General features: G+C 44.7%; 1 protein-coding gene across 1 annotated transcript; it reads left to right on the top strand.

Moving 5' to 3' along the window:
* Positions 1-18,177: 18,177 nt before the first annotated feature.
* On the top strand, positions 18,178-71,091 carry LOC115459315 (SUMO-activating enzyme subunit 1-like; the record flags this gene model as incomplete). The annotated part of the gene is made up of 6 exons (XM_030189158.1): positions 18,178-18,328; positions 39,959-40,070; positions 54,698-54,871; positions 67,448-67,590; positions 67,813-67,912; positions 70,986-71,091. Coding segments are annotated over exons 1-6 (727 nt in total), but the record flags the coding sequence as incomplete, so codon positions are not given.
* Positions 71,092-72,089: the final 998 nt, after the last annotated feature.

Here is a 72,089-nt window from a genome sequence, read left to right as displayed (position 1 = left end):
AATTGTGACTTATTTTTACTTATTTTTTTCTGAGTTGTAAGACAATTATGGATGTAAGCCCCGCCCCTGTCCCCGCCCCTTTTAGCCTCCCCAAACAGTTGGGCCACCGACCACCTATGGAACAGGGCCAAGGGAGCCACTCCCGTGTGGAAACAGAGGCAACCTGTGACCGGTCTGCACCTCACCCATCAGCACTGAAGGCATTTGACATACAACAAATGTTCCCTGATATCTGATAACAAAGTATCATTGCGGACCAGAGAGTGTGTTTGAACAGATGAGGCAGGTGGAAATGACTGAAGAAGGCAAAATGTGTGGTGAAAGGCCAACAACTCACCACAAGGCAACTAAGATAGCAGTTAGTTGCACACATTCAAATCCTCTCTCTGTGCCCATATCCCCAGATCATTGGAGGGAAGAGGATGTATGGAATGTCTTGTAGTCTCCTCTAACACTTTCTCAATCCCAATATGTTGTTCTGTCCTATGCAGAAAAAAAAACGTATCTCTTAATAGATAAACCACACATATCAGAGGTTATCTTCGAACAGTCACATATAGACTGTATCACTGCAATGTGACACCCTAAAAAATATGGGATGACATCACCATATACTCAGACATGCTTATAGGCCAGCCTCAGCTGGGTCTGCCACGGCACTTCTCATCATTGCATATGGTTCAGCCTCCTACATTCACACAATAGCAGTTTCCCCACACAGTTTGGCCATCTATCTAGGCACAGGAAGCTTTCCTAGCTTTGAACTACCTTTACTGAGCTATAACACAATCATGTGCTGAGCAATTGGGAATCTTATCTTCAAACGTACGTATAGCATAACGCTTTGACTCTGAGACAATGCAATTTGTTGAAATTACATAGGCACGGCACATTACCTGAAGAGTCCTATTGTATTAACATTGCAAAAACTTCAGTCATTATAACGTTAAAAAAGGGGAGGTGACTCCTGCATAGTGAGCAGAACATACCTGTCAAGAGACATTCTGATCAATTATCATTGTTTACAGCATCAGTGGAAATAATATATCTCCATATTTCCCTAGGTTGTGCCAGTGCAGACTTGGTTCCCTGCACTGTAATGTGGAGGAATGTGAGTAGCTTTACATTTTAGACTATCTCAACCCTGATATTGCATTGTTGTGGGGTACTCAGACAGCCATATCAGAGAAGGCACAGCTGACATTGCACTGCTGTACATTCTGTCAGGAACTGTCTCTCCCAAAGTGATACACGCACATCAGAATGTGTCCCATTCACTGTGCAGTGCATCTTTCAATGGGGTAGACCTTGCCATCGTCGCTGTGCACTTGACACTGATGTTGTGAGGCCTAATCAACGATCCATCCTGTCCCGTTCCGGGCCCTTACCTGGGCTCCCGCAGCGGGGGGTGAAGATCGACGGAGGCCGCGGGATCCAGGGCGGCGAAGACGAGCCGCCGACGGGGCTGGCGCTGCCGCGAGCCGCTCCGAGGCCGGCCTCGGAGAAGGGGATACGCCGGCCAAGATGGCGGCGCCGGCGTCGTCGTCTCCCTGCGCTGGAGCGGACCAGTGAGCCAGCCCCGCCGACTCGCGCCGGATTGGCGCATTGACGAGGAGACCCCGCCTGCCTAGCAGGCTGGCCAATCCAAGCATCCCTTGCCTGCCTAGGCCGGGGGGATTGGCTCCAGCTGATTGGAAGGGGAAGGACGGGCGGGGGATTTAAACAACGGAACGGGAAGAGTCCAGTGCTTCCGTTTCGTTCGTCAGAAGCCCACACAGTGGATCGGAAGTGTCGCCTCCAGAGACTGTGTCCTCTTCAGCTAGCCGTCCTTGCTAGCCACCTCCAGAGACTGTGTCCTCTTCAGCTAGCCGTCCTTGCTAGCCCCCTCCAGAGACTGTGTCCTCTTCAGCTAGCCGTCCTTGCTAGCCACCTCCAGAGACTGTGTCCTCTTCAGCTAGCCGTCCTTGCTAGCCACCTTCAGAGGCTGTGTTCCTTTTCTGCGCTAGCCGTCCTTGCTAGCGGCCCTTTAGAGACTGAGTTGCTGACTACCAGCCAGGCCGACCGTCACCCCCGCGGTTCCAGCAGTCCTGCTGGCCGCCTGCAGCTGGGGGCTCAACCCTCGGTGAACGGCGGTCGCCGCGGGTGAAGATTCGGGGTGCGCGGCGGTCCTCGGAGGTCTTACCGGGCCTCAGGGAACCTAAGGGCTCACCAATAACCGAAACAGGACACATCCATTATGGCACACTCACTTTAGGCATGCCAAAACCGGATGAAGTGTGTACAGCTGGAATGATCGTGGTGAGAAACGTGTACCTCATTGATTGATCGAGACACAAACCCAAAGCTAACCATTGCTGAGCACACTAAAACTGTAATTGGAAGTCAGAAATGTCATGCTCACCTCAGCTGCAGATGTTCCATGACTGACATAAGACTCAGGGTGGTGGGTGATCAGCAGGAACCGCATATTCTGCCAAAAGACACATCTCTGTCAATGATGCAGCTACATTGATTACCCCCCCCCCCCCCCCCCCCCCCCCGTAGAGGTGAATTGGTGGACAGTGGGCATATTTACGAGCATTATACTCCTCCATGACCCGGCAATACACCTGATTCCCAGCCAATGTGTTCTCCTGCATACCTGAAGGAGGACAGGGTGGATCTGGTGGTAAATCCAGATTAATGTCTCACTGCCTGAGAGCAATATTGTGAAGCATGCAACAGGCCAGCACTATCTCAGCGACAGTCTCTGGAGTGTACTGTAAAGCTCGATGACACAGCAAATGGCTATGTGTGCCTTATTATACCACTGCTCTGCAGGTGTTGCGGGATGATGCACTGGCATGAAAAGCCAGACACGACAGCCATATCCTGCGTCACCTAAAACATATTGTTCCTGTCAGGTGACAGATAAGATGCTCGATATCACATCAGTAATAATTGACCATTTACACTGATAATCAATGATAATCTGCAGCCACTATCCAAAATGTGGTGCAAGTTCAGAGTAAGCTTGCGCCGTGGACCCAAATTGGATGTGTGAGGAGGCTATCATATATCCCTAACCATGTTTGACACAATGCAACCTATGTAAATGGACACACCGTCCAGATTCAGCCTGATCACCAATTGTGTAACTGATTTCTGATTTTTTCTACACAGTCATAGAAGTTCTATTTGGTGACAGTGAGGGCATGCAAACTCCAATGGACCTCCTCCTTGAACTGGTCATCATTACAATGTGCAAGACGCCATTGTGGGCATTCTAATGCCTACATCCCAGGCCAAGCCTGACATGGGACCCTTGACCTGAGCAAATACTTCTTGTAATAGTAGAGCCACATATGGGAACCCAAACAGGCATCTCTGTGCTTAAGGGCCTGACCTGGGCATTTGTGCACAGGCATGTGGTGCTACATAATGTCTACAATAGATGATAATGCCTCCAGGACTGACCCTTTGGAAGAAATAATTGGGCCATCTGGGAGGGACTGAAGACTCTTGTGGATCTTAGATAATGCATAAAAGACAGGGATCACAGGATGTTCCACATTCAGATATTTAAATCCTCTTTTTGTTAAAAAAACAACCCATTATCTAACCCTTCCTGAGTAAGATCCAGGATTTTTGATTGTAGTTGTGTTGGATCATGTAAAAGCTTGTGATATTTCCTTCACATAAATTTCATGATCCAATACCACTACCACCCCCTCCTTTATCCACCCTTTTAATTACTAAATCCAGTCTTCCCTTCAGTTGTTTCGATGCCCTTTCATCTTTCATCAAATTGTCACGAAAACGCCAATGCTTGTTATTGTACCGATCTTCAACATCTCTTAATACCAATGTTTTGAACGCCTGCAATAAAGGGTCTAAACGGGTTGGTGGTATCCAGGTCGATTTTGGTGCCACTATGGATTGATCACAACCCTTTTCTTTATCTGCAAAGAAAATTTTTAATTGAAGCTTTCTCAGAAATGTTTCTAAGTTCGCTCTGAATTGAAACATGTCAAAACTAATAGCTGGAACAAATGACAATCCCCCAGTTTTAAGTCTGCTTCAGATAATACACTAGAGGATTACCTCTGGTAACACATTGTTTGTAAAAACAACATGGATTTGAGGCATTTCGTTACTTTATTATTGATCAGGTCCCACTGAGTGTTAGAAGAGGAGATAGGAACAGAATGTTAGTAAGACGGGAACAACACTGGATCTTTACCTTGAAATCCCTTGAACCACACAGTTTGAATTTGCAGATTGAATGGACTGCTTTTTTGTAAATTGCCTCAAATTTCATATGTGGAATACTTTAATGTGATTTATTTTTGAACAATATTTAAATAACAAGTGATGTAATTCCTGTTCTGCTTCCGGTTCATATAAAGAAGTTGGTGTTTTGAAGTTACTGAGTACTATCTTTAAATTCAGCGAATAGGGAAAGATGAGTGAGTCATTCTACTGGGATTTTTGTTTGTTTGAAGACGTATTTCTTCTGCATTGTTGGATGACTACATCGAATTTTCTTTATAGGTTCCTGAAGCACTTAGTCCCCTGATGAAGCTTTATAAAGAGTGAAACGGAAAGCCCCGTCAGGCAAAGTGAAAGCTAAGCGACTTCATATGTTCTTGTTGCTATGAGATAATTACGGTGCAGTTTTTGAAAATTCAGAACACAGAAGAAAAATTGTGAAAACTGATAACTAACAATCTAAAAATATTGATTTAATTTAAATATGTGGAGGATTTTTGATCTGTGATAATATTGGAGTCTGTGATGTGCCGTCACTAATAGATCATACTTGCTGCCGAGTAGAGAGTTTTGAGGTCTTTTTCCTCCATTAATTGTATTTAAGACTTGAAGCTTCACAGTGTGAATGAAGAGCTTTAAGCCAAGTTAAGTTTATTTTTCAGCTTTGAATATCATTAAATGCACAGTTGGGTATGTATGCTAATCTCAACTTTGTTAAATGTTGCAGACATATCCATCTATTTGCTCCCATGATATAACTGACTTCTATTATTCTCAGTGTATTTTCAAATGTAATTCACATGAAAACTGGCTTTGCTTGGGATGTGTGATTTATATGTTTAAAAAAATCCTTTATACTCCACCTTTTAAGACACTGCGTACCTGCTGTATAGTGATGGCACAAGGAAAGCAAGTTTGGTCCAATGAAGACTAACTCAAAAGAACCTGTTCCTTAGCTGGGCCCTAGTATTACCATACTGAAAATGCGATCATACTATGCCTCTGTGGTTATGTTCCACTAATAAGTTAAACGATTAACTGGCTTTCTTGAAAGGATTATATAAAATTTGGATGCATGGCTAGGAACACAAACATACACTTATTTATTCAATATTACAATTCCTCATGCACAGTCACAAAACAACCTTTTAGGGTGGATAGTGTTCACAAAGAGCTCCTTTTATTATTGACCAGATAGAGATTAAAATTTTGGCACAGTATAACTCATCACAAGAACAAAATATAAGAAAACCAATGGACTGCATTAGGGGCATAGAGACCATTTAGTTATGTTTAATCAAAAGAGATCTGCATGAAACCAAATATTTATTTTGACTTATAAAACCACTTGCCCCTGAAACATGTTCAAAACAAAATAATCCATTTGTGTATCTAAAAAGTAAACTTCTACAAAACAACAACAACAACAACAACCAACAACAACAACCATTTCTAAAGCGCTACTAGGGTTACGCAGCGCTGTACAATTCAAACATAGGACAGTCCCTGCTCAAAGAGCTTACAATCTAAAAGACAAGAGAACAATCTAAAGACAAGTGAACAATCTAGAGGACGAGTGAACAGTTAATCTGATAGGGTGGATAGATTGGGGTATTTTATATTTCTCGAGCGGTTAGGCGCCGAAGGCAGCATTGAAGAGGTGAGTTTTATGTTTAATCATTTTTATTGCAGAAAGATATATGACATTACAATAACGCAATTATCACAAACTTACTTTTATCAACATCCCCCCCTACCAACGCCCTCCCCTTTCCTGCCCTTTCCCTCCCTATCCCTCCATCTTATCCCTATACCCCCTCCCTCCCCTTATCCCTCCCACTCTACTTATGCAACCACTAGGGTACCCTTAATAGTTAACAAGCCTGCTCCTGGCAGTTGGGGACATTGTATTGAGGAAAGGGCTCCAGATATTCTGGAATTGTCCAGCCTTGGATTTGAAGTCTGCTACTCCCAATCTTTCAAACCGCAACAGTGTTATCATACGTGTCCGCCACTGGGAGTAAGTGGGATCTTGTCGGGACACCCATTCCGCTAATATCACTTGTTTAGCTACTATGATAGACTTCTGGACAAAAGCTGTAAACCCTGCCGGGACAGGATGTATAAGTTTCGGACGCCCCAGTAGTAGGGCAGAGTCATATTTCCAGTCTGTCTTCCAGATTTTTGAAATACAATGAATCAAGTTTGTCCAAAAGCGAACCAAGCCCCCACAAGTCCAGAGCATGTGTCCCAGCGTGGCCCCAGCTCCCCCACACTTAGGGCACTCCCCCCAGGGGGAAAGTCCCATGTGGAAGGCTCTTCTCGGGGAGATGTATAAACGGAGTGCCACTTTATATTGTGTTTCCCAGTGCGAAGTTAAGGTAGACTGCTTGCATATCGTTAGGATGTGTGTTTTAAATTGTGAGACTGTCAGATCTATTGGTATGTCCTGTTGCCACATGTCCAACAGTTTAGCATAATCTAGTTCTTCAGCAGTGTCTCTGATATGCCTGTGGTGAAATTTAAGTGGGACCCTTTGTTGTGCCGCCAGAGAAAAGGCCGAGGCCAGCTCCTCCTGAACATCCTCTGCCAGGTCCTCCCACGGCAGGGACTGTACATAGTGTCTCAGCTGGAGGTAGTGGAATTTATCTGTTGGAAGTAATGCAAATTCTTTCTGTAAATCTTGAAACGACCTGAGCTTTCCCTCAGAGGTGATGACATGGGATAAAAACACCATCCCTTTCCGCCTCCATCTCTGAAACGCTGGGTAGAGTAGGCCAGGCCTGAAGTCTGGGTTTCCACATATTGATAAATACGGAGTGGTTTTTGCCGAGAAGTTATGAAGCTTGCAAATCCATTTCCATACAGCTTTTGCTGATCCCATTATTCCGGTTCTTCTCAATATGTAAGGTATTTGGGAACCTTTTGTGTGCAGGTAGCTGCTGAAATGAGTTTCAGGGTATATCTGCAGCTCCAAGGACGTGTTCGTGTAGTCCTGGGTACCTCTAAACCAGTCGTTTATGTGGCGCATACCACTGGCCACAGTCATGTGCTTAATGTTCAGGAGTCCCAGACCGCCATATTCTTTCGGTATACACAACGTGGTGTAAGGAAGGCGAGGCTTTTTCTTTTTCCATATAAAAGTCTGTATGATTTTTATCAGCCTCTGCTCGTCTGTCCTCTTTAAGAATAGCGGGAGAGTTTGAAATGTGTATAGCCACCTGGGGACTATGACCATGTTGACCAGAGCAATCCGTCCCAGCAACGAAAGTGGTAGTGGTCCCCAAGTTAGCAACTGCTTGTTGGTATCTCGTAATAACTGCAACACATTCTGTTCGTAAAGCTTGGACAAGTCCATGGGGATAAACACTCCCAGGTATTTCAGAGAGGTCTGTGCCCATTGCAGAGGGAAGGTCCCAGGCCATGTTGTGCGCACCTCCGGGAACACTGGGAGGGCAGTAGATTTGTGCAGGTTTAGTCGAAAGCCTGAGTATCCCCCATATATCTCAATAATCTCTAACAGTTTCCCCAAAGTTCTAGAGGGCTCCCTCACCACCACTAACAGGTCATCTGCATAAGCTAAAATCTTTATGGTGTGACCCGCCAAATTGACCCCCTGTAGATCTGGAGCTGCGAGGACCGTCCGTATCAGGGGTTCCAGGGACAGGAGGAACAGCAATGGGGACAGGGGGCAGCCCTGCCTTGTACCCCGCCCAATCTGGAACTCTGATTCTCTAATGCCATTCATTAGTACTCCCGCTCGAGGTTTATCATAAAGTGTTCTTATAGCTTGCATAAACCATCCCTCCAGGCCCATTACCGTTAACGTTTGAAACATAAAGTCCCACCCGACCCGATCAAAGGCCTTTTCAGCATCCAGGCTCAGGATCAAGGTGGGCACCTCAGCTTGCTGGCTAGACGCTATAGCCAGCAGGGTTTTCCTGACATTGTGAGCTGACTGGCGGCCTCTCACAAACCCCACTTGTTCTGGGCCTATCAGCGATGGCAAGCATTGCGCCAGACGCTCTGCCATCATTTTTGCCAAAATCTTTATGTCAACGTTTAACAAAGATATTGGTCTGTAAGATTCTACTTTATCGAGGGGCTTCCCTGGTTTAAGGATTAATGTTATCAGCGCTGTGTTAGCGTATCTTGGGAAACTTCCCTCCTCAATGACCTCCTGGTAGTACTCTAAAAGTGCCGCCAGTGCTTCCCCTGGTAAGATTTTATAGTATTCCCCGGATAACCCGTCCGGGCCTGGTGCTGACCACAGTTTTAAGGTTTTAATCCCTTGTTGTAGCTCAGACAGTGCTAGGGGTTTGTTTAAGATCTCTAACTGTTCTTCCGTCAGCTTGGGAAGGCCTATCTTCTGTAAATATTCTCGCGTTTTTTGTTCATTGGGGGGCGAGTTTGCCTGATAAAGGTCTTTAAAGTACTCTGTAAATGCTTGCCCTATCTTTTTGCTGTCTGTGATGAGGTTACCCTTGGGATCCTTAAGTGAGGTCACCGCTCTTGGCGCACCTACATTTTTTATTAGACGTCCCAGCATTCTACCTGCCCGGTTTCCAAACCTCTGCAGCTTATACTTATAAAACAAAGCTGATTTCATTTCTCTCTCATGCAGCAAGCTGTTTAATGCTATCTGGGTGGCTTTCAATTTTTCTAGAGTGGTGGTCGTGGGGTGGCACAAATGTCCTCTTTTGGCCTTTTGCAGCTGCCTCTCCAGTAGCAGGATGCTAGCTGCTTTCCTTTTGTTTTTGACACTGCAATAGGCTATTATAGCACCTCGTAGAACAGCCTTGGAAGCTGACCAGAATAGTTCAGGTTGGGTATCTGTATGGATTTTATTATGCTCTATATACTGTCCCCAGCTTTTCTGTATATGTTCCCGCAAATGGGGGTCAAAGTGCAAATGAGCTGGGTATCTCCACCCTATCCCCCCTCCTGGGTCTGGCATGAGTTTGAGATCTACCCACACTATAGCATGGTCGGATATTACTTCTGGGCCAATGACTGCTGCGTCTACTAGGTGAAAAAGAGAGCGAGCTAACATGATGTAATCAATTCTAGCAAACGTGCCATGAGCCCTTGATCTGTGCGTATAATCGCTCTCTCCGGGGTGTAATATCCTCCACGGATCTACCAGATCTAGGGTTCTATTAAAAGTTTGGAATTCTCAAGCCCGCGTCCCTCGGTACTGAGAAGCTATAGTGCTGGAACAATCCTGATGGGGGTCTATTACTGCGTTGAAGTCTCCCACTACTATCAAGTCTCCTCCCCCACTCTGCAAGCATTTCCCAGTTAGAGCTTTGAAGAATGCTGCATCAAAGTTATTAGGCCCATAAAGGACCAACAACAACAAATCCCTCCCTGACATCCATATTCTTAATAGAATGAAATCTCCTTTGGCTCCTTTATCCAGTACTGTAGCCTTATATGACAGTCCTTTACGAAATAATACAGCGACTCCCCCTTTCCTCCCCTGAGGAGGGGCCGCAAACACTTCGCTAACCCATAATTTTTGTAATTTAAGGTGCTCTTTGTCTGTCAGGCGTGTTTCTTGTAAGCACGCTATGTCAGTATATACCTTTTTAGCATGGTTAGAATCTTAGATCTTTTAATCGGGGAGCTTATACCACCAACATTCCAGGATATTATTCTAGTGGTCATTGTGTCCATTTTCGCTATCCTCATCAAATTTGCCCCTCATTTTTTTGGTTCTACTCCCTCTCCAAAGATTTTCATGGTCCCCCCAGCTCCAGGTTCGCTCATTCCATCTGTCCCCTTTAATTGTGGCCCCATTGTAAACTCTTATGACCCCGACTTGCCTCCTGCCCAAACTTTTGGTACCTCTGACTTCCTTGTTTGACCCGTTCCCTAGTCTTCCCCCCCCCCTAGTCTCCCCCCTCTCTGTCCAACCCTTAGCCATCTGCCGGGCCAAAGCCTGGTTTCGGCTCGAGATCACCTGATTAGCAGGGAGCCCTCACCCCCATTTAACATGTAATTCCTTACTTACTGTAATTATATTATATTAAGGCGCTGTCTCACAGCAAGTACTAAGCATACCCTCAGTCCTCCTCAGAGATGCCATGTTCCCGTAATCCAACTTTAGCCTCCTCCGGAGTTTTAAACATGCGCCATTGTCCTTGTAGTGAGACTTTCAGCAATGCTGGATACTGGAGTATGAAGCGGGTTTGTTTCTGCGCTAATGCTGCGCATATTTGGTGAAATTTTTTCCGTTGCTCCTGGACCCCGGCGGAGTAATCCTGAAACATAAGGACTGGTCGCCCCTCATGTTTTAAATCCCCTCTGCGTATCTTAAATCCATTTAAAACTTCCAATTTGTGGCGATAATTAAGTATCCGTGCCACTATCACTTGCGGTCTTGTCTGGGTATCATTTTTACGTCCCACGCGGTGCGCGCGCTCAAGTACTAAAGGCCCCAGAGAGTCTGACAGTGCCAGTTCCTTGGTTAACCAGTCCGTAAGCCATGTCACTAAATTTCTATCTGGAATATTCTCTGAGATACCCACAATTCGTATGTTGCTTCTCCGGGAACGATTTTCCAGGTCTTCTAGTTTATCTGCGTGTTCCCGGAGTTGTTGCTTTATTTCACGGATATCTGCGCTGTACCCCTGTGAGTCATCTTCTAGGGCCGAGACCCTTGTTGCCAGATCCTCCATGTGAGTCTCCAATCCTTCTAGCTTAGTATGGTAGGCATCTATTTTAATCTCTAGAGCGTCCCACTTAGGCTGCCAGGCCCTCGCTACCGCCGTTGTCAGTTGTTCTAGTTGCGATGCTGAAAAAACCCGGTCAGCCTGCAGCGGTTCGCCCGCCATTTTGAACTCCGGGGTAGGCACTTTACTCTTCTCTTTCTCCATTTTCCCGGTGCGTAGTGCCATTCCGACTGGAGTTTTATTTATATATTTGTCCATATAGTCTCGCTGTGGCCAGCGGTTGATTTCTAAACGCTAATGAAGCGATGTAAATGTAATTTCAGGGTGAGGGCCCTCGAGCTGCAGCAAAACGCGTCTGCTCAGCTCATTGCACCACGTGATCTCCCCCCGAAGAGGTGAGTTTTAAGCAGAGATTTGAAGATGGGTAGGGAGGGGGCATGGCGTATGGGTAAAGGAAGATTATTCCAGGCATAGGGTGAGGCAAGGCAGAATGAGCGGAGCCTGGAGTTGGCAGTAGTGGAGAAGGGTACTGAGAGAAGGGCTTTGTCCTGTGAGCGGAGGTTGCGGGCAGGAACATAGGGGGAGATGAGGGTGGAGAGGTAGTGAGGAGCCGCAGACTGAGTGCATTTGTAGGTAAGGAGGAGGAGCTTGAATTGTATGCGATATCTGATCGGAAGCCAATGAAGTGATTTAAGGAGAGGGGTGATATGAGTATATCGGTTTTGGCGGAATATAAGACGTGCAGCAGCGTTCTGAACGGATTGAAGGGGGGATAGATGGCCGAGTGGGAGGCCGGTGAGAAGTAAGTTGCAGTAATCGAGGCGAGAGGTAATGAGAGCATGGACAAGAGTTCTGGTGGTATGCTCAGAGAGGAAAGGGCGAATTTTGCTGATATTGAGGAGGAAGAAGCGACAGGTCTTGGCAGTCTGTTGGATATGCGCAGAGAAGGAGAGGGAGGAGTCGAAGGTGACTCCGAGGTTGCGGGCAGATGGGACGGGGAGGATGAGGGTGTTATCAACAGAGATAGAGAGTGGAGGAAGAGGAGAAGTGGGTTTAGGAGGAAAGACAAGGAGCTCGGTCTTAGACATGTTCAGCTTCAGGTGGCGGTTGGATATCCATGCCGCAATGTCGGATAAACAGGCCGATACCTTGGCCTGAGTCTCCGCAGTGATGTCAGGTGTGGAGAGGTATAGCTGGGTGTCATCAGCATAAAGGTGATACTGAAAACCATGAGACGAGATCAGCGAGCCCAGGGAAGAGGTGTAGATTGAGAAGAGAAGGGGTCCAAGGACAGATCCCTGGGGAACTCCAACAGATAGTGGGATGGGAGTGGAGGAAGATCCATGGGAGTGTACCCTGAAGGTGCGGTGGGAGAGATAAGAGGAGAACCAGGAGAGGACAGGGCCTTGGAACCCAAAAGAGGACAGCGTGGCAAGAAGTAAATCATGATTGACAGTGTCAAATGCGGCGGAAAGATCGAGGAGGATGAGGATGGAGTAGTGACCTCTGGATTTGGCCAGGAGCAGGTCATTGCAAACTTTAGAGAGTGCCGTTTCAGTCGAGTGCAGAGGGCGAAAACCGGATTGAAGTGGATCGAGGATGGCGTGAGAGGAGAGAAAATCAAGGCAGCGGCTATGAACGGCGCGCAAACAGATGAAGTATAATTCCATGTGCCCCAATAAAAGGAGAGTCTAATGTTACTTACATTTAATTTCAATATATTCCATCATCTTTAGAACACCAGGCTTCCCACGGCAGATTACAATAATTAAGATGAAGTTTGAACCCATCAGGAAACAGGATCTCCTCACTGAAATTTGGTCATTAGTATTGTATACTAATAAAGATGGTGACCTGATCGGATGCCAAAACGGGAGCTCTGCTGAAGATCGCTGGGATCTATCGGAGATCGCGATCCGAGTAACCCCGTTGCACACGAGGAGGTGGAATACCTCCACTAAACGAGATCGCCTACTCGGGAGCAATGAAAGAGGATCGCAAGGTACGAGCCGAGAGCCGAAAAGGAGACGAGACGGTGACTCGCAGGGACTTGCGATCTGAGACCACGAGGCAATCAACTGGCCGACTTTGTGGATCGGCACTCCAGCCGAACATCCAACTAAATCCGAGGCCCTCAGCTGCGGCGATCGACCAAAGAACGGCCGTGAAGTAGGGGCCGAACGCAGCTGCTCGCCCATCTTGAGGCCCGACCAGTCCAAAACCGGAGGAAAATCCAGTAACCGGACAGAAATCCAGCCGCACCAAAGCCACACCAAGGCCGCACTAAGTCGGCCGACTGAACGACCCGAAGTTGATTGTGGCTGTCTGAGCGGCGTACCAGTGGCCCGTCCCGTCCGAGAGGAAGAAGTGCGGCCTGACCCGACTGAGTGGAAGACCAGCCATGACGAGGCCGTGATGAGTCAGACCGACAACCCTGACTGACGGCCTCCGGTAGAGATCGCCACAAGGTCGTGTTCCCGCAACCACAACTCAAGCTCAGCACACCAGAGAGGCTTCCAAGGCATCCCTGCGCCCGGAGGACGATAGAAGAGAGACGCCGACCGCGTAGCCCGAGGAGACGAAGCGAGGAGCCGCGCATCTGAACAGGCACCGGATCATCCGACTGCCGGTTCCCCAAGCCATCCGGGAACGCAGAGAACCCCCTCCTGCATGCCTGCACAGGTTAACTCTTTGCTTGTTTGTCAGCTCCAACATTGTAGCAAAAACTCCTATGATAAATTGCATGCTTGTTTGTCAGCTCCAACATTGTAGCAAGAACTCCTATGACAAATTGCATGCATAGACACTCAACTACATGGCTACCATGTTTACTAAAATCACTGCAATAAGTAACTCTAGAATCTGACCAACCTATATGTCTCAATTGCACTACTACTCTTAAATACATCTCAAGGTTTTTCGAATGTAATGCTTTTGATGCCTGCTTATAATTGATCCTAAGTGCATTGCTTTTAATGCCCGCTTATAATTGTTTCTAAGTGCATTGCTTTTAGTGCCTGCTCACAATTGTTTCTGAGTGCATTGCATTACAAATGATTAACTCCATTTAAATATGTATGCCACTATAAACGTATTAACTGTTTCGTCACCGTGAAACATACGCCAAAACCTCTCTATCTACCTACTTCCAAATATTCTTGAAAGCCTACCTTTTAAATGTTCTATAAACAACCTACCAAACACTTAATAACACCATAAAGAGATACGAACTATTACCTGCTACATAAATTGAAATACATACTACAGACCTCAGAATAACAGCCAAAATGAACACCAACACACTGATTATAATAATTTACTTCCTCCCCCTAATATATCATGCATGGACTATTCCAAATACACACACCAATCTGCCCACAACATACGCACCCCATATACAACTTACGTATAACCCACCAGAACAAAAGAACAACAAACAACTAAAAGGAAAAACAAATATATACGGAAATAACCACCAGAAAGGGAAGAAAGGACATAGCAAAACTAGATATCAGGAAAGCAGGCAACTAATACAAATTAAGACATTAACGCCCCGAATTGAACCCTACCATTCAATCCAAATAGGATACCTAAATGCTAGATCAGTAGTAACCAAAACAGAAACCATAACAGACTGGATTACTGCAGACAATCTTGACCTCCTATTTATCACCGAAACCTGGGTCCATAACCTTCAAGACCCTATAATCTTAGAACTATGTCCACCAGGGTACAGAATTACCCACTGGACAAGAAACGGAAAAAGAGGAGGAGGACTAGCCATAATATACAAATCTGAATTCAACATCACAAACATAGCTGAATCCATACTACCACAACTTGAAATCGCTTCCATAAGAATAAGTCACCCAAACTTACAAGAACACCTTAACGCAGTTATACTCTACAGACCTCCAGGAAACTGGCGAGATAGCCAAACACACCTCATGGACTTTATCTCGAACACTTGTATCTCTTCCTCTAACTTTATCATAATAGGAGATATCAATTTACACCTGGAAGATCTCACCACAACAAGCACCCAAGACTGCAAAGAATTCCTACAGCTCTGGGACCTACAAGAACCAAATACGCAACCGACACACGAAAAAGGACACACATTAGACATCATAACACACAAATTCGACCACAACGCTAACTTTATATTAACTAATACTAATTGGTCACCTGTACTGTGGTCGGACCATTAAATAGCAAACATCACCCTCCAATGGAGAAGGAAAGACCTACCTAACAAACAAATACGAAAAACCTACACCACAAGAGGGAAAATAGACCCAGCTGAATTTTGGCAACAGATCTACATTGACGGATGGACAACAAAGACAGACACAATCCAATTCCTCTCTAATTGGGATAATAGATGCAAACTGATATTAGACAACATTGCCCCAATTCAAACCAGAACCTCGCACAGGAAAAACTCAATACCATGGTTCAATGAAGAACTGAAAAAACTCAAAACACAAATTAGGAAACTAGAACGCACGTGGAACAAAAAAAAAGATGATCCTACCCTTAACGCTTGGAAACTACTCCGAAGGAAATACAAATATGCCATAGGACAAACCAAAAGACAATACTACAAAACTGAAGTCGGGCCAAATTACAAAGACACACACAAACTCTTCCAACTCGTGAATAAACTATTAGACACAACCCCATTCACCAACAACAACAAAGACACTCCAGGAGCCGACGACCTGGCGAAATACTTCAACGAGAAAATCATAAAACTACGATTCAAAATACCAGCCAGCCCAATCGAATATACTACACTCCTAGAATGCCTAGACCCAGAACCCGGAATCCACCCAGTAGACAGGATCTGGACTGAATTCACTATACTACAAGAAGATCTTATCTCACAGACACTTAAAAGATTCGCCAAATCTCACTGTAAATTAGATATATGCCCAAACAACCTCATGAAGTCGGGCCCCCAACAATTTATAATGGACCTAACTAACCATGTGAATTTCATGCTACAAAATGGACTCTTCCCAAAGGAGAAAGGAAATATTCTACTCACCCCCATACCCAAGGATACAAAGAAAAATACTAATGAACTAACGAACTATAGACCAGTAGCATCCATTCCCTTATTCACCAAAATAACAGAAGGCATGGTGACCAAACAACTCACAGAGTAACTAAACAAATTCTCGGTACTGCACGATTCCCAGTCAGGATTTCGCTCTAATCACAGTACGGAAACCGTATTAGTCACGCTTATGACCAAACTCAAACAACTGATAGCAAACGGCAACAACATACTACTGTTACAATTTGACATGTCAAGCGCATTCGACATGGTTGACCATGGAATTTTATTACACATCCTCGAATACTTCGGAATCGGAGGTAATGTTCTCAGATGGTTCAAGGGTTTCCTAACCACCCACTCATATCAAGTGACATCAAACTCGACTACATCAGCCACATGGACACCTGAATGCGGAGTTCCACAGGGATCCCCCCTCTCACCGACCATATTCAACCTAATGATGACACCCTTGGCTAAGCTACTATCGAATCAGAATCTAAACCCATATATATATGCTGACGATGTAACAATCTTTATCCCATTCAAACACGATCTAAGAGAAATTTCCGACAAAATCAACCAAAGCCTACACATAATGAACTCCTGGGCAGATGCATTTCGACTGAAATTAAATGCTGAAAAAACCCAATGCCTAGTTCTCACCTCGCAATACAACAAGAAGGAATTTACCACCATCAACACACCTAATTTAAGTCTACCAGTCTCAGACACCCTAAAAATCCTTGGAGTCACCATTGACCGACACCTAACACTTGAGAATCATGCAAAAAACATAACTAAAAAAATGTTCCATTCAATGTGGAAACTAAAAAGAGTCAGACTATTTTTCCCAAGGAATGTCTTCCGCTACCTGGTACAATCACTGATACTTAGTCATCTGGACTATTGTAACTCACTCTACGCCGGCTGCAAATACTCAAAAAACTCCAGACAGCCCAGAACACGGCAGCCAGACTTATATTTGGCAAACCAAAATACGAAAGCGCAACACCCCTTCATGAAAAACTACACTGGCTCCCACTCAAAGAATGCATCACGTTCAAACTCTGTACCTTGGTCCATAAAATCATCCATGGTGACGCCCCAGCCTACATGTCAGACCTAATAGAACTACCACCCAGAAATGCAAAAAAATCCTCCCCCACAATTCTCAATCTTCATCCTCCCAAATGTAAAGGCTTGAAATACAAATTAATGCATGCATCAACCTTTTCCTATACAAGCACACAGCTCGGGAACACACTGCCACGTAACCTGAAAACGGTCTATGAAATGACCAGTTTCTGCAAACTCCTGAAAACTTATCTCTTCGACAGAATATATCATAAAGAACAACATGAGTAACTCTACATTCTTTAAGATATCCAGGAATGTTCTCTAATGTCTTTTGCTTATCATGTACCTAATGTCTATGGCTTTAACACTATCATGTATCTCACCATCATGTACCCAAAACTTTTGCTAAAACAAATGTATACTATTTTCTATTTCCAGAACTATGTATTTCACCATCATGTACCTAATACTTGCTGTTAAACCAAATGTACATTCTTTTCTATTTCCAGTATCCACGATGAATTGTAAGCCACATTGAGCCTGCAAAAAGGTGGGATAATGTGGGGTACAAATGTAATAAAATAAATATACAGATTTTAGTGTAGAAATATGAGCACAAAATACAGAGTTTAAAATTGCTGTTTCTACTAGCTATAATACTTTTTAAAGCTGTTTTGGTGATATTCAATTGTTATTTCATGATATTTATATCTACATTTAATATCTACATATGGGAAGCTTTCAAACAAATTAAAAAGCTGTCCAATAAGTAAAAAAAAAACCAAAACAACTTTTGTCCTCCACCTTTTAAGGCACTACTTATCCTACTGAAATAGCTTAGACGTGTTTACACATGGGCCAACAATAAAGAACGAAGACAACGTGGATACAGCAGCATAGGTTTGCTTGCTTTGAGTGTACTGGATGATGACGGCTGAGCGGGGGAGTGGAAACAGGGATTAACTAATAGGCTTCGTTGCTTACACTGGACTATACTGGCTCACTTCTACTCCAGTCTATAAAACCTTCTTGCTTGGGACCCACAGTTCCCGCGTCACGTGACGAGAAGCTCCACCCCCATCAGCGTGCTGCTGACGTCAGAAGAGCGCAGCGGCCGTAGTGATTCGGGGTGCACTGCCAGCAGGCCAGCCAGCTGCAAGAATATGGTGGAGAAGGAAGAAGCGGCAATCAGTGAAGAGGAAGCAGCGCAGTATGACCGACAGATACGGCTCTGGGGCCTGGAGGCGCAGAAACGGTAAGGCTAGAGGACAGGGGGAAACCGCAAGCGCTGCTCTTTCCAGCCCCGGCTTCTCGTTCTAGTGGCGAAACTTAGTTGGAAGGAAACTGGGCGGGGTAGGTCGGGAATAGAACCTAAGGGTAAGTGGCGTGCGGTGCAGGCTGGGAGTGAAAGATTAGGGGAGGGAGGGTCTCGAGAGGGATGCGGATTGCGGAACAGTCTGGTTCTTGGTTTTTCTGAAGAAGGTTTAATGGGAGTGGAAGCGAGCCTATCTAGTCCACTGTAAGCAAGAAAGCCAATTTGGTAATCTCTGTTTCCGCTGCTCCGCGCAGCCGTCATTGCTTTACACTCAAAACAAGCAAGCCTTTGGGCTGCTGCGTCCACGTTGTCGTATCTGTAACAAGTCTAAAGCTGTTTCAGTTGAATAAGCAGTGCCTTAAAAAGTGGGGGACAAAACAGTATTATTATTTTGGTCATCGGACAGCTTTTTAACTTATTTGAAAGCTTCCTATATCATAAAAAGCACATCCAACGTTCTGAAGCCGAGAAAGTGAAGCCTGAAGCAATCGTGCTCACTGTAAGGCTGTATCCATCCCCCGAATTGACGTCAGCGTGCTTCCGGGTATGTCAAACGCTGCACTGACCAACCGCACGACAGCAGCAAGAGGCCCTGCCCTTGCCACAATGCCACGCCCCTAGGTCGCTGCCGCCACCGCTCTCCCCTCCACCCCCCCCCCAAGATGATCCAACAGCTTTCCCCAAACTGCCACGAGGTATCTCCCTCCTTCCAAGTGTCAGGGTCTCCCTCCCACCCTCCCAAATCCCCAAGTTTCAGGATCCCCCCTCCCTGCTCCCTCCCTCCCAGTTCCAGGATCCCCCATCGCTCACAGTTTCAGGGTCGTCGTGCCTCCCTCCCTCCCGTCCACTGCCAGCCCCCCTCCTTCCGAATTTTAGAAGTCTCACCCAGTCAGGGTTACGGCAGGCAGCAGCATCGGAAAACGGCGTACAGGCTCGGGCCGTCTCTGACTCTCAGCTCAGGTCACGCCCTTGTGGAAACAGGAAATGAGGGCAGGACCAGAGCTGAGAGACGGCCCGAGCCTGTACACCGTTTACCGATACTGCTGCCACCGTCCGCCGTAACCCCGACTGGATAAGTGAGACTTCTACAATTTAGAAGGATGGGGGCTGGCACTGGACGGGAGGAAGGGAGGTACGACGACCCTGGAACTGGCAGCGAGGGAGGATCCTGGAAGTGGGAGGGAGACCCTGAAACTCGGCAAACTGGGAGGGAGGGAGACCCTGAAACTCAGAGGGAGGGAGGGAGACCCTGAAACTGGGAGGGAGACCCTGGAACTGGGAGGGAGGAGAGGAGGATCCCGGAACTGGGAGGAAGGAGAGGAGGGGGGGGGGGACACTGGCACACACTCTCATTCTCACACACACACTCGCACCCAGTCTCAATCTCTCTCTGTCACACACACACACACGCTCGCACATTCACTCTCTCTCTCACACAGTCACTCTCACACACTCTCTCAAACATACACACTCCGAGGAAAACCTTGCTAGCGCCCGTTTCATTGTGTTCAGAAACAGGCCTTTTTTTACTAGTGTAGATATAAATATTAGCTGTTAAAAAAAAAAAAAAAAGAGCGATTGGGGTGCAGTCTCTGCAGCTGCAATAGGGCAGCAGATTGCTAAGAAGAGCCTTGGGGCAGCGTCTCTGGAGTTGCTGTGTGTGTGAGTAGCCTGCTGAGCCTGTTTAGTAGCAGGCTTGCCTGGGAGTTCCCGCTATCGGCGGGAAGTCTGGCTGCGTGCCTCCGGTGAGTACATTTCTTTTTTGCCATTGGGGGACACATGGTATTGGTGGTGAAGGCCACCATAGGAGGCTCGTGTTGTGAGCAAGCGTTGGCGGCAGGGGGGTGAGTGCATGGAGGCACAGGCAGGCACCAGGGACTTCCTTTCTCCCGAGTGGAATTCAATTTCTGTTCTGAGGTGTTGGGCTCGCGTGCCATATTCTTTTGTCACTTCCCGACGCGGCTCCCGCTTTCCGGGTGTGGATAGCTTTGCACTCAGCTGGATTGCAGGGTTTGTCTTCGGGGGGGGGGGGGGGCTGCCTCTCCTATAGGGACCCCTTTAGGCTTTCCACTGATCTTTCCTGATTTGGGGGAATTGTTTTGTCCTTCTTTTTCTCTATGTCCAATGGTTGAAGTAGCTTTTGCCCCCTCAGCATTTGTAGCCTGCCCCTTTTGGGGGTTTCTTGGGTACAGAAGTGGCTTTGCTACCCTCTGCGGTAGATCCAGTGTTCCAAGAGAGGCAGCTGGGTGCTGCGTTGGAGGTGGGGTTGTTGGGACCCCTCTTTGGTTTCCTCTCGGTAGCTTTGGGCTTGAGGGAGTTTTTACACCAGTCTCGGACGGATGTGTTCTAGACAGCACGGTCTTCCAGAAGGAATATGATGGTCCTGCTGTAGTGCGCCTTGTTTTTCGGGGTGCAAATCAGCCGATCTGGGGTCTTCTCTGGGGCAGGGGTTTTCTGTCCTTTCTCATGAGATCATTCTGCTGCTCCTTATGCCTATGTGTTGCAGAAGTCTAGTAGGGGAACTGACAGTTCCTTTTTATTCTACCTTTAGAGATTTCTGGCGTGTTCCCTGTCTTAGTCTCCAATGATGGATTCTGCCCCAAAGAGGGGATATTTGCTCTTTAGCTCAGCAGTAGGGTCAATTACTCCCCTATCTTCTTCTGTTCAGAGGGAGTCATTTCAGGGCAGTCCCTTTCTGCACAGAGGCAGCAGGAATTGCCTGAGCTGGAAAGCCACGTTTGCCTAAGTGAGTGCATTGATGGCAGCAGTCTCCAATAGGTCTTGCTGTCTGTGGTGAGTTAAGATTTTCTTATAGTTCCTGCGTTGGTTAAAGGCTGTTCCTATAGTGGGAAACAGTGGACAGCATCAAAGCAGGGCTCTCTGTGTGTTGGGCCTCTTTAGTATTTTAATTTACATTTATGGTCCCCTTGGTTTTTTTTTTCCTAAGAGGGCAGGTGCTTAAACACCCTGAAAGTTTCCCTCACTTCCTTTGTGGAACTCTATTTTTATTGGCAGTATAGGCATTGCCTATGAGCTCACCACCCTGAGTGCGCCTGATGTCTTTTCATCTTGGAAGCTCAGCAGGGTCGGGCCTGATTTCTACTTGAATGGGAAACCGCGTGGGAATACCAGGTGCTGTAGGTTTCCCTCTCTCTCTCTTTTTTTTTTTTTTTTTTTTCCTTTCTGCTCCTTTACAAGGGAGTTTCTAGGCTTACTGCTGTTGGCTCCATGTTTCTGTGGGAAATATTATATACAGTGCAATCCGCGTAAGTGCAAGGGTCTGGGACCAAAGAAATGCATGCAGTTAACCGGTGCTATTATTAAAAGCAAAATTACAGAGCACATCCGAGGACATGGATTACTGAGACCAAGTCAGCATGGCTTTTGTGTGGGGAAATCTTGCCTGACCAATTTACTTCAATTTTTTGAAGGAGTAAACAAACATGTGGACAAAGGGGAGCCGGTTGATATTGTGTATCTGGATTTTCAAAAGGCGTTTGACAAGGTACCTCCTGAAAGGCTACAGAGGAAATTGGAGGGTCATGGGATAGGAGGAAATGTCCTATTGTGGATTAAAAACTGGTTGAAGGATAGGAAACAGAGAGTGGGGTTAAATGGGCAGTATTCACAATGGAGAAGGGTAGTTAGTGGGGTTCCTCAGGGGTCTGTGCTAGGACCGCTGCTTTTTAATATAGTTATAAATGATTTAGAAATGGGAGTAACTAGCGAGGTAATTAAATTTGCTGATGACACAAAGTTATTCAAAGTCGTTAAATCGCGACAGGATTGTGAAAAATTACAAGAGGACCTTACGAGACTGGGAGACTGGGCGGCTAAATGGCAGATGACGTTTAATGTGAGCAAGTGCAAAGTGATGCATGTGGGAAAAAAGAACCCGAATTATAGCTACGTCATGCAAGGTTCCACGTTAGGAGTTACGGACCAAGAAAGGGATCTGGGTGTCGTCGTTGATAATACACTGAAACCTTCTGCTCAGTGTGCTGCTGCGGCTAGGAAAGCGAATAGAATGTTGGGTATTATTAGGAAAGGTATGGAAAACAGGTGTGAGGATGTTATAATGCCGTTATATCGCTCCATAGTGTGACCACACCTTGAGTATTGTGTTCAATTCTGGTTGCCACATCTCAAGAAAGATATAGTGGAATTGGAAAAGGTGCAGCGAAGGGCGACTAAAATGATAGCGGGGATGGGACGACTTCCCTATGAAGAAAGACTAAGGAGGCTAGGGCTTTTCAGCTTGGAGAAGAGACGGCTGAGGGGAGACATGATAGAGGTATATAAAATAATGAGTGGTGTGGAACAGGTGGATGTGAAGCGTCTGTTCACGCTTTCCAAAAATACTAGGACTAGGGGGCACGTGATGAAACTACAGTGTAGTAAATTTAAAACAAATCGGAGAAAATATTTCTTCACCCAACGTGTAATTAAACTCTGGAATCCGTTGCCGGAGAAAGTGGTGAAGGCGGTTAGCTTGGTAGAGTTTAAAAAGGGGTTGGACGGTTTCCTAAAGGACAAGCCCATAAACCACTACTAAACGGACTTGGAAAAATCCACAATTCCAGGAATAACATGTATAGAATGTTTGTACGTTTGGGAAGCTTGCCAGGTGCCCTTGGCCTGGATTGGCTGCTGTCGTGGCATCGTGCTGGGCTCGATGGACCTTTGGTCTTTTCCCAGTGTGGCATTACTTATGTACTTAACCGTTGTGACCCAGAGAAGTTTGACATCTGATAAACATATGTACAGTACTGTTTATTATACGTACAGTATAGTCTCCATTAACTGACGTTATACAGTCTCCTTAAACTGACGTTTGGCTTACTTGAAGTAATCGGTCATAATCCTCTGTACACTCTTGTCTGTGAGTTACATAGACTTCGTCTGCCAGACAGTAAAAACTGTCATAGCACTGACATCCAGTGGCCTCCAGATAGGCCCACATGTTGTTGAGACTCTCCAGCGCTCTTGCTAAACTGACAGAAGGTTGTTGAATTTCGTCTTCATGTGCCTCGCTGCTCATTTCATTATCAGCTGTTGCCTGCGTATAGGCGCATATCTCGACATCAGTGCTGTCGTCAGCTGTTTGTAGATCATAACAGCTACGTAGTGATGAAACTCCTCTACAGTAACACCGGCTGGGACGTCAATAGCCTGTTCATCCGACGCGTTTACAACAGCTGCATCTGTTTCGTCCCTCTTCAAAACCCTAACAAAGCTTGCCCGCTTGTAGAAGTTCACAATGGTTGCCTGTGTAACATGATTCCAGGCTTCTTTCTGCATATGTAGGGAATCCAAGAGTGATAGATTACAAGCCAGTTCAACAGCACGTTTATCCTTGCCAGTCTGGTCATCCATAACGCTCATCAGACGACGTAGCACAAGAGCCCGATAATGTTGTTTGAAATTAGCTATTATGCCCTGATCCATAGGTTGATCGGAGAGGTAATGTTTGGTAGCAGGAAGACCAACTTGACGTTAGGCAGCCTGACATCATCACTGTGTGCAGCACAATTATCACAAAGCAACAAAATCTGACGCTTTTGTGCCCGCATTCTAGTGTCTAACTACTTTAGCCACTGCTTCCAAATTTCCCCAGTCATCCATGAATTTGTGTTAGCTTCGTATGACACAGAAAGTCTTTTAACATTCTTGAAGCAACGGGGCTGTTTGCTCTTTCCAATGACGAGGGGTTCCAACTTCTCACTCCCATCCATATTGCAGCAAAGGAGGATCGTCAGTCAGTCCTTTGATGTTTTACTTCCTGTAGTTTCGGCTTGTTTGAATGCAAGTGTTCCATCAGGAATCGCTCGCCAGTAGAGACCGTTTTCGTCAGCATTGAAAATGTCACGAGGTGCAAACTCGTTCAAGATGGTAGGAAGAACTGAAACAACCCAATTTTCAGCACCAAAGTCATCAGCATCTTGTTTTTCACCATGCTGTTTCTTGAATTTTATGTTGTTCCTCTCCTTCCATCTTTCCAACCATCCAACAGTGGCTTTGAATTCAGTTAGTCCAAGACTTTCAGCTAGCTGATGGCTTTCTCCATAAGCAGTGGACCACTGACAGGCAACTGCCTGCTCCTGACTCGAGAAAACCACCGAAGAAGAGCATCTTCTACCTCCTTGGCTTTTCCCGCCTGTTTTCGTTTCTGGTGTGGATTTGTATTGTTTTGCCAGTCTTCCAGAATCTGGTCTTTCTGCTTCAATACGTGAAATTTGACTGGGATTGACACCATATTCTTTAGCAATAGATACTTGACTTTGTTTGTTTTCTAGTTTTTTAAGAACTTCTATTCGTTCAGCTAGTGTTAAAGTCTTACAGTTGCGCGACGATGACGACTCCAGTGTACACTCTAACAACATTCTTTCGCTTATTCTGCCTGTGGCAGTTAACCAACGAGATTTCAAATTTACCACCCCTTTGTCACGCGCCAATCAGCTTCCATATTCCATGCTTGCAATTATGCGGAGTCTTTCCTGCAGAGGAGTGGTCTTAAACCATGCATATAAGCGAATCTTGCACATCAGTGGTGTGCTAAACCAAAGTTTGTTCCCATAGAAATTGATGGCACCAAAAACGGGACCGAAGTACGGCATGCAGTTAAACAGAGCATGCGCTTATCCGACGTGCACTTAAATGGAGTGCACTGTAGTTATTTTCTGGGGCTAGTGCTCTGGTCTCCATGGTAACCATGGAACCTCAGTGCTGCCATGGGGGCATTATCTCCAAGTGCAGTAGTTTCAGCAAAATAGTTTTTTTTTTTCTGGAAGGTAGCTGGCTTTCGACCTGAACGTCACAGCTTTAAGGCTGATCTGTGCGTCATATTAGAAGCTATGGACCTCAGCTCCTTTTCATATGGGGCATATTACACTTCTCTCTCTCCTACATTGCTTGCCTTGACAAGCAGTTCATTGCATAGCTGGGACAGATAACACTACACTACAGTGCCAAAGGTTTGCTGTCTTGGTTTCCCACAGCAGCTCTGCTCTTCAAGAATTGCACTCGGACACTGGTCAAACTATTGCATACCAGCTCCAGCCTCCACTGTATCAGCGGCACCTCTAGCTAGCTGTATGTTGTAGTGTCTCCAAGGATTTTATTGCACGTGTTTTAATTTCCCCCTCTTGGACCTCTTTCTGACTCCAGATCACACGGGGGACTAAAGATACCTATTTCACATAACAGGTTCTGTCTGGTTTCTCCAACCTCCATTGTCACCCAATCACAAGGAGGTCTGCTCTGGGTTTGCATTAGGGGCTGTAATCGAATTCTAATTCCCATAACTACTGCTTTCTGTCTTCCTGGATCTAGGTATACTCTGGGCCATTTATGTTCCCAGATAATGCCTAATAAAAATCTGTCTAAGTTTCTCCAGAGACTGAGTGTATGTGATCTGCCTTATAAGCTAAATGTAAGGTAAAGAGAAGTTAGAATAAAGACAGAGATAGGTTTAAATAGATAGATACATTTTATTTCTTACCCAAAGACAAGTCTTCAAGTTGGTACGAATACAGACATCAGACTTTAATCAGGTACATTCAGCAGACAGATTCTGGGTATAACCGGACAGAGCTTCGCCGTCTGACAGAAACGTTGGGGAGGATTCCAAAGCTATGGCAAATTGTCCCCTCTTTTATACACAAACCTCTCCATAGAAGTCAATGGTGAGATACCTAGCTCTCAATTTCTGAGATGATACTTTCCCACGCAGTCTTATCAGCATGTTTTGGGAAGCGTTGAGATAACAGTTCCACATCTGTCTGTGTCGCAATACTTTTAAGAACTCTGTATAACCTCTGTAGCCTTCTATACAAAACTAATAGACTCCATTTTGTTCATCTGATTTAAAGTGACAGTTGTACCAGTTTGTGTCAGGACTCATTGTTCAGACCTGCTTTTTACAGATTCTGAAATATTAAATCATGTACTTGTTATTTGGCCTAGTCAGTACTTCTTCAGTTATTTTAGCTGTTAAAGGTATGTAAATTGACCCATCACTATTCCAGTGGATGGATCCCAAGCGGGGACACATATTAACTTACAGGAAAAGCAAGTCCTTGCGCAGCCAGTCATAGATTTTTAAACCTAGCTGGTATTTTTACAGCCTGAGTCCTAAAATCTGGCCTTCCACCCTTCCGGTGGGCATCTTGCTGTAGTATAATTATACATTCCCCACTTGTCACCCCCTCTGAGGAGGGGTGACACAAAGCTCGTCATCATCCATTCCAGAAGGTGGCAAGCTATCAAACGAGAGGGGGAGTTTTGCTCTTATGGGTTGCTAGCAGATATTATGCCAGACAGAAAACTTCAATCTTAGGTGGTATATTTTTGGGCATATGGAATTCCCTTTATATTACTCAACCCCTTGGGCTTTATCCTGATGTCATCTCTCTTGAGACTTAGTCAAACCTGTAGTGAGAAATGTTTTTATGAATGGGACTAATCCACGAGTTCATTTACAAAATCCCATGCAGTATAGGTATACGGGTAATAGCAATTTCAGGTGGATCATACTAATAAATACTTTCAGGTTTTGTTATGACTTCTATTGTATCTGTTGCATAGTACATGGGGAGATAATCTAATGTATCTTTCTCAGTGGTCCTCGGAAGGAATAGTGGTTTTGATTAAGCATTGTTATGGGCTCAACAAATATGTGGTTAGTATTCAGATTGCTGTTTAAGGTTATAGGTATTCAGAATCCTTAAACAGGTCGGAATTCTTGGATCTTACTATTACTCATCATTGGCATCCAATCATGAGCACTAATAAGTGGATAACAAGTATGAGGTTGCCTCATACAGCAAAAATGGTAACAAAGGTCATGCATGGATCTTGACATATGCATAATGACCTGGAAGTATGGGAAGCAATTTATATATCCATTACCCCACTTGGAGCTTAGTCAAACCTACAGAAAGACATGCAACGTAAGTAAGCCTACACCAGAGTTAAACAATTGCATAGCTGGTTGATACTAACAGAGTTTACATCTACATTATGATATCTTAGCCAGTATTAGGGTTTGATGTTACCCTTGTATCTGAGCAAGATCAACTTCAATTTTAAAATTACCTAAACAGAAATAATAGGGAAACTGTTAGAAAAACAATTAGAACAATAAAGAACAATAAAGAAAATAATAGGAAAATAACATAAAACCTTTTCAATATCTAGACAGGATTACTGCTAAACTGAAAATAAAATAAAATATGAATCTATAATGTCCATAAACAGCAACAGTAATCCTCAAATTAAGTATCAGTTCCAAATTCTCTTTCATCGATCATGGTTGAGGCAGTGGAAGCGCTGAAGAATCTGGACGGAGATCTGGAAGATCTAACAGGGCTGGGTTTTCAGGCTGGCTTGCTGAAGGAAGTTGTCGGTCTTGAGATGGTTAGGCTTGTAACATCTGGTTCTCTTTCCCATGGACCCAAGACTTGTGGTCCAGCAGTTTGTAAAGGTCATTGCCACAACCTTGGGGGATCTAACATCATTTGGGCCAGGATAGATTTTGAAGACGTACTTGTGGTGTACAAAGTGGGATCTTTTCATGTCTTTATTCTAGGCATACACTATCATAATCAGTCCATCAAGAATCAGGCTGGCAAAGGAATAAGCAAAATAACTGTATGCTTGAATGACACATAGCTATATCTTAGTGGGCATAATCAGTGTGAATTGAATAGGCATGAAAGACAATGTAAACATAGAGAAAACAGTGCTAATTAAGTGCAAAAACAAAAGGGAAACCAGAAGGGTTCAATAATGAAAAGCCAATTTACATAAACAACAATAGTATATATGAAATTATATCTCCTGATTGGTAGGGGTCAGAGCTTCAACTTCAACCCTCTTAATACTAGGAATTGGGATTTGCATAATATATCTACACTTCTGGCTTGCATAATGTGCAAGACAGATTGGTAATTATTACAAAGACATGATCAAATAACACTGGTAAAGTATATGGAACAAAAGAGAAGATTACAAAAAACAATTAAAATTTAGAGATGATGGTAAATGTTCAATTATTGATGTATGGAGGGCAATGCGTTGCAATCTATAGCCAATAGATATGGAATCTTCACCTGTGATGACTACCATTCACCAAGGGTTGAGCCCTCAGCTGCAGGAGGCCAGCAGGACTTATAAGGTAGATGATTCAGGAAGAAGGGTAGCTTAGGAAATAGTCATAGTCAAAGCAGAAGACTAATGTGCAGAAATTTAAAACTCATAAGTAGTCCAGGTGATGGAAGTATCTTTTGGAATCACAATCGCTGTCTGTTGTAATAGAGAGCTCATACGTAAAGTGACATGTAGGTTCTGAAAAAGATGAGAAGCCTGCAAAAATATTCAATACAACAAAACATTTGAGAGCATAACCAAGAAGGGCTACATTAATGACATCATTTGGACAAAAGAAAATTCTCATTGGAGAAGTTGGTGCTTCTTTTTCTTGCCAGAAGTCAGTTGCAGTAGAAGTACTAAACTAGAATAGAGGCGGTAGATCAGAAATTGGATTGACAGTCTTCACTCAACCTACAGGACTTAATAAATAGAGGTGATATAAGAAGTAAAATCAAGTGGTCAAATCTCAGCATAGGACCATTAGAAAGAATAGATTATAGAATGCATTGTTAGTTCCTTTGCGCATCAGTAGGTGGAGCATAGTGTCAATATATAATATCACAAATTACCTGTATATTACATGTGGCTGGCACAGGAAGTCAGCAGAGTCTGAGGAAACATTGTGGTCAGAGTCTGCTCCAGGAAAATGCAGTCTTTAACATGATATTTTAAAATATAGAGAAAAGCCAAAATCAGAAATGTAAAAACTATATATTTCTATGAGGCCTTCTCACGTGACCTTTACAAGGTTTAAATAGGTCAAATGAGAAGGACAATAATCTATAGTTCTCTGTAATAGTTCACAACCAATTTGGAAAATAAAACTTATATTAAATTTTAATTTGATCATTTCTATGCTTTCACAATTTTGGGCCCTAAATTATGACAGCATATGAAGATTCACATTCAGAGGGATAGCTAAAAATAGGCTTATATATTCCCAGCAATCAATTTACAATTTAGAATATATTTTAAATACAGAGGAGGAGCAGCTTTATAAGCAGAAGACAAGAAGTAGGAGCATTTCTTTAAACATTTTAGTAACATTCAAAAATCAAGAATATAATAACAATTTTTATTAATGCAATAAATGCAATAAATGCACAAATTGACCAGTAGGCTATGTTCATATGATAAATGGAACAGCTTGTAAGCCTACATTGTAAATTTAATTCTAAACAAAGAGTACCAAGGATAACACAGAAAAGTCTTCAGTTCTGATTTACCAGTTAGTTATGTTATGCAAGGGTTAATCTTTAAACCCTATTGAGAACCGACAATGTTGGAACTCTATACAATAATATATCTTAAAATTATAAATCTTTAAGAGGCAGGGAAGGAAGTTTGAAAGTAGTAGATAAGACGTGAAAAGAAAAATTAAAACAGTTAATTCATTATTACGGAACACATCCCCAATAAAAAGCCAGGAAGTGAACATCAGCACTGGTTATTTTAAACAATGTCATAAAGTGCTTGCATTTCTAGTGAAAGCAATTTACCAGAAGTCAAAAGCATCACGTCACAAATCAAACAAACATTGCTTAAATGAAATAATATACAATCCTGGAAACAAAACACTCCTTTGAGATTTACTATCACTGCAGTTGATAGGCAATCTCGCAGAGTAACCTTAAAGCACAAATTTAAAACTAAAGAAATGATTCCTTAATTACAAGTCACAGCACACAGACAGAAAAGAAAAGGAAAATCACACTCATACACATACACAGTTATTGTCCCACATACAGAGGTGTTCTTCTGTACTGAGGACAAAATCTTAATCCTAAATATGGTAAAATAAAACATTTAAATTAGAGCTAATCCAACATGCCATGAAAGTATATAACGGCAAGCTTAATAGTAACACATACAATAAATGAAAATATACTCACGATTCATACAATGTAATTTCCAGCGTAGAAAATCAATTGAGAAAGAGAACAGTTGGCGGGATCACTATGCCCTTCCGAACTCTCGGTGGCATAGGGAGGTCAACCGCAAAATAGAAAGGTTTGTTTCGGACGGAAAGTCCTTACCAGAGATCTGAATAGATGTCAGATCACCAGTATCTGGTGTTGGGTGCGGAGAGGAAGATATGATATAATGGGCAGTGAACAACATCACCCAATATGTATAATAACGGGACCTAGTGAGCAAGTGGTCTACAAATAAGCTCCAGATCTGTAATTTGCTATAGGAAAAAAATGAACTAGATTAATAATATATATATTGACCAGACCTAGAACTTGGTACAAGATTAGTGGTTCAAAAGGCAGCTTCAGGGATAACAAGGAGACCTAGAAATGATAATTTGTTAACAGTTTACAAAAACATGCAATGATTATCCTGATAGTAAAACATACAGAGATATAACACAATCATACTCACGCATCTGCTAATGTACTCCAACATAGGGACCCAAAATAAAAATTACTAATTAGCGGACAGCTCAACGCTTTGACCGTTAGTGACATAAAAAGGGAGAGAGACAAAAACAGTAAACAGGGATGTACCCAAAGAATGGGTGAATAAATACCTAGTGTCAGCTATTATATATTTATACTACTCTATCCCAAATTAATAAATACTACTCCCCAGAGTGTGCTTCTAAAGACAGCTACAACATGCCTGCCAAAAACTACACTGGTAATTAGTGGCCATGGGCTCCAACGCCATGATAGAGCCCCCAAAAAGGGACATTGCAAACACTCCCAAAAAGGACTCAAGAAACCAGCGAATAAGGTGTCATGAGTCGAAGAGCAGCGGTCCAATGAGTTTCCGCTGATTAGAGAACTTCTCGTGTACGATTGAACTTCTCGTGTACGACTAATCACCCCAAAGGACTTATAGTTTGAGAACTTCTCGTGTACAACAACCCACTCAGAAATTTGTGGTTAGGGAACATCGCGTATACAACTAACCATGCTAAAAATTTGAAAAGTTAGGGAACATCCCGTATACGACTAACTATCCAATAATATTGAATGCCCAAGTCAACCTGTATACACTCTCAACTAATGTCTTAGGCGTCCCTGTATTGGCACAGCGATCATCTATACAGGTAACCCATAGGTGGGCAATAATGCCGAAACCGCAGGCCACTCCGAAAAATGGAATGGAAGTCTGCTCAAAATCTAATAAATGAGATACCGTCATCCATTGAAGGGGCACCTTCGATGGATGTGAGTCTCAGACATCAGTATCAAAGTTATAGCATGACACTAGTAGAAGGAAATTAAATATAAAAAAAATTAAGAAATAAAGGGAAAAAGAAAAAAGAAATGAGAAATATAGCCTGTTCCTAAAGAGAATCTCTGAAGCCTAATCCAGAAGTAGCAAGCAAAGAAATTATTTTAAAGGAAAAAACATGTAAGCTCTTCGGGTAAGGCACAGTGATCAGACAACATAAGTTTGCCACACAGCACTAAAAAGCACTCAGGCATGACAACTGACAGAAAGAGAGTTAAGACAGGCAGTATAAAATCAATCATCCGAGACGACTAAAATGAAAAAACCAGAGAAAAACTTGACATTGTAAATCATCAAACAAACAGCCTAAAATGTTCTTTCACGGCTGACAAGATTAGTGCTATAACCGTGTAAAGAGTATAGGTGAGCAGTGAACCGGCACTGCTATCACGGGAGTAAAACTTAAGATGATCCGAGCCAAAATATTTATACAGGAAAGAGTCTGTATCTAGAATACTTTGGAAACAACACTATACACCGTTTTTCCTATAGAACAAAAGCACAATATGATAGCATTGAAATGGGACAAAAACACTTGCTTCTCAACAATATAACCACAATATGCAACAGTCTTCCTAAAGTACTACCAGTTAAGCATTCAGCAAGAAATACATGCGTATTAATTATACTAAGGTAAATGTGACATATATCTGTACAGGGCAAAAGAAAGTGACATCTGTAGGAATTGAGTAATACCATTTAAAGTGCGAAAACCAGGATCATGAAACATAAATCATGGGGGGCCACGTAAATGAATTATCAGCATAATACCAAAAACAGATTAAAGAAGCATTGTAACGTAATCACAGGAAGCCGCACTAGGACAAAGAAGGAGAAAGCCGGTTGTCAAAGGAGTAAATTATGATACCCTTTGAACACCCTGTCTCGAGGTTAAAATCATGGCTCAAAGGCAGAATGAGAAAGCATTTGTTTAAGGAAGGTGACAACGGCCAAAAGTCAAAGCAGTATGAGCAGAAAATTTTGGGGAATGGGAGACACCGTCCTAATAACATGACACAAAAGAGGAGGAAAAAAAAGTATGCCCTGATAAAAGGAGAATGCAGAGTAAGACTAAGATGCAGTGCCATAATCGTAGAAGTGAAAGCAAAGATACATCCGTACATTCTTACATGCTCAGAGGTGCACGTATAACGGACTTGGCAGCATGAGGCATGAAAAGATAAGTCATTTAACAATTATGGTACCTGCTAAGGAAATATACCAGAGAATCAGATAATCTCATCGGCGTTGAGGGAAGGACCCTTGCATAAGTCCACCGTCGAGAATATGTTGGGAAAAAAAAAGTTGTACCAATGTCGAGGGGAAAACGGAGTTGAAAGATATGAAAAAGATATGAGAGGGAGTTAGTTAAATGGATTTAGGAGCAATACGGTTGACAGAGGATAGACAGCAAGAGGTTCACAATATCCCTGTGTAAATGATTGGTTAACTTGTACCACTTCAGCATAGAACAGAAAAAACGGACGGAGAAGGGGAAAAAGTTACTTTCTGAGCGTTTAAAAGTGAACTGTAGCCTCTGCCAAAGCAGTGCTGGACAGATAAGGCAGCTAAAATGGGCAAGTTTCCCAGATTCTCATGTCCTTGAGATAGTGAACTACAGCGCTTGTTAGGGAAAACTCTTAAAAGCTACAGAAAGAAATGGCAGTTTCGGAAGCCGGGATAAGGATATGTGAGGGAAAAAGAAAAGGGTTTAGAACTTCAGCTCTTCGGGCAAATGTAAATGGATTTATAAAGGCAGATTCGAAGCCCAAGAGGGAATATATATATCAAGTATGACAGTTACTGGTAATGTAGTAAGCTTTGTTATGGCAAGAAAAATAAAACTCACACTATCTGGGGCTAGAAAGGAAAAAGAATGGCTTTGTAGGAAATAAAAATGAAAAGGTGATGTTAATATTTTTGCACTTTTTCTTTGTATTAGACAGCTAGCTATATTGCAGAGCTACTTAGTTTAGTACTCTTCCCTGCACTTCTCCTCTAGGAAGCGTTTCTGCTCTTTCCTCTTTGGCCCCCTCATCTGTGGTTTCTCTGGTTGGCCATTCTGGGCCCTCATGTTCACTTTTGGGCTTTGCTTTTCGGCATGGCTGCAGCTCCACACACGTTTTCCTAGGTTTGGCAGTGTTGCGGCTTTCTCCGCAAGGAAGGCATCTGAGAGCACCCTGCTCTAGACGAGTACCGAGAGTCAATCTGACTTCCTGGGTCTTCTGCTGTTGGAATCCTTGGGTTGGGTAGTCACCCTTTAGATGAGCCACATCATCCTGTTCCAGACAGCTGTGGCATAATTTTTTCTTGACAGAGGACTGGGGGGTATAGTTTCAGACTCGGATGTGCAGTCTGCTCAGGGCGCCAAGTCCTCGGGCCTGGCAGTACATTCATGTCTTGGGCTCTGTATTGGCCACTTTGGAGGTAGTGCCGTGGGCTGTGCTCACAAGCGACTTCTACAGTTCTCACTTCTCAGCATGTGGTCACCTGTGACCCAGGAATGTCAGCATCTTCCATGACTGTTTACAGCACGACTGCGCTTGAACTGGTGGCTCCACAATTTCTCCCTGCGGAGGGGATGCCTTGGCACCTCTGCAGTGGATGGTGATGGTTATGGACGCAAGCCTCTTGGGCTGGAAAGCCCTTTGTCTCCTTTTTTTCAGCCTCTGATTTGGTGGATGGCACTGGAGATGGTGTGTCCGATCTCCCACATGAACCTGCTGTGGGCCAGGCGGTGCTTGTGCCGTCGGGAAACATTATGGCGGTGGCTGCTTCTTCAGTGGTGTGAGACTCAGAGTTGGGCCCTGGCCACCAGGGTGGGTTGCCCCATGGAGTGGGCAGAGGACCTTGTGTTTCGTTTCTCCGTGGCCCACTTTGCAGGCTTTTCCTATGTTGAGCTCTCTCTTAACATTTTTTTCCTGCCTTCTTCTGGTCTCGGAATGGTTAATCCACACCAGTGCTTCTCCAGTTTGGCCTCGGGTAGAGAGCACTGGAGATAGAAGTGATGGCGTCCTGGCTGGACGTTGAGGTGCCTTCTTCCTTCTGTTGTTTTAGAGAGGGCAATTTGTCAGGGCTGGTTGTTCAGCTACTTCTTTAGCCGGAGGATGTTCTTTGATAGTGTTTCCTCCATGGCCTCGCTGCAGCAGAGTTCTTTTTGAATCACTCGCTACCGAGGTTTAGTCATTCTGGTAGCTCCAGATTGGCCACGGCGCCCTTGATATGCGGATCTGGTGTGGCTCCTGGTGACGCCTCTGTTTCGAATTCCGCTCGACTCCAGGCTCTTCAGGGTCTGTTACAGAGTGGAGGTCATACAGCGTGTTTTTTTGAGAGGTTGGCTCTGAGGAGCAGAGTTCTTCGGACACAGTGATTGCTGCCTTATAGCGAGCTTGTGTGCGGTCCACTTTGACAGCGCTTTCTCCGGTGTAGAGGATTTTTTGAGGCATGGTTGCGGCCCACACCTGGTCTTCATTGCGGGCATCTATTCCTCGGCGATTGGTTTCTCTCTGCTGGGCGGGTTGCAGAAGGGAGAAAGTGTTGGGCTCTCCTCTGGCTTCACAATCGGACATGGTGCATTTCTTGTGGAGTGCTTTGCTTCTCTGCTTCTGCGACCTGTTCGCCCTGAAACCTCATTCTTTTCTCCGAGCCTAGCTTAGGGCTCCTTCTCTACCAAGCATTGCTTCAGACTTCTTTTGATCCTTTGCGGAAGCCTTCGCTTAGGAGCTTACTCATGAGCAGTGTTCTTGGTTGCCAATTCTTTGGCACGCAGAGTGTCTGAATTGTTAGCGTTGCCATGCAAAGCTGCTTTTCTGGAATTTGCCGAGTCTGGAGAGATCTTGCATACGGTTCCTCCTTTTCTTTCTGGCTGTGGTTTGGCTTTTATTTATCAGTCTCTCTTTCTTCCCTCCTTTCAGGTGGGGGATTTCCTTGTGGAGTATGCTGCACTTTGTCTTCTGGATTTTCGGAGGGTTCTTCTCCGGCATTCGCAGATGTTGCATGTTTTTCGGCACTTGGATCATCTCTTTGTCCTTCTTGCTGGTCCTTGTCTTGGGAAGGTGGCCTCCGATCCGACTATTTCTCGTTGGATTGCAGATATTTTGTTCCATGAGGTTGCTGTCTATCTTTTTGGTGGAATGGGTGTGCTTTTGCTATTCGGATGCTGCCTTTGCAGCGGCGGTTGTGTCTCGGGGAGCGGCAACTTCCCACCCTAGTTAGGGATTGTTTTGGTACATCCCACCAGTTCCTGTATTCGTCTGCTGAATGCGCTAAGGAAGGTAAAATACCTTACCTGCTGATAATTTTCTTTCCCTTAGTAGCGACAGATGAATTCAGGATCCTGCCCTCTGTCAGCCGCGATTGTTTTGCCTGTCTATTCTTGTCCTGGCCTTTGGATTATTTTTAATTTTTTTGAAACGAAAGAAAAAGAGAACGAAAACCACTGAAGAGGAGTCATGGCGGTTGTGGTTTCTCTGAGTTGGACTGACAAGTTTCTGTTGTGTTTGGTTGGTGAGGAAGGCTTCCTGGTTTCTTGTCTGATTCTGCTTGGTGATCACGTATACTGCAGTGAAGGAGGAGCTGACTGACATCACTGCTTTCAGCTTTGTAGTCTCTATCTCCAGTGAACACAACCCACCAGTTCCTGGATTCATCTACTGCTTCTAAAGGAAAGAAAATTATCAGCAGGTAAAGCATAATTTTACCTTTATATCGCATTCATTGATGGTTTAATCGTGAATTGATAATGAATGTGACTGTTGGACTGACTAAATGGACCCTACAGGTCTTTATCTGCCGTCATTTACTATGTTATATGTATGCTTGCAAAATTTCTCATTGACTGCTCACAAGGAGCTGGCTAATCTAAAGATGGACAAAACAATGGGGCCAGATTGTATACATCTGAGTGTACTGATGGAACTTAGGGAAATTCTGATGACTCAACCATCTGACTTTTTCAATTCTTCTTTAGAGTTGGAATTGGTCCCGGAGGACTACAGAAGGGTGGATGTGGTCCCGCTCCACAAAAGCAGAATAGCTTAACACATATATTTCTGTTCTGTGCTGACAGATGGAGGCTAAGAGTAGGTTTGCAGAAGCTTCCAAATTCTGGACCATTTTTCAAAATTTGCTAGGTCCCTACATAACGTAAGTATTGCCACACTAGGATAGACCAAAGGTCCATCAAGACCAGCATCCTGTTTCAAACAGTGGCCAATCCAGGTTGCAAGTACCTGGCAAGATCCTGAAAAAGTTCAATACATTTTATGCAGCTTATCCCAGAAATAAGCAGTGGATTTTCCCCAAGTCAATTTAATAATGGTCTGTGGACTTTTCCTTTAGGGAGCAATCCAGACCCTTTTTTTTAAAACCCTGCTAAGCTAACTGCTTTTACCACATTCTCTGGCAACGAATTCCAGAATTTAATTACACGTTGAGTGAAGAAAAATTTTCTCCGATTCGTATTAAATTTGTATTTCACCATATCAGCTGGAAATGTTTGAGATGTGTATTATTGCTGATCTGTCATCAATAAAAAAGTTGAAAACTAAAAAAAAAAAAAATTTTTCTACTTTGTAGCTTCCATCACATGCCCCCTAGTCCTAGTATTTTTGGAAAGAGTAAAGAAACGATTCATGTCGACCCATTCCACTCATTATTTTATAGACCTCTATCCTATCTCCCCTCAGCCATCTCTTCTCCAAGCTGAGGAGCCCTAGATGCTTCAACCTTTCCTCATAGGGAAGTTGTTCCCAACCCCTTTATCATTTTCATTGCCTTTCTCTGTACCTTTTCTAATTCCAGAATTGAACACAGTATTCGAGGTTCGTCCGCACCATGGACCGATACAAAGGCATTATAATGTCTTCACTTTTGTTTTACATTCCTTTCCTAATAATACCTAACATTTTGTTTGCTTTCTTAGCCGCTGCAGCACACTGAGCAGAGGGCTTCAACATATCATCAACAATGACGCCAAGATCCCTTTCTTGGTCGGTGACTCCTAACGTGGAACCTTGCATTACGTAGCTATAGTTCGGGTTCCTTTTTCCCACGTGCATCACTTTGCCCTCCTCATGTTATCCACACTATCAGGAGCATCTACCCTATTTTGGATTTAGGTATAATCTGCAAAGAGGCAATCATTATCAGACACCCCTTCATCAATATCGCTTACAAAGATGTTAAAAAGAATCGGACCGGAGGACACATGACACCTAGAGCAAAAGCTGAGGCAATCTGTTCGGCTCCTCTATCTCCGTACCAAGTTTGCCACATATCCTGACTTTTTTATTTTTTTATTTTTTTTGCAAGAGATGACTATTATATTTAAATATTCTCTGCTGTGCCAGTTGGCTTGAAGAAAGGATGATTTTATGGCATCTTGCTTTCTTATGGTGTCGAGATTGACCTGCAGGGCTCCAGAGAAATTATGAGGCGCAGAAGCTAAGATGGTGGCTTTTTTGGCCCCACCTAGTTCCTTGGTAAGCTTAACATGGACTAAGGAGATTGTGTCAGAAGTGCGGGCAGTGGTGGAAGCTGCGCTGGATACTGAACTGCAGCAGTTGCATTATGGTATTTGCTGGGCCTTTCTGAGTCCCTGAAGGATGATGTTTTGGTAAAGTCTTTAGAGACTTGGATTCCGAATTCTTTACACTTGATATATCTTGATGCTCCTTTTAAAATTGAGTGGGCTCATCAGTTAAGCTCTGGGACTGGTGTGCTTGTGAGACCTAGAGTGGTTGTATTTCAGGTGGTGTACTTAGCACATAAGCAAGCTATCCTGCAATTCTTGCATGGTGAACATAATTTGGAGTTTGAAAATAGGAAAGTTAAAAAAAAATGTTTTCTGGACTATACCACGAAAGTGCGCAATTCGCGGAAAGCTTTTGTTTACCCCTATGCTCTGAGCTTTATCTCCAACAGATTCCGTGTGCTGTGCTTTATCCAGCATGACTTCAGATTAAGTATGATGGCAAGATTCATGTTTTTACTACTCTGGAGGCAGCACAAATTTTGTTTTGCAAACTGTCCCAGCCGGAGTGGGCACTTAAGATGCTGTTTCTGTGAGCCATGGGCTTGCTTGTACTTGTGTTGGCTCGGTCCCTTCTTTCTGTATTTTATCTTTATTTTGTGTATTTCGCTAGTGCATAACAGAACATTTTTGTACAACTTTATTTGTCTTTTGTCTAAATCTAATTCGTTTGGGATAGTTGACTTATTTCATTATTATATGGGATAGATGTGGGTGGGCGGGGGATATTTACATGTCCAATCCCACATTTTGGGATAGTACTTTAATTTGAGGTTGGGGTAGAGGTGGGATATTGGAATGGGGGAGGATATAGGAATGGGAAGAAATGGGAGGTTAGGATGGGGGGGAAGAAAATGTAAAATTTCTTGACGATTTTGTATTTGTGTTTTCTCTTTGAGAACTGGCTATGTTTGTGCTGCTTTATATATTTGTCAATAAAGATTTAAACCCAAAAAAGAATCTGACCAAGAACCAATCCTTGTGGCACACTGCTGGTTATGCTTTCCTTAGAGTGAGCTCCATTTAGACTACCCTCTTCCACCTTCCCCTCAACCAGTTCGTAACCCAGTCAGTTACTTTACAGCCCAGTTTATTTATAAGGCAACTATGTAGAACTGTGTCAAAGGCTTTGCTGAAATCTAAGAATACCACATCTAGTTCTCTTCCTTGAGCCAACTCTCTCTGGTTATCCAAATTAATCAGATTTGTGTGACAGGTCTCTTTAGAAAAAACATGCTGCCTCCATGTCCTGCAATTGGATTCCAGAAACATCAATATTCTCTGTTTTAAAAGTGTTGCCATTAATTTACTTCAGAGGTCAGACTAACTGGTCTGTAGTTCCCAACCTACTCCTTCCACTTTTGTGGAGAATTACCACTTCTGCCCTTTTGTAGTCCTCTGTGACTTAACCTGCTCTAAAGAAGCAGGATACTGGGCTAGATAGACCTTTGTTTTGACCCAGTATATCAACTCTTATTCTCCTTATCAGATTTGTAATCCTTTTAATCGGTTCCAATCTCTGGGAGTGTCAGGTAGTGTAAGAGTGCTATTAGATAACTGAATTTTGCTTCTTTACCAATTTTTTGTTCTAATGAGATACTCCTTGACGTTTTTTTTGTTGTTGTTTTTTGTTATAGACTTCGTGCCTCTAGAGTTCTGCTGGTTGGCATGAAAGGCCTCGGAGCAGAAGTAGCTAAAAACCTCATTTTAGCAGGAGTCAAAGGATTGACAATGTTGGATCACCAGCAGGTGGGAAACATTACTGTTAAAATTTCTGTGATGCCTATTCATAAGGCCCCAGCTTTAGACAGGTTTCAAAACTGGCTATAGGATATGCTGTTAAAGGTCAGTCTGTTTGTGTGTCCATATGTTTGTGCATGTTCAAACAAATGTGTACCTAGGGACTTAAAAGAGGGGGTGGGGGAGAAAAGGGGGGGGGGGGGAGCTAGATCTGCCACTTGAAGATGGGTAGCAGCCGTGGCTGGCGTTGAAGCTTTCATCTCCCTTCATTGTGAGGAGCCAGGGACATGAGGGTGAGTGCAGTTCCTTGATGTTCCTAAACCTGGTGGGTGGAGAGATGAGGGGGAAGGTGAAGAGTAAGGGAAAGAAAGCGATATGGCAAGTGTCCTCTTTACACATTCATAGCCAGCCTCCTTCCCTCCTTCACCACAAAAAGCCACATTCCTACACAGGCACCCCTCAGTACACACATCTACCTCTCCTGTGCTTCCACCCCGTGGACACATGCATATCCACATCATCCCACCTCACCTAATTTATACCCACTCCTTGACATGCACATGCATGTACCTGTCCATTCTTTTACACCCCACTTATACCCTCCCCCCTAGAGAAACAAATATACCGCATCATGTGCACATAGTATACAACACACACACAAACACCTTCTATCTCGCTACTGAGATACTTCACTGCAGCCCCTTCTCAAACAGAAGAGTAGAGATCTGGATATGTCCTATTGGGCTGCACTAAGGGAGCAGTCCTAAAAAAGGCACTAATATTTGCGTGCGCATTATACATGTGTTTACAATACTAGCATATGTGACACTTTTACCTAAGTGCTATTGTGTAAATACATGTCTTGAGTAGTGCGCATTACACAGAGGCATATTTTCAAAGCATTTTGGGAGGCTAAGTTCCATAGGTTTCTATGGAACTTTGGGAGGCTAAGTGCTTTGAAAATGAGCTTGATAGTAACATAGAAGATGATGGCAGAGAAAGACCTGCACGGTCCATCCAGTCTGCCCAACAAGATAAAATCATATGTGCTACTTTATATAAGTACATAAGTAATGCCATACTGGGAAAAGACCAAGGGTCCATCGAACCCAGCATCCTGTCCACGACAGCGGCCAATCCAGGCCAAGGGCACCTGGCAAGCTTCCCAAACGTACAAACATTCTATACATGTTATTCCTGGAATTTTGGAGTTTTCCAAGTCCGTTTAGTAGCGGTTTATGGACTTGTCCTTTAGGAAACCGTCCAACCCCTTTTTAAACTCTGCTAAGCTAACCGCCTTCACCACTTTCTCCGGCAACGAATTCCAGAGTTTAATTACACGTTGGGTGAAGAAAAATTTTCTCCGATTTGTTTTAAATTTACTACACTGTAGTTTCATCGCATGCCCCCTAGTCCTAGTATTTTTGGAAAGCGTGAACAGACGCTTCACATCCACCTGTTCCACTCCACTCATTATTTTATATACCTCTATCATGTCTCCCCTCAGCCGTCTCTTCTCCAAGCTGTATAGCCCTAGCCTCCTTAGTCTTTCTTCATAGGGAAGTCGTCCCATCCCCGCTATCATTTTAGTCGCCCTTCGCTGCACCTTTTCCAATTCTACTATATCTTTCTTGAGATGCGGCGACCAGAATTGAACACAATACTCAAGGTGCGGTCGCACCATGGAGCGATACAACGGCATTATAACATCCTCACACCTGTTTTCCATACCTTTCCTGATAATACCCAACATTCTATTCGCTTTCTTAGCCGCAGCAGCACACTAAGCAGAAGGTTTCAGTGTGTTATCGACGACGACACCCAGATCCCTTTCTTGGTCCGTAACTCCTAACGTGGAACCTTGCATGACGTAGCTATAATTCGGGTTCTTTTTTCCCACATGCATCACCTTGCACTTGCTCACATTAAACATCATCTGCCATTTAGCCGCCCAGTCTCGTAAGGTCCTCTTGTAATTTTTCACAATCCTGTCGCGATTTAACGACTTTGAATAACTTTGTGTCATCAGCAAATTTAATTACCTCGCTAGTTACTCCCATCTCTAAATCATTTATAAATATATTAAAAAGCAGCGGTCCTAGCACGGACCCCTGAGGAACCCCACTAACTACCCTTCTCCATTGTGAATACTGCCCATTTAACCCCACTCTCTGTTTCCTATCCTTCAACCAGTTTTTAATCCACAATAGGACATTTCCTCCTATCCCATGACCCTCCAATTTCCTCTGTATACCTGACCTTGATTTGTATCTGCCATTTTCAGGGCACAGATCGTAGAAGTGTGCCCTGCACTAGCCCCGCCTCCCCCCCACTGGCTCTGCCACCCAATGTCCGCTAAGCTTCAGAGGATCCATTCCTTCTGATCAGGATTCCTTTATGTTTATCCCACGCATTTTTTAATTCCGTTACCGTTTTCATCTCCACCACCTCACGCGGGAGGGCGTTCCAGGTATCCACCACTCTCGGTGAAAAAATAATTCCTGACATTTTTCTTGAGTCTGCCCCCCTTCAATCTCATTTCATGTCCTCTCGTTCTACCGCCTTCCTATCTACGGAAAAGGTTCATTTTGCGGATTAATACCTTTCAAATATGTGAATGTCTGTATCATATCACCCCTGTTTCTCCTTTCCTCCAGGGTATACATGTTCATGTCAGCAAGTCTCTCCTCATACGTCTTGTAATGCAAATCCCATACCTTTTTTGTAGCTTTTCTTTGCACCGCTTCAATTCTTTTTACATCCTTAGCAAGATACGGCCTCCAAAACTGAACACAATACTCCAGGTGGGGCTTCACCAATGACTTATACAGGGGCATCAACACCTCCTTTCTTCTGCTGGTCCCACCTCTCTCTATAAAGCCTAGCAACCTTCTAGCTACGGCCACCGCCTTGTCACACTGTTTTGTCGCCTTCAGATCCTCAGATACTATCACCCCAAGATCCCTCTCCCTGTCTGTACATATCAGACTCTCCCCGCCTAACACATACGTCTCTCATGGATTTCTACTCCCTAAGTGCATCACTTTGCATTTCTTTGCATTGAATTTTAATTGCCAAGCCTTAGACCATTCTTCTAGCTTCCGCAGATCCTTTTTCATGTTTTCCACTCCCAGGTGTCCACTCTGTTACAAATCTTAGTAGTGTCCGCAAAAAGGCAAACTTTACCTTCTAACCCTTCTGCAATGTCACTCACAAATATATTGAACAGAATCGGCCCCAGCACCGATCCCTGAGGCACTCCACTACTCATCTTTCCCTCATCCGAGTGAATTCCATTAACCACCACCCTCTGGCGTCTGTCCTTCAACCACTTCCTAATCCAGTTCACCATGTCAGGTCCTATCTTCAGCCTGTCCAGTTTATTTAAGAGCCTTCTGTGGGGAACCGTGTCAAAAGCTTTGCTGAAATCTAAGTAGATTACATCTATAGCACGTCCTTGATTCGGTTCTCCGGTCACCCAGTCAAAGAATTCAATGAGATTTGTTTGACACGATTTCCCTTTGGTAAAACCATGTTGTCTCGGATCTTGCAACTTATTGGCTTCCAGGAAATTCACTATCCTTTCCTTCAGCATCGCTTCCATTACTTTTCCAATAACTGAAGTGAGGCTTACTGGCCTGTAGTTTCCAGCTTCTTCCCTAGCACCACTTATGTGAAGAGGGTCCGCATCCGGTGTTCTCCAATCCCACGGAACCTCTCCCATCTCCAAGGATTTATTAAACAAATCTTTAAGAGGACCCGCCAGAACCTCTCTGAGCTCCCTCAATATCCTGGGGTCCCATGGCTTTGTCCACCTTTAGGTCTCCTAGTTGTTCATACACACTCTCTTCCTTGAATGGTGCTATAGCCACTCCATTTTCATATGTACTTTTGCCAGTCAATCGCGGTCCTTCTCCAGGATTTTCTTCTGTAAAAACAGAACAAAAGTATCTATTTAGCAAATTTGCTTTTTCTTCATCATTATCTACATAGCTGTTCGCAGCATCTTTCAGTCTCACAATTCCCTTTTTAGTCATTTTTCTTTCACTAATATACCTGAAGAAATTTTTGTCACCCCTCCTTACCTTTCTAGCCATTTGTTCTTCTGCTTGCGCCAGACATATTTCTGTTGTGGCTTTCTTTCAGTTAGTAGAGGTGGTGTACATATGGGGGATTTAGTGCACGACTTGTGCTTGTTTGTGTGTATGTTGCAGAATACTATGAAGTATGCACCTTTCTTTGGCTGGCATAAGTCCCTGTGCTTAAATATTAGGTGTGTATATTCCCAGTTAGGCTGCTGTGGTATAAAGAAAAGTTAATGCCTACATTTATTTCAGAATAGGCTCCTATCAAGTACCCTGTTACAGAATTGCCCTTTGTGAATACCCCCCCCCCCCCCCAACTTGTTTGAGTTATCCTTCTTTTATGGTTTGTGTTTGCAGGGCTGAACCAGCCACATCTAACAGTCTGACAAAGTTCATTTCTTTCTTACTTTATGAATAATTTTGCAGTAGGAATTTCCATAAAATCTTCTGCAAATAGTCAAAATTTGGCAGCATATTTTATGAAAACCCATCGGAATAGTATTATAAGAGGAATGGGAAAACAGAATTTGTGGTATTATCTTGCATAAAGTAATAGAAGATCAATTGGTAACTTACACTTCATTTTCTTGAACCTGTGAAGAAACAGACTGGACTTGGACCATAATCTGTAGTTTTTGCAGTGCTTTGCATTGACTGTGTCCCTTATTATGAGCTAGTTCACATGTAGGCATATTTTCAAAGCACTTAGCCTTCCAAAGTTCCATAGAAACCTATGGAACTTTGGAAGGCTAAGTGCTTTGAAAATATGCATGATGGTGGTACTATTGATTTAACACAGGCCTTCATAAATTTTCTCTGAATCTAGGAGCCAACTCAAAAATTTACCAGGCAGTATGTCTATAAGTTGCTGGCAGGTGCTGCCAATGGGATAAATGCTGGCCAGTGGCATATTCAATGATATTAACTGAATAGTGCCACTGACATTCCCTTTGAAGGTTTTGGCACTATCTGGGTAATGCTGGGGTGTTCTGTGGGCAGAGCTTGGTCAAAGCTGTAGGTTATCCAGTGAGTGGTAATATTCACTCAAAAAGGCTGACAGGATAGGATGACATAAGAGAAGTAGAAAGACAGCAGTCCAAGTTAAAAGGAGCTATAAAAATGGCAACATGTCTTGATGTAAGTAAAGTGAACAAAAGGAAGGTATTTAAATGTCTGTCATATCTCTACTCTCCTACCTTTCTTCCAAATATACATGTTGATCTTTAAGTTAATTTAGGCGTTTGTGATCCGCTTAACCATCCTAGATTGCTCACAATCTTGTTTTTTGTACCTGAGGCAATGAAGGATTAAGTGACTTGCCCAAGGTTACGAGGAGCTGCAGTGGAAATCGAACCCATCATACTGGGGTTAAAGCCTGCTGCACTAACCATTAGATAATTAAAAAAAAAAACAACCTTAAGGGAGAGAGAAATCAATATAAAAACATGAAAAGAATCATTCCCACTGAAAATGCTTATTAGCCTCCCGAGGACCTGCACCACATTAATTTATTTATTGTATTTGTACCCCACATTTTCCCACCTTTTTGCAGGCTCAATGTGGCTTACAGAGTATGGAAATGAAAACGTCGTTACATGATTTGAAAAGAAAAAAAAAAACATTCAGATGCAAAATAGATATCAATAAAGATTTTATGATATAATTTTAAACGTTAATATCAGTTTGTTCTTTTTAAGCTGACATTGCCACACTGTGCATATTATTGGAAGAAATCTGTTGCTAACTTTTGAGTAATGTAGCACTGGCATCCCTGACGAAGGAGTTCTGAAATGGTGTGTGGTGTTGGTCGTGGAGCGTTTTATGAAAGAGCGACAAAAATCTAAAGTATCGACAATTATTGAGAAGTCATACTTCTAACTGCTTTTTAAAAAAATTCTGGTGCTAGTTATTGTAAATCTTTGACAAGTGATTTACTGTTTTTTGAAAGAAAAATACTTTTTATCTAATGGACTTTGATATTTAGCTTGTTAGATCCCTTGTGGACCTGCTAGTTCTTGAAAAATGTTTTTGACATATTAAAACAAATGGGAGGGGAACAACAGAAGGAGTTTTAATGATGTATAGAGCTCTTTAAGTGAGCCGTATTTGCGGCATTACTTGCTGAAACTAAGCTTGGCTGTGGTCTACAGCCTATACTGAATATTCCTGTTCCTCCTCAAAATTATATATATTAAAACTATGTATTTTTTATCTGATTTATTGTGGTGCAGGTTTCCGGGAGGCTAATAAGCATTTTCAGTGGAATTGATTAGTGCGGTCTGTCCCCATAAGGTTCAGCTTATTTGATAAACCACTTTAGGGAAAACTGTCAAAGCAGTGAACAATAATATAGTTCATAGCGTAAAGGAGGACTATAATAATCAAACAGAAAAGATCAGAAATTTGTCTCTTGGTGCTGTACTTCCATACCTCCCCAATCAAACCAGGCAGTGCCAGTACAGCGGACTGTAGACATCTATTCAATGCTTTTTTGAAATAAATATATAAGGACATTTTTAATGTTTGTAAGGAGGTTTCTGAGCGTAATGATAATGGGAGAGTCTCAGAAAATGTCCAGAAATAGCTGACAAAATTAAGGGATAACCAGTTATTCCTTAGCGTCCCTCCGGACCGGCCCAGGATTGGACTGATGGGTTGTGCACGCCTACCAGCAGGTGGAGACTGAGAAAAAAACTCTGACTCTAGAGAGCCAATGAGAGCCCTGGTCCTGTGACCCTAGCCCCAGTATTTTCTCAGTCTCCCAGCAGGTAGGACGTGAGCCTATTAGTCTCTCTTTTGGTATTTGTAGATATTTTCTTTATTGGTTCTTCTGTGCCCAGGAATTTTATTGAGGTCATTCCTGATACTAAGTGCCTTAGTGTTCAGCCTCTGGGGTGTTAAACTCGGGTGCCCCGAGTCCCTCCCCCCTATTTCCTCCCCATCTCCCTTCTGGTGTATCCTCTAACGGCATTATTAATAATTAAGGGAAGGGCTACCCTTTCATTGTAAAGGAGTATTGCCTTTGGGAGAGGCAGCCAGTGTTTAAAAAAAAAAAAAAAAAAAAGAACTGAACAGCTGAGTTATCTGTTCCCCGCTGACTTAACGAGCAGGCAGCTCTGTCAGGCAGCTCTGGTTTCAACTTTGTGTGGGGTTTTCAGCACCTGTTTAAAAAAAAAAAAAAAAAAAAAAAGAAAAAGAGCTACGAGATAGGGGAAGCGAACGAAGGCAAGCCAGTACCCTTTTATTGCTCCTGTCAGCCCTCGGGGTTCTTTTAGCTGCTAAATAGGCTGTTTAAAAAGGCGCGAACCGCGTTGCCGCTTTCTCGCGAGTGCTCGCTTGTTTCCGCGATGGCGGAAAAGTTGAAAAGATGTGCAGTCTGTCAGCGTCGGGGGGTTAATGCCTCCGGCGCCTGTAAATTTTGTACAGCGCTTGACATGCCCGCCGTTTCTCTTCCTCCGCCGACTTTGTCTTCGGTTCCGTCGGGGGTTCCGATTTCGCCGTCGCGCTCCCTCGCTGCTAGTTCGGAGGCCTCTGGCTTACTTCTTGAAGCGCCCGCAGCGAAAGTGGCGCGAACGGCGGCCATTTTGTCTCCTGCTCCTTCAACGTCGGGTGCCGCGTCTGGCCCTTTAAACTCCGCGATTTTGGGAGATTTAAATACGGAGGTCCTGGTACATTCGACAGCCACTCAGGGAGGAGGTTTTCCCCCTGAGTTTGTTATTCAGATGTACCAGGCCTTCCTGATGCAGCGAGAGGGTTCAGCAGCGGGGCTGGCAGGGGCTACAGCGGGGCTGTCAGGGGCTATGGGCAGTTCGGTTCCTACTGCAGCTAAGCCTAGGACATGTGAGTTTCCTTCAGATCTGGTACCAGAGCATAGTTCAGACATGCCCTTTTTGGAGGAAGAGGAAGACTTAGGACCGGCACTTAATGAGCTGGCTTGGGAGGATCCTTCCTCTTTAGATCCTGACACTGTTCCTTTGGGCCAGGGGGAAGATCCCTCGGTGGCTAGAGTGTTTCATAAGGAAGATTTACAGGATCTTATTGCTATGGTGGCTACTACTTTAAATTTTGATGATCAGCCTCCAGCTTCACAAGTCCGAAAGGTTGATTTGTTGGTTAAGGGCTCTAGGGCTTCCAGCAAGACCTTTCCTATGCATGAGGACATTTGGGATGTCATTAAAGCGCAGTGGGAGGTCCCGGATGCTGCTTTTCGGCCTACTAGATCTATGTCTCGTCTATATCCGGTGCCCGAAGCTGATAAAGCACTTCTTAAGCTCCCAGTGGTTGATGCTGTGGTCTCTGCGGTTACTAAACGCAACACAGTCCCAGTAGATGGAGGAACGGCGCTTAAAGATACGCAAGACAGGCGTTTGGACTCTCTTTTGAAGCATAATTTTGAGGTTTCCTCTTTGGCAGTGCAGGCGGCCATTTGCGGATCTTTAGTGGCCAGGGCCTGTTTTCGTTGGGCCGAGAGAGTCCTGGATAGATCTTCGGATGATCTCGCAGCTATAGATGTCGAGGTGGCAAAGATTGAAACGGGCTCTGCTTTTCTAGCCGATGCTCTGTATGACCTGTTGAGGGCATCTTCTAAATCTTTGGCCCTGGGAGTTGCAGCTCGCCGCTCTCTTTGGTTGAAAGGTTGGTCGGCAGATGCGGCCTCCAAGTCTAAGTTAAGTAAATTTCCCTTTAGGGGTTCATTTTTGTTTGGAGAGGATTTGGACAAATTGGTTCACTCCCTAGGAGACTCTAAGGTGCCTCGTCTCCCTGAAGATCGGCCTCGCCTGTCCAGTCGGGGTGCCTTGTTTGGACGTGGTAGGCTAAGGTCTTTCCGTAGATTTCAGCCTGATAAAGCTTCTCAGCCTCAGAGATCGCGTTTCTTTACCAGGAACCAGTCCTTTCGAGGTTACCGCAGAGGAGGCAGATTCTCAAGCGGCAATTTTCGCTCCCCTGCGCGTACTTCCCAATGAAGGTGCGAGGGCCCCTTCTCTGGTACCTGTCGGAGCTCGGCTTTCTCAGTTTTATCAGAGGTGGGCCCACATTACATCAGATCAGTGGGTCTTGGAGGTGGTTCGAGACGGATATGCCTTAGAATTTGCAAGGCCTATTTCAGACGCCTTTCTGGAGTCTCCCTGTCGCTCTCCCCTCAAAGCGCGTGCGGTTCGGGAGACTCTACAGAGGCTCTTAGATCTTCAGGCGATTTATCCAGTTCCTCCTGCCGAGTACAAGCGAGGTCGGTATTCCATTTACTTTGTGGTGCCCAAAAAGGAGGACTCCCATCGTCCTATTCTCGACCTCAAAGCTGTCAATCGCGCTCTCAAGGTCACCAGTTTCCGTATGGAGACCCTTCGGTCAGTCATAGTAGCAGTGCGCAAGGGAGAGTATTTAACAGCCTTGGACCTGACGGAGGCCTATTTGCATATTCCCATTCGTCCTGCTCACCACAAGTTTTTGCGTTTTGCAATTCTAGGCCGGCATTATCAGTTTCGCGCTCTGCCTTTCGGCCTGGCGACGGCGCCGCGCACATTTACCAAAGTGATGGTCGTGGTTGCAGCGGCTCTCAGGAAGGAAGGGATTTTGGTTCATCCCTACCTGGACGACTGGTTGATACGGGCAAAGTCTTATCAAGAAAGTTGTCAGGTCACGGAGCGAGTAGTAACGTTCCTGCAGTCCCTAGGTTGGGTGGTGAACATAGCCAAGAGCCGTTTGGTTCCCTCTCAGTCTCTAGAGTATTTGGGGGTCACCTTCGATACTGCGAGGGGTCGAGTTTTTCTTCCGCAGGGCAGAATCCTAAAGCTCCGGTCTCAAATTCTGAATTTGATGCATCTGAAAGTACCTTGTGCTCGAGACTATCTTCAGGTTCTCGGTTCCATGGCTGCCTCGATAGAAGTAGTTCCCTGGGCCAGAGCTCACATGAGATCTCTTCAGTGGTCTCTCCTGGCCCGGTGGTCTGCTCAAACAGATTCCCTTCTGATGAGACTGCCTTTGCGGCTCCGGGAGCGAATCTCTCTGTTTTGGTGGCTACGGATGCAGAATCTCACTGTGGGGATGCCGTTGGAGCCTCCGCGGTGGATACCTCTAACAACAGATGCCAGTCTCCGGGGCTGGGGGGCTCATTGCCTGGACAAGTGGGCCCAGGGCCTCTGGTCGCCGCTGGAAGCAGGTCAATCCATCAACTTTCTGGAGACCAGGGCGATTCGGTTAGCTCTGCTCCACTTCGGTTCTCTTCTGGAGGGCACAGCTGTGCGAGTTCTCTCGGACAACGCCTCGGCAGTAGCCTACATCAACCGCCAGGGAGGTACGAGGTGCCGTCTCCTGTGTCGGGAAGCGGAGAGTCTTCTGGCGTGGGCGGAGATTCACCTCACGGCCATCTCAGCCTCGCATGTGGCAGGAGTGGACAACGTGCAAGCAGACTTCCTCAGTCGTCACACTCTCGATCCCGGGGAATGGGCTCTGAGCGATCGGGCATTTCAGTTGATAGTACAGCGCTGGGGTCTTCCAGTACTAGATCTCTTCGCCTCCAGGCTCAACTCCAAAGTTCCTCGCTTCTTCAGTCGCCGAAAAGATGTGAGGGCGGCAGGGGTAGACGCCCTCTTGCAGCAGTGGCCCTCCGGCCTTCTTTACGCGTTTCCTCCATGGCCACTAATAGGTCGTCTCCTACAGAAGATCGAAGACCACGGGGGGCCGATCATTTTGGTGGCACCGGACTGGCCTCGGCGTCCTTGGTACGCGGATCTCCAGCGTCTGTCCGTGGCGTCTCCTCTTCGTCTTCCGGCACACAAGACTTTGCTGGTTCAAGGACCAGTTTCGCATCCAGATCCAGCTCGATTTTGTCTTACGGCTTGGCTCTTGAACGAGCTCGTTTAACTAAGCGAGGATTTTCAACGCCAGTGATTTCTACCATGCTGCAGTCTCGTCGCCGTTCCACCTCTCTAAACTATATTCGCACGTGGAGAATCTTTGAGGATTGGTGTGCAGAAGCTGACATTGTTCCCTTTCGAGCGTCAGTACCTCAGATGTTAGACTTTTTACAGCGAGGTTTTGATAAGGGGCTCTCTCTTTCGTCGCTGAAGGTTTAGGCGGCAGCTCTGTCCTGTTTCAGAGGTAGAATAAGGGGTAAGTCTTTGGCTAGTCTTCCCGAGGTGGCTCGTTTTTTGAAGGGGGTCAGCCTTCTTCGTCCTCCGGTCAGATCGGTTTTTCCATCTTGGGACCTTAATCTGGTGCTTTCGTCGCTGACAAAGCCTCCTTTTGAGCCTTTACAAGCATGTTCTCTGAAGGATTTAACGCTTAAGACGGTGTTTTTGGTGGCTATCGCGTCAGCTAGAAGAGTCTCAGAGTTGCAAGCTTTTTCCTGTAGATCTCCATTTCTGGAATTTTCTAAAGAGCGAGTGGTCCTTCGGCCGGTTCCTTCCTTTTTGCCCAAGGTACTATCTCGGTTTCATATGTCCCAGTCGGTTTTTCTTCCTATTCTGGGATCCTCATCTGGAACGCAGGAGCAGCGAAAGTTGCATACTCTGGATGTTAGGAGAGTACTTAAACGGTATCTTGCGGTTACGGAGGACTTTCGTCGCTCGGACCGCCTCTTTCTGCTGTTTGCTGGTCACCGCAAGGGCCTGGCAGCTTCTAAGCCTACTTTGTCTCGGTGGATCAAAGAAATGATAGCGTCTGCTTATCTCTTAGCAGACAGACCAGTTCCGGCAGCACTTAAAGCTCATTCTACCCGGGGGCAGGCAGCCTCGTGGGCGGAGTGTTCCTTGGTGCCTCCAGCAGAGATCTGTAAGGCGGCGACTTGGTCGTCACTTCATTCTTTCTCTAAGCATTACAGGCTAGATGTACAGTGTCGTCAGGAGACCGTCTTTGCATCTCGCGTACTCACAGCGGGTTTGCTGGGGTCCCTCCCTTAGGACTACTGCTTTGTTACGTCCCATCAGTCCAATCCTGGGCCGGTCCGGAGGGACGCTAAGGAAGGAGAAATTAGACCTTACCTGCTAATTTGCTTTCCTTTAGTCCCTCCGGACCGGCCCAGGACCCTCCCGTGTTCTATGGTTCTCAACTTTACTGTGTACAGAGATGCAACTGTCGTCTACAGAGCTGTTCTGCTAGTTAGACAGTTAAAGGAGATACATTATGGTCTATAAGAAATACATTATGTTCTACAAGTTAAATGTTTTGCAAGTTCTCTGTTTATTCAGTTCATCTGTTTATTCAGTTCATAATATTATACAACTTGCACAGTTTATGGGATACACATTTCTGTACATAATTGGCCATGCCACGGCTCTGAACCGAGTTGTTGGTGCGCCCAGTGTCACGGCGAAGCCGTAGTTTAAGCACGTTGGTTTCTCTTGTGCTTCCTGGCTGCTTAAATTCCTCAGGGCACAGAATATAGGTCCTTCTTTTCCTTTCTGCTTGGTTATTCAAATACTGAGGCTAGGGTCACAGGACCAGGGCTCTCATTGGCTCTCTAGAGTCAGAGTTTTTTTCTCAGTCTCCACCTGCTGGTAGGCGTGCACAACCCATCAGTCCAATCCTGGGCCGGTCCGGAGGGACTAAAGGAAAGCAGATTAGCAGGTAAGGTCTAATTTCTCCATTTTGATGCGTCGAATGGAGTGCTTGTGAAGGAGTGTAGGGAATAAGATAACCGGGATAGAACAAAGGTGAACTTGTAGAGTGAATTTTATGAACCAGAACTAGAATTTTATAGATAATACAGTACTTAATAGGTAGTCAATGTTCAGCTTTTAGAAGGAGAGTTACAAGGTGAAATTTTCTTGCTCCAAAAATCAGTTTAACTACAAAATTTTGTATCAGTTGGAGCCATCTCATTTATTTTTGACAGAGACCTTTCAGTGATGCATTACAGTAATCTAGTTGAGTAATACTAGTGCATGGGTAACTATTTGTAAAACTCTGTTCTTTAAAGAGTTGTAGAACAGAGCAAATTAGACATAGTTTAAAGAAGCATTTTCTAACTACAGTTGATATGTGGGCCCGAAAAGATAGTTTAGCATCAAGCAGTACTCCTAATGCTCTTATTTTCTCACTAATGGGACTTGTTAATCACTAAGCGACTGTAGATTAAGTGCTCATTGTCCTTTGAAAAAGAGCTGGACCTTCATTTTTTTGCAAATTAAATCTCATTTTATTATTCTTCATGGGTATCTAAAGTGGTTAGAATTTGGACATCATCAGCATAGATGAATGGAGTCAACTCTATGGACTGTATCAATGTAGCTAATGGTGCCCTAAAGATATTAATGTTGAGGCAAGGAGCAAACCTTGCGGCACTCCACAGGAAGGAGAGAAAGAGTCTGAAAGGGTGGTCCACCAAATCAATTGTGACTGATAAATCTAATGATATGAGGAAAAGTATGTTACCAGTGGAGTGCTGTCAGGTTTGTTTCTTAGGCCGGTTCTTTTTAATATTTTTGTAAGCGATATTGCTGAAGGGCTGTCTGGTAAGGTTTGCCTCTGAGAATGACACCAAAATCTGCAATAGAGTAGACAGCCCTGATGGTGTAGATGATATAAGGAAGGTCCTAGTGAAGGCTAAAAAATAGTCTGGAATTTGGCAGCTAAGATTTAATGCTAAAAAATGCAGGGTCATGCATTTGGGCTGCAAAATTCCGAGGGAATGGTATTGTTTAGAGGGTGAAGCATATTTGTGCACAAGAGGAACAGGACTTGGGTGTGGTCATATGTGATGATCTTAATGTGGCCAAACAGGTAGAAAAGGTGATGGGGAAAAGTTAGAAGGATGTTTGGGGGCATAGGGAGAGGAATGGCCAGTAGGAAAAAGGAGGTGATGACGCCTCTGCATAAGACTCTGGTGAGACCTCATTTAGAATATTGTGTACAATTCTGGGGACAGCACTTTCACAAAGATAGAAACAGGATGGAGTCGGTCCAGAGGGCGGCTACTAAAATGATCAGTGGTCTTAGTCATAAAATGTAAGGGGACAGACTTAAAGATCTCAATATGTATTCTTTGGAAGAAAGGTGGAAGAGAGGAGATATATTAGAGACATTTAAATACCTATGTGGCATAAATGCACATAGGTCAAGTCTCTCAGTTGAAAGGAAGATCTGGAAAGGTGGTGAATTTCAGGGTATGGCCACCTAGTGGAAATCGTGGAGACGAAAACAGTAGCTGAATTCAAGAGATCTTGGGACAAGTACATAGGATCTCTAAGGGGGGGTGATAGGGAGAGTAGATGGCATGGATGGGCAGACTGGATAGGCTAAATGGTCTTCTGCCTACATTTTTCTATTTTTCTGTTTCTTAAATTAATTTAGCATATCAGCACATATTTTGTAGTTTAAGTTAATGCACATTAACATTTTAAATGCACTTCAAAGTTTTATTAAATTGAATGTGTGAAACAATGGGGGGAAAAAGTCCCAAACTTTGAAAAAAAATCCCGCCAAACAAACAGACGAACTGAAACAGTTTGTCATATGCACATTCCTAGAATTTATATTGAGGTTTGGATGTACTGATTGGACTTCTGAGTTACGTTTCTTCAGTGATCTGAGTGCCATGTGTTAAATCTGCAGGTTTCTGAAGAAGATACAAGAACTCAGTTCCTCATCCCTACAGGATCTATGAATCACAATCGTGCTGAGGCCTCCCTGGCTCGTGCTCAAAACTTGAACCCCATGGTGGAAGTGAAAGTTGACATCCAAGACATTGCTGATAAAGACGATACATTCTTCACTCAGTTTGATGCTGTAAGTGTTGCAAAGCTGATACAAAGCAGTAGGTTGAGGGCTTCACAGAGAATATAAGTTCTGTAATCCCAATTCTAGAGGGAGGATAAGTAAACTGCTAAAAGGCATTGAGGGACCCTCTTACTAAAGGGTTGCCGTGTAGCAACCCAGAACTACAACTGGCCCAATATGGTCACCAGTGGTAGTTGTGCCTCGAGTGAATGCTATTTCCAGCATTATGGAAAATAATCCCATAATTTCTAGCATGGTGCTAATCCAGTTACGGTGGGAGCCCTTACCACCATCTCAATGGGTGGTGGCAAGTGCCCCCCTCCCCCCCCCAAGCATGGCCACAAAATAAGAATAATCTTACCATATGGCCATGCCTTTTTTAAGGGGCTTTTTATCTGCTGCAGTAAAAAGGGCCTTGACTCATGGCAAATATAGCCCCCGCTGCTACTGCACTGCTCTTTCTTTTTTTTTTTTTTTTTTTTTTACTGCAGCTTGGTAAAAGGACCCCTGAGGGAGCAAAAGAAGAGCCCACATTGACACACTCAAGGGCTTGTAACATATGTTGAGGGTGTTTAATAGAAGAGTGATCATTGAACCACCTTGCTATTGGCTAACGCCTCATAGTATATTGAGTACTATGGAGGCTGTGAACACCCAGCGACATGATTCTCACTGATTGTATCAGGTTGTGTGATTTTGTCCTGCATGACTGCACCTGAGAGTAGCCCATGTCTGTGTCTGTGGAGCTGCTGAAGAGAGTGACAACTCTGTCCTTTCTCTGCAGTAACATAGTAAATATTGGCAGATAAAGAACTGCATTGTCCATCCAGTCTGCCCATCAAGGTGACCAGAACTGCACAAGTTCCACTTCTTCATGATTAAGTACTGGCACACTTTACCTGTCTCTCTCCCTGCCAATTTTGGGGCGCAGACTGTGCCCAGACTGTGAAAGTCTGCCTGACACTGGTCCTACTTCCCAACCACTGGAGTTGCCATGGAAGCCTGTTCCAGCCTCAGTTCTGATCCATTTTTGTCATTTACAGGATCCAGACCATAGAAGTCTGCCCAGCATTTATCTTACTTCCCAACCTCTGAAGCTGAGACTCCTGAAAAAAATTAAAAAGCCATGGGATAGAAGGCAATGTTCTGTTTTGGATTAGGAACTGGTTAATGGATAGAAAACAGAGGGTAGGGCTAAATGGCCATTTCTCTCAGTGAGGGGAGATGAATAATGGAGTGCCACATGGATCTGTACTAAGTGTTGTTTAATATATTTACAAATGATCTGGAAATTAGAACAAGTAAGGTGATTAAATTTGAAGATGACATAAAACTATTCAAAGTTGTTAAAATGCATACGGACTGTGAAAAATTGCAGGAAGACCTCAGTAAATTAAGACTGGGCATCCAACTGGCAGATTAAATTTAATGTGGACAAATGCAAGGAGATGCACATTGGGAAGAATAATCCAGATCATAGTTATTTGATGCTAAGGTTGTCTTTTAGAAGCCAAGAAAAAGACCTAGGTATCATTGTAGACAGTATGTTGAAGTCTTCTGCCCAGTGTGCTGCAGTGGCCAAAAAAGCAAACGGGATATTAGGAATGGGATGGAAAATAAGAGAGTATTATTATGTCTCTGTATCGCTATACGGTGTGACCTCACTGAGTATTGCTTTCAATTCTGGTTGCCATATGTTAAAAAAAACATATAGCAGAATTGGAAAAGGTTCAAAGAATGACCAAAATGATAACGCTTGGAAAAAAGACCGCTGAAAGGGGTGGGGATATGATTGAGGTCTACAAAAGCCTGAGTGGTGTAGAATGGGTTAAAGTGAATCAATTTTTCACTCTTTTGAAAAATACAAAGACCAGGGGACGCATGAAGTTACAAGGAAATATTTTTAAAACAAATAGGAGGAAATATATATTCACTGAATGAATAGTTAAGCTCTAGAACTCGTTAATGGAGGATGTGGTAATAGCAGTTAAGCATATCTGGGTTTAAAAAAAGTTTGGACAAGTTCCTGGAGGAAATGTTTATAGTCCGCTATTGAGACAGACATGGGGAAGCCACCACTTTGTTTTGCGATCAGTAGCATGAATCTTGCTGCTATTTGGGATTCTGTCAGGTACTTGTCACCTGGATTGGTCAATGTTGGAAACAGGATACTGGGCTAGATAGACCATTGATCTGAGGAGTTCTCTGCTTTCACACTCTGGTGTGAAATTAATCTTTAATTGATCATTCCAAACTGCCTATTCCTTGTCATCAAGCAGATGAAGCCATTACGTATGGGTTGTGTCCATCAACCAGCAGGGGGAGATAGAGAGCACTCAACCTTTCACAGTGCCTCATGGCCAGCTAGCTCCACTGCCTCTTCAGTATTCTCTATCTCCCCAAGCAGGGTGGCTGCAGCTTCTTCGAGCTCCATCAAAAATCTGCCTGGGGGTGGCTCCTGGCTTGCCAGTTGTTAGCCGGGGTGTTAGAGGCTATAGCAGCTTCACTTTGAAGGCACAGAGGTCAGCCCTTTCTCTGCCTTACCCATGCCCCCGTGGATGTGGACATATTAGCTTGCTTTTCCCTGTCCTTTCCCACTCAGTGGATGCAGGCACATTGGTTCGCCTTTCCCTGCCTTTCCCACTTACCTGAGCCTCCGGAGTGATTTTTATTTACCTCTTTTTGCCTCTGCTTTCCTCACAGTGTTAAAAAAAATAAAATAAAAAATAATTAAAGTCGCGTCGCGCTTTAGCGCAGCGATCTTGGAAAAGAGGTTTTTTTTTTATTCTTCTGCAGGACCGGAGCTGTGATACTCGGTCCAGTGAGGTAAGAGTGTTTTCTGACTCCTCCGGGATGGGCCCGCGATCGGGACGTTTTTGGCGAGACCCGCCATTTTGGAATTTTACCGCCGTTTTCGGCGATGGCTGTGGAGACTGTAAAGCGCTGTTCTAAATGTGGCAAGCGCAAATCAGCAGCGGGGCTCTGTAAATCGTGCTGTACAGATGGAAGAGCCGGCCCGAGCATGGCGAGCGGCGATCTTTCGCGCTCTGAGCTGGTAGCAGACGCCATTTTGGATTTTCCACATGGCGCAGCCTCTGTTGCGACGGGGGGTCCTCTGAGTGAGGCTAATTATAGAGCTGATAGCCCTGGGCAGGATCCGGGCGGTCAGGGAGCAGTTTTCTCCCCTGATTTTGTTTTAATGCTGCATAAGGCATACATGCTTAAAAGAGCTCTTCCACAGGGATCTTCGGACCCTCTGCCTGCCCCTCCGGTGGATCCTGGCCTTTTGGAGTTGGCTTTGCCTGTTTCTTATCCTCCTCATAAATGCAGAAGGGCTAATTCCGTGGTCAGGCTATGGGGATTCTGAGGGGTCTGGCAGAACTTCTTGGTCTGAGGAGCCAGAGTCGGGTGCAGAATTGCCACAGGATCTTGATGAGGATTTTCCACCGCGAGGAGCTGCCAGTGCTTATTTCAGGTACCTTACAAGCCCTCTCGATTGAAGATCCTGGGAGTGGCACAGCCTTCTCTGTTAATCCAAGGATGGCTAGTACCAGAAAGCTTGCTCAAGCCTTTCCTTTGCATGACTCCATCCAAGAGCTTATTTCAGCTCAATGGGCTGACCCCGAGGGACCTTTGAAGGTTGCCAGGGCTATGGGGCAATTATACTCTCTGAGTGAGGAACATTTGGCTCGTTTTGCAATGCCTAAAGTGGATGCCCTGGTCACGGCTGTGACAAAGAGAACTACCCTCCCTGTTGAAGGAGGTGTTGCCCTGAAGGATATTCAAGACCGCAGGCTTGATTCAGCTCTGAAGCGGTCCTTTGAGTTGGCAGGTCTCACTGTTCAGGCTTCTGCATGCAGTTGTTATGCTGCTAGAGCCTGCCTGGCTTGGTTACAGCAGGCAGTGGAACAGCCCGGTGATGGAGCGGAGACCTTATCTGAAGTGGCTCCGCGGATGGAGTCGGTCTTGTCCTTTTTGGCTGACGCCCTTTATGATATGGTCAGAGCTTCGGCTAAACAAATGGCTGTAGCAGTGGCGGCTCGCCGCACTCTTTGGCTACAACATTAGGTGGCGGACATGGCCTCTAAGCAAAGGTTGGTGAAGTTGCCCTTTCAAGGCCTTCTCCTGTTTGGTGAGGAGCTGGAAAACATTGTTAAAGGCCTGGGGGATTCCAAACCTCAGCGCTTGCCCGAAGATAGGCTGAAGCCTTCCTCTAAGGGTCAGGCGGTCCGCTCCTCTTACAGACCTCGCTTCCATGAAGCTAGAAGGTACTGCCCGGGGTGTTCTGCTGGGTTCACTTCTCGTGCCCGCTTTCAGCAGAGAAACTCCTTTCGCTCGGACAAACGTTCCGCAGCTGCCGGTTCAAGGCCTGGAGTTCAGGTGCGACCCTCTCAATGAGGGTGCGCCGGCCCCCTCCTCGTTTCCTGTCATCGGAGGAAGACTTTCCCTCTTTTCGAGGAGTGGGCCAAAATCTCCGCAGATCAGTGGGTCTTGGACCTGATCAGAGACGGATACCGAATAGAATTCGATGCCCCGGTGAGAGACGTGTTTGTGGAGTCCCGATGCGGTTCTGCTGCCAAATGGGCGGCGGTAGAGGAGACTTTGCTCAGTCTGTGCCAGATAGGGGCTGTGACCCCGGTGCCTCCCGCCGAACAAGACCTAGGCCGCTACTCCATTTACTTTGTGGTGCCACGAAAAGGCGGGTCTTTTCGCCCGATCCTGGACTTAAAAGAGCTAAACAAGTCCTTAAGGGTGCGGCATTTTCACATGGAAACCCTGCGCTCCGTCATTGCGGCGGTACAGCCAGGAGAGTTTCTCACGTCTCTGGACGGACCTGAAAGAAGCTTACTTGCACATACCAATTTGGCCCCCGCACCAGAAGTTTCTGCAGTTTGCGGTGTTGGAGAAACATTTCCAGTTTCGGGCCTTGCCTTTTGGCCTCGCCACAGCTCCCCGAACCTTCTCCAAGGTAATGGTGGTAGTAGCTGCCTTTCTCAGGCGAGAGGGTATCCGGGTTCACCCGTACCTAGACGACTGGCTCATCAGAGCAGACTCAGAAAAAGAGAGTCATCTAACTACAGCCAGAGTGGTTTCAGTCCTGGGTCGTCAATATGGCCAAACGTTACCTGACCCCCTCGCAATCTCTAGAATATTTGGGGGCCAGGTTCGACACAGCCTCGGGCTATGTGTGTCTTCCCGAACAAAGACGGTGCAAGCTTCAGAATCAGGTCTGTCTGCTCCTGAGGATGCCCCGCCCGCGAGCTTGGGGCATTTTCCAGCTGTTGGGATAGATGACTGCCACCTTGGACGTGGTGCCATGGGCGAGAGCACACCTGAGACCTCTACAGTTGTTGCGTTCTCGAGGGCCTAGGCATTCTGTCAGGTCCTCGAGGCAGGACTGGAGTACGTGAGCCCTTGGGCCACTGCCGAGGAGCGGCAGCGGCAGGCAAGACCACCTCGGGACTGGAAACACAGAAGAGCAGTACTGGAACTCTGGACTGGAGTAGTACAAGGCAGGCAACTAGAACAGATGAGACAGGAACAGCTTCACCTGCACCTAGCCACCGTTCCTCCGGAGTTGAGCTCCGAAGTGCAGGCGGCCGGCAGGACTTGCAGGATAAGGCAGGACCTGAAGATCCAGAGGACCCACCCTGGGTCTGGGATACACGAGGGCGACAGGGCACGGAACTAGACTCAGACAGTGTGCTGCTGCACAGCCACTAGCAAGATCCAGAAGACAGACCAAGGAACACAAGGCGTACAGAAGCATGGTTCAGGATATGCACACAGGATATACAAGCAGGGTTCAGGATAGACACTCAGGATATATGTTAGCTAGGCAGAGCGGAAAACCGGATAACACTAGCTAGCCAGAACCAGGGTTCAGGATATACACTCAGGATATACAAGCAGGGTTCAGGAATAGCAGGGGTCAAGGCAGACAGCGAGTAGGGAGAGGAAACCAGGAATAGCGGCCAAGGGTCTTGGCAGGCAACAGAGCACACAGAGTAAACCAGGAAGAACAGGCCAAGGGTCTTGGGCAGGCGGCAGAGCAAACAGAGTAAACCGGGAATATCAAGCCAAGGGTCTGAAGCCACAGCCATTCCACCCACCGACTGGGAACTCTCAAAGGCTGAGGCTTCAAGTGCAGACAGAGAACAAACACGGACAGCGGCTTCACCCCAAACACAGGGTAAGCCAGGAACAGAAGCTTCACCCCAAACACAGGGCAAGCCAGGAACAGAGGCTTCACCCCAAACACAGGGCAAGCCAGGAACAGAGGCTTCACCCCAAACACAGGGCAAGCTAGGAACAGAGGCTTCACCCCCAACCACAGGGTAAGCCAGGAAGGACCCGCAGTCCACAGACACAGAAAGAAGCTGGGCTGGAACCCAGAGAGAGGCTAAGCAGTAGTGCAGCAGACACTTACTAACCTGACCTGGCCTAAGCGCATTACACCAATGCAAAGGCCCCGACTGCAAGCACAGCACTTCCTTATGAAGGCTCTCACTGATGAGTCACCAGCAGTAGGGCAGAAGCAGGAAGTACACAGACCCCAAACAGAGGCTTGACAGACATAGGAAGTGAGCCCACAGGAAAGACAAGCAGGAGCCACCTTGGAAGCTGGCACAGAGCCGGTGGCAGCCATCTTAGATGCTGGCTCCCTAGAGAGGCATAGCCCACACAGGTGAGGTCTAGTGAAGCAATCAGGTTCATGCTGGAAGCAGCCAGCACACCAGGACAGAGACAAGACTAACACAAACACAGACAGAAGCCAGCAGAGCTGCTGACCCCCAGAAAGAAGGTAAAAAAGAGGGTGGTCACGGCCACAGACGTGACAACAGTATTCTCTACTTCAACGATGGTCTCCAGTATCTCAGGATTATCAGTGCAGACTTTCTTGGCTCCCTGCGGCCCGCCTCAGTATGGAGTGGTGGCTCTCGGACAGCATGTTGCGGCGGGGAATGCCGCTGGCGCTCCCCGATTGGTGCCTAGTGGTGACAGATGCCAGCCTGAAGGGCTGGGGCGCACGTTGCCAGGGGAAACATGCCCAGGGTCTGTGGACACCCGACGAGTCGGAGTGGTCTATCAACCGCCTGGAGTTGAAAGCAGTGTTTCTGGCTCTTCTGGCCTTTCAAGTGACCCTGGAAGGTTTGGCTGTCCGAGTGATGTCGGACAACACGACAGCAGTGGCCTACATAAATCGACAAGGCGGCACTCAGTGCAGAGCTCTAGCCGCGCAGGCCGAACAAATTTGCCACTGGGCCGAGCTGCATCTACAGGCCCTGTCAGCAGCTCACATTGCAGGTCAGAGCAACGTGCAAGCCGACTAAGCAGGCATCAGATTGATCCAGCGGAGTGGGAACTAGCAGACGATGTATTCCTGCAGATATGTGCGAAATGGGGCAAGCCAGTGATGGGTCTTATGGCGACCAGTTCCAATGCCAAAGTCCCGTGCTTCTTCAGCAGACGGAGGGATTCTGGCTCTGCCGGGTTGGATGCCTTGGCTCAACCCTGGCCCCTGGGCTTGCTGTATGTCTTCCCTCCGTGGCCCTTGATAGGGCGAGTGCTCCTGCGGATTCGGCTGCATCCAAGAGAAGTGGTGCTCATCACTCCGGATTGGCCCAGGAGGCCTTGGTATGCGGACCTCCGACAGATGCTGTTGGAGGCTCCCTTTCTGTTACCTCTGGTTCCGCACCTGTTGTCACAGGGTCCGGTGGCCATGGAGGACGCCTGCCGCTTTGGTCTTATGGCTTGGCGATTTGAGAGGGCGCAATTGAGAGACAAATACAGTAATTTCCACTCCTGCAGGCCCATAAGTGCTCCACGTCCGTGGCTTATGCCAGGATTTGGCGCCAGTTTGAAGTCTGGTGTGTTTCAAGAGCGCTTTCTCTGTTGCGGGCTCCTGTCTCGCCGATTCTGGACTTTTTGCAGGATGGTGTACACAAAGGCTTGGCCTATAATTCCCTGCGAGTGCAAGTGGCAGCATTGGCCTCCTTGCATGGCAAGGTTGAAGGCGTGTCCTTAGCTGCGCATCCAGATGTGGCACGGTTTCTTCGAGAGGTGCTTCGGCTCCGTCCTCCCGTGCAGGCACCTTGTCCAGCTTGGAACCTGGGGTTAGTTTTGAAGGCCCTTCAGGGGGCTCCCTTTGAACTGCTTCGGCGCGCTTCAGAGAAAGGACACTGAAGGCCGTCTTTTTAGTGGCCATTACCTCGGTGAGACGGGTGTCAGAGCTCCAGGCGCTGTCCTGTACAGACCCTTTTCTGCAATTCTCAGAGTCAGGGGTCACGGTTCGGACCGTGCCTTCCTTCATGCCTAAGGTGGTTTCAGCGTTTCACCTAAACCAGCCTGTTTTTCTTCCCTCCTTTGTTGAGGAGGAGTTTCCAGAATCATTTGGGCAGTTGCACCTTTTGGATGTGCGCAGGACTCTGTTGCAGTATCTGCGAATTACAAATTCTTTCAGGACCTCTGATCATCTTTTTGTGCTGTTTACAGGTCCTCGCAGAGGGTCTTCAGCGTCTAAAGCCACTATTGCCCGTTGGCTCAAAGAAGCTATCTTTTCAGCATATCTGCTGTCTGGCCGGGCTCCGCCTGAAGCCTTTAAGGTACATTCCACAAGAGCAATTTCCTCTTCCTGGGCGGAAACTGGTGCACTATCTCTTCATGAGATTTGCAGTGCTGCAACATGGACTTCTAAGCTCTCTTTCACCCGACATTACAGGCTGGATGTGGCTGCCAGGAGGGATGCATGTTTTGGAGCACAAGTGCTAGCGCGTGGTGTGGCTTGTTCTCACCCTATTTAGGGATTGCTTTGTTACATCCCATACGTAATGGCATCATCTGCTTGATGACAAGGAAGGGAAAATTAGGTTCTTACCACGATAATTTTCTTTCCTTTAGTCATAGCAGATGAAGCCATGAGCCCTCCCTGTATGATTGTCTGTATTGCTGTGATTCTGATTTCAGGTGCTGTTCTTGTTCCCTGAAGTTATATTCCTTCCTTGGGGAGTCGGAAAACAGTCTTCAGGATTCTTGTTACAGTTATAGGAGGATGAGTTCATTCCCTCCAGTTCATGTTTTGGGAGGATGAGTTTATTCCCTCCAGGAAGATGCAAGTATTCCCTCCGTTTATACAAAGTGGAGGACGAGTTTATTCCATCCAGGAGGATGAGTTCATTCCCTCCTTTTTTTGAGTTCATGCCCTTGTTATGGGGCCATCGTTCGCTGTGAGGAAAGTTCATGTTATTCCCATTGCGGTTTGCCATACTGCTTTGGAAGCTTCAAATACTGAAGAGGCAGTGGAGCTAGCTGGCCATGAGGCACTGTGAAAAGTTTAGTGCTCTCTATCTCCCCCTGCTGGTTGATGGACACAACCCATACGTAATGGCTTCATCTGCTATGACTAAAGGAAAGAAAATTATCGTGGTAAGAACCTAATTTTCCCTTCTCCAACACAAATCCATGCAATCTCAGGACCAATAGCAAAGATCTACTCCCTTAAAACTAAAAATATCTGAATGGAGAGACAGGGAAGAGATCCTGTCTCTACCAGATCTAAATAAAATGTCCACACCTATATTAACCATGTCTCACTAGTATAGAAGCTGGGAGAAACTGAGGAAACATTTCCATAGAAGTACTGTAGCTTTATAATCACACTCCTCTCTACTCTGTCAAATGGTATGTCCCTGCTGCAAGGTGCATGCGTTTCATTTAATAGTGAATCCCAGAGGGTCTCTGCACCAGTGTATGTAAGTATTGCCATACTGGGACAGAAGATCAATCAAGCCCAGCATCCTGTTTCCAACAGTGGCCAATCCAGGTTCCAGGTACCTGGCAAGATCCCAAAACAGTACAATACATTTTATGCTGCTTATCCTACTACTACTACTACTACTACTATTTAGCATTTCTATAGCGCTACAAGGCATACGCAGCGCTGCACAAACATAGAAGAAAGACAGTCCCTGCTCAAAGAGCTTACAATCTAATAGACAAAAAATAAATAAAATAAGCAAATCAAATCAATTAATGTGAACGGGAAGGAAGAGAGGAGGGTAGGTGGAGGCGAGTGGTTACGAGTCAAAAGCAATGTTAAAGAGGTGGGCTTTCAGTCTAGATTTAAAGGTGGCCAAGGATGGGGCAAGACGTAGGGGCTCAGGAAGTTTATTCCGGGCGTAGGGTGCAGCGAGACAGAAGGCGTGAAGTCTGGAGTTGGCAGTAGTGGAGAAGGGAACAAATAAGAAGGATTTATCTATGGAGCGGAGTGCACGGGAAGGGGTGTAGGGAAGGACGAGTGTGGAGAGATACTGGGGAGCAGCAGAGTGAGTACATTTATAGGTTAGTAGAAGAAGTTTGAACAGGATGCGAAAACGGATAGGGAGCCAGTGAAGGGTCTTGAGGAGAGAGGTAGTATGAGTAAAGCGACCCTGGCGGAAGATGAGACGGGCAGCAGAGTTTTGAACCGACTGGAGAGGGGAGAGGTGACTAAGTGGGAGGCCAGCAAGAAGCAGCTTGCAGTAGTCTAAACGAGAGGTGACAAGGGTGTGGATGAGGGTTTTGGTAGAGTGCTCGGAAAGAAAGGGGCGGATTTTACGGATGTTGTAAAGAAAGAAACGACAGGTCTTGGCAATCTGCTAGATATGAGCAGAGAAGGAGAGAGAAGAGTCAAAGATGACCCTAAGGTTTCGAGCTGAGGAGACAGGGAGAATGAGAGAACCATCAACAGAAATAGAAAACGGGGGGAGCGGGGAGGTGGGTTTGGGGGGGGGGAAATGAGAAGCTCGGTTTTGGTCATGTTTAATTTCAGGTGGCGTTGAGACATCCAGACAGCAATGTCAGACAAGCACTCTGAAACTTTGGTTTGGATGCAAGGTGAGATATCAGGGGTAGAAAGGTAGATTTGGGAGTCATCAGCATAGAGATGGTAGGAATAGCCATGGGATGAGATTAATGAACCAAGGGAAGAAGTGTAGATAGAAAAGAGGAGGGGACCAAGAACAGAACCCTGAGGTACGCCGACAGGTAGAGGGATAGAAGTAGAAGAGGATCCACCAGAGTGAAAACTAAAGGTGCGGAGGGAGAGGTAGGAAGAGAACCAGGAAAGGACAGAGCCCTGGAATCCAAGTGAGGACAGGGTATCAAGAAGTATGCTGTGATCGACAGTGTCAAAAGCAGCGGAAAGATCAAGAAGAATGAGGATGGAATATTGACCTCTGGATTTAGCCAGTAATAGGTCATTGGAGACTTTAGTAAGCGCAGTTTCGGTTGAATGGAGAGGGCGAAAACCAGATTGTAGTGGGTCAAGAATAGCATGTGAGGAGAGAAAATCAAGGCAGCGGCGGTGAACAGCACGCTCAAGTAATTTGGAGAGAAAAGGAAGGAGGGAGATGGGTCGGTAATTAGAGGGACAAGTAGGGTCGAGTGACGGCTTCTTAAGGAGAGGTGTGACCACAGCATGTTTAAAGGCAGCAGGGACAGTCGCAGTGGAAAGTGAGAGGTTGAGAATGTGACAGATAAAAGGAATAAGAGCAGGAGAGATGGCATTAAGAAGGTGGGTGGGAATGGGATCAGAGGAACAGGTGGTACATTTTGAGGAAGAAAGGAGAAGTGTAGTTTCCTCAATAGTAACTTCAGGAAAGGGGGAAGGAGAGAGAGGGGAACAGACTAGTGGAGGGAGAGGTGGTGAGGTAGAGAAAGCAAGGTTTATCTTTTGAACCTTGTGAAAGAATTCAGCAAGGGTCTGAGGAGATAATGAAGGGGGAGTTGGGGGAGGGGGCACCTTGAGGAGAGAGTTCAATGTGGTGAAGAGAAGTCGAGGATTAGAGCCAAGAGAGTTGGTCAGTTGGATATAATAATCCTGTTTGGCACGTAAAAGAGCAGATTGGAAGGAGGTCAGCATGAACTTAAAGTTTAAGAAATCAGCAAGGGCCCGAGATTTCCGCCAGAGGCGTTCGGCGGAGCGGGTACAGGAACGTAGGTAGCGGATATTAGAAGTCAGCCAAGTTTGGGGTTTTGTACGCCTTACAGGGCGGGTCATCAAAGGTGCAAGAGTGTCTAAGGCAGAGGATAGAGTATTGTTGTATCCTAGAAATAAGTGTATAATGGAGAATACACAAACTAGTTCACATGTATCTAACTGTTAATTTGATAAGAGGGGGAGAAAAAGCCTCATAATTTCACAAGGGAAGTGTATGACAAATCACAGTCAACGCTCAATGTCTGGGTGACTACCCTTTTGTGCTTAATGTAATCATAGGCAAAAACCCCCTCCTTCCAAATAGTTTTTAAAAATTATATCTTTTCAATATTTTTTCAATTATGCTTTTTATCCAATTTTAAGGGCGGTGAATAATCAACTACAACGTATGATCACTTAGCTTTGCGTTCAGCTATTGTTGGCAAAGGAAGGATACCTGGGATTTAGAGCGGCAGAGGGAAGCATTAGAACAGTATCTCGTACTTATGAGTTGGAGTGAGTGAATTGGCTGAGTTCTGCCACATATTTTTTACATTTCTAATGGGTGCATGACTTCTTTTTTTTCTTTTATATATCTAACATACCTTCGGTTTGTCTCTTTCTAGGTATGTTTAACCTGCTGCCCCCAAGACATTTTGATGAAGGTTGATCACATATGCCACAAGCATGCTATCAAATTCTTTTCTGGTGATGTTTTTGGCTACCATGGCTATATGTTCGCCAACCTAGGGGACCATGAGTTTGTTGAGTAAGTAAATTCTCTGCATGTAAGGATGCTTCTTTTGGTTACTAAACCTGCAGTTGCTGAAGCAAACTGGCTGGATGGACAGAACTGTGTGGTTATACAATACTGAAAAACTTTGGACCAATGCCCAGTGCTTGGTCATCTGATGGAAATGTGTTGGCAGTTTGAACTACCACAGACCTGTCTTTTAAGCTGACTTCTGATATCCTCCTTTAACCTTTTCAGAGAAAAGATGAAAGTTAACAAAGTGAATCAAGAATTAGAAGATGGACCAGAAGCCAAAAAAGTGAAACTTGATTCCACAGAGACCACAATGGTGAAAAAGGTATGTTTTAAAAGTGTGTGACACGCTTATCTCTCTGTAACTAACCAGCATGATTTTTATCTCGCTTGATGAATCTTGTTTAGGAATTCCTAGTGGTTAAACTTTATAGTTATAGGAAAGTATTTTTTTTTCAGCGCCTTCTAAAATGACATGAAAATGCATACCCTTACACTTTCTACTGAAATGCAAGTTATGCAATTACTCCAGTGTTAATTCACTGACTGGAGGAAAAAAGCTTTCCGATGCTCAGCCCACTGTCTATATTATAGACTTATTGTTTGCTGGGTGAACTTCCTCAACAGGCTTAAAAACAAAACAAAACTGATTTTTCTTATTTGTGCTTAACTTATATTTAATAAATCTGATATTTTTTCATACAACCTGCAGCATGCATTTGTTTCCTTTTTCAATATAAATGATTCATATTAGGAATGTTAGTGTTTTCAAATATATTCAATCCAAATGGGACACTTATCTGTATACGTTTCTCAGGTTTGGGGTTTGCCAGTGTTATGACTTGGAGGACCACAGCAATGGGCCCCTGACACCAGGAGCAGATTTATTCCAATCCTGAAATCCCAGTTTCTATAAACAAGGTTGTTGTTGAAGTTATTTTGGACAGTTATAGCCTATCCATTGAGCAGTGTTGTGCATGTAGACTTGTGAGGCCTCTTAGAGCAACAAGCTTGACATGAGAGACTGTTGGCCTGAGTATATATTTTTTAAAGTCAGGTTCATGGTGCTGGCTAGTGCCTCCTGCAGGCTTTTTGCTCCCACTGTTGGGTGCTGAATATCACATGTAACCAGTTATCCAAGTTTTCAAGTTTTTTTTTTTTTTTTTTTTTAAGATTTGATATACCACACTTAGGGATCCATCTAGGTGGTTTACAATTAAAATTATAATAGAATAGAAAGGAACTAAAATTTAACAGAGCAGCAAAGGAAGTAATAAAGGATGAGTGAAAGACATGAAGTAGGTCAAAGTTAGGAAACGATAGGAATGAACATAAAGATGAAAGTGTCAGATTCATTTACTACTGCGGCCATGTTTTTGTTGTCTCTGTAAACCCGGAAATTCAATGCAGAGTCCAGATGTGGCCTGGTTTTGAATTTCCGGGGATGACACTGGCAGTGGTCAGCAAAATACCGAGTGTTGCTGGTTGAGTATTAGGCGTGGAATTGAAAAAGGAGTGGGATATAGTCTTGGAGCATTCTTTTTGCCTCAGTTTATAGAATATCTGTCCAAAAAGATAGAAACCAAGCATTAAGCACCTCAGCTTAGGAGCAGTGCAAGGTCAATAAGTGTCCTAGGCAACCTTTCAGCTTTGAACCTCCTTCTACCTGAGAATCTGATTATTAAACTGAATAGTCCTGATAACTCCAGCACTACCCCTCCCAGAGCAATTCTTGGAAAAATTCATAATTGCACATCGGTGCAAAAATATTAAAATATACATAATGAGGGAAATGCTAAAAATCCACTTGGACTGTTTGAACATTACTACCCTCCCTGCAGCTAAAAGTACACATTAATGGCTCTTTGAGTGGTCAGGACCTATTGTTTTGCTTTGACTGCAGTTGCTGTTTTCCAATTTCCACTCCCCAGAAACTGCTGCTATGGGCTACTGACAGGAGGATTAAACCTGCTCAGAACTGTAGCTACAACCTTAACCATCTTACTCTGCAGATTTTTTGGGTCAGTTTAGTTACCTATAGAAGCCCACATTGAGTTTAAAATTCTTCATTTAGCTTTCAAGCTGATTGATGCAGATTGCCCAGTATTTCTAAACGTTAGGCCTGTTGCAGTGTCTAGTCACTAAATTTGAGCTCCCACCAGTCTCATTTACTCGCCTAGTCATCTTGTAAGAAACTTTTTAATACTGTTACCCCTAGTTTGTGGAACGGTCTACCACCCACAATTAGATGTGGAAACCAGCTATCTGAGATTGTGGAAACTGTTAGGTACATGTCACAATGATAGTTTGTAATCTGTTATACTTGCATTTTTGGATCATATTATATAGCATGTAGTAATTGAGGCCATTTAAAGTTATCTCTATGTAAACCACCCAGAGCTAAAGATTGAGGTGGTATACAAAATTTCCATTGTCTATATACTGTACAATTCAAGAAGATGTAATTATAGCAAGCTGACAAACTAAAGAGTAAGAAATAACCAGTACTGGATGGTATTCACACCAGAGTTCAGAAAAAAAACAAAAACATGAAATTACTAACTTGTTACTAGTAATTTAAAACAGCCACAGTACCTGAGGACTGGAGAGTGGCCAGTGTAATGCCAATTTTTAAAAAGGGCTCTAAGGCTGATCCAGGAAACTACAGACTGATGAGCCTGGTGTTTGATTCTGAGCAAAATGGTAGAAGTTTAAAAAAAAAAAAAGTTACTGACTATATATATATTCATGGGGATTAGCAAAGAAATTTTGCCGCATCAATTTATTACATTTTTATAAAGATGTAAAATGTGGATATTGGTGTGCTGATTGACCTAGTATATTTTGATCTAGTATATTTTGATTTTCCGAAGATATTTTCTCAGGTAATTAAGTTAGGCAGTGGACTGGAAATTGGCTGAAAAGGCCAGAAATTGAGAGTAGAACAAAATGGTCAGTAGTTGAGTATACTTGCAAATAAATCAAATGATCAGAGATCCTAATTCTAGCTCAAAGCAGAAGCTAGAAACTGATGTGCAAAAAGGAAAAAGGAGCAAGCAGACATCCTGAAAACACACTGCTTATGCAGAAGGCTGGTTTTGGCTTTGCCTAAATTCTTGAAGGCTTACTTTATTTATTTACCACCTTTTTGAAGGAATTCACTCAAGGCAGTGTACAGTAAGAATAGATCAAACATGAGCAATAGGCAATTACAGCAGTAAAGATATTCAACTAGCAATACAAAGTATGGCATGGTATACTACTTACAATGTCAGCACAATACGTAATAGAACATTATAATAGTGAAGGGTAAAGCAAAGTTGTAATATATAGATGGGTAAGAAAGTACTTTGACCCTAGAGCATCAAGACAAACCTTTTCTCTTATTCTTGGGCCAGACAGTGACATTCTGTTCGCTCCAGGAGGCTTTAGAGCTTGACTGGAGGAATGAGCAGGCAAAGACGAGACTGAAGCGAACACCAACAGATTACTTTCTGCTTCAAGGTGAGTGACATGAGGATTTCAGCATGGGCAAATAAGCATGTCTTTCTCAAAGAGTGTATTGCATCCCTATAACACATACTCAGGGTTACTGGCTCATTCACCAGGTAATCTGCTGGCTATGGTAACATTTTGATTAACCCAACATAAGAGTTGTCCAGAAATGTATATATGCTTTACAGACTGTGTAGATCTCTGGTTCAGATGTGGCACTCTGCATATGGTTACCATATTTGTAGAGACAAAAAAGAGGACACAAAAAAATAAAATGCTTCCCCACCCCCGCCACACAGTCACCTTGACCCCCAAGAAAGCCAGATTCTATAAGCAGTGAAAATGCTGGTAAAAGTAACAAATACATTTTTTCCCATACTCTGCTAAATGCAAAATTAGAAAAGATGTATACTTACAAAAAAACAAATATCTGAGCAGCATGTCCCTCTTTCCTTTCCTTCCCATTCATGAGCAGCATGTCTCCCTCTCCTCTCCATCCCCTTTTATCCATGTGCTGTACACCTCCTTTTCCTTGCCCCCTCCCTCCACCCACCTATCCACACGACTCCATCCATCCACCTCCCCTCTCTTCCAGTCCTGAGTCAGGGTGCTGTCCCCAAACATACCTTAACATACCCTGGTAGTCTAGTAGCCTCTTCTGGACAAGTCTTCCATTCTCAAATTATTCCCCAGTGATTTCTAAGGACATGGGGCCACACTCTCATGGGTCCCACAGTTTCTAGAAAGCACTCACAGACCCAAAACACAAACCTCCATGATTCTTTATCGGTCCAGGACAACAGAGCTAATAAACTAATAGGTTTATTATCAGAAAAGTAGAACAGTGAACAATATAAAATAGGTAACTAAATAAGGATCAATATTAAAGCTATCAAAACAATTTGTTACTATGTGGGTGCCATGTGGGGAGTTTCAGGAAAATAACTGCTCACAGGTCTCACAGGGCCTCATGGCAGAGATTCTTACTGTGACAGAAAAGTGTGTTT

Source organism: Microcaecilia unicolor, unplaced genomic scaffold (genome assembly GCF_901765095.1).
Source record: "Microcaecilia unicolor unplaced genomic scaffold, aMicUni1.1, whole genome shotgun sequence".
NCBI lineage: Eukaryota > Metazoa > Chordata > Amphibia > Gymnophiona > Siphonopidae > Microcaecilia > Microcaecilia unicolor.
Note: the sequence above shows the minus strand (reverse complement) of the source record. Positions and strands in the feature narration are given on the sequence as shown.